Here is a 68,829-nt window from a genome sequence, read left to right as displayed (position 1 = left end):
CCTGGACTACTCATCAGAGAGCTGAAATCCCTCAACTAGCCCATCTACGACGATACGGCTGTAAGGCCTACCCTCTCACTGCAACATACCTTAGAGGGGAAGAGAAGGCGAACAAGACCGAGCCTAGAGCCCACGTTGGGTATCTCTGTGGTTATGACAGTACCAACATCTATCGCATCTGGGTCCCAGCAATCAACAAGGTCATGAGGACCAGAGATGTCACATTCGACGAAACGAAGCTATACGACCCCAGCCAGGAGGATACCAGTCTCCTTCATCGAACGGAGCTAGAGAGGGTCTTCTCTATCCTAGAGATTCCGATTCCTGATCCTCAGAGTGAAGATCTCCCCATGGATTCACGACTGTGGAATGACGAAGATCTCCAGCATCACTCGGCTGCTGCAGTTGGATCAAGGGATGCCAGGGAACAGTGCTTCGACCAACAGCGAGAGCCTCAACTGCCTACTCCTACTGGTTCTCCAGGAACACAACTTCAGGAGTCACACACTCCTTCAGTTGAGGGGGTGGAAGAGCATGTTTTAACCTATACAGACCCAGAAGAAGAGACAGTTACTCAGCAACCGTCACTACAAACAACTTCAGACTCAGATCAACCTTTCATTCAGGACCCTCCTACTCCCAAGTCAACAACCCATGAAGAGTCACCCACTCCGGAGACTGCAACTCAGGATCTCTCGCCCTCCGCCTTATCATTATCTTCTTCAGCAACTACCGCTGAGTCAACAATCCACGTCGCTGATTCTTCGGATGCTCCACCTCCTACTATAGGTACAGGGAGACCAAAAGGACGACCAAGAGGAAGTCGCAATAACTCTATTTACAATCGGGAAACGCCAATTGGTCAAACCAATCATCAACCAGAGGCAGCTACAAGATCCTCTCGCCGACTTAAGGATAGATCTTCATCAATCAGATCTTCCTTCTTCCAATTGACCGATTCAGCCAAGGAAAAGGATAGATGGGACGACTTCGCTCATGATCTAGGTCAAATTCATCGCAGAGACCTCCCCTCACCTCCCCAGAAATACTCCGAAGCAAAAGAGCACAAGTTCTGGCCCAAGTGGCTGGCGGCAATGAACGTGGAATATCGAACAGTCTGGAAGAAGGGCACCTTCGAGCTTACCAGACTGGAAGACGTCAATCAGAAGATCCATCGAATTCTTCCTCTCAAATGGGTATATACCTACAAATTCGACAAGCATGGATTTCTCAAGCGATTCAAAGCAAGGATCTGTGTTAGAGGAGATCTTCAACCACTCAATGGGCTGGAAACCTACGCATCGACACTCGCTGGAAGATCATTTCGCAGCGTGATGGCCCTTGTGGCACGTTTCAACCTAGAGACGATGCAGCTTGATGCTGTAAATGCCTTCACTAACGCTACTCTTGATGAACTGGTTTATGTCTGGTTCCCTCCGGGCTACAGCAGGCCGGGATCCTGCCTCATCCTTCGCAAGGCACTCTATGGTCTGAGGAGAAGCCCTCTTTTGTGGCAGAAGAGCCTCTCCGACACTCTCAAGAGACTTGGACTTGCTCCCCTTGATGAGGACGACTGTATCCTCATTGGCAAGGGAGTCCTAGTCTTCTTCTTTGTTGACGATATTGCGGTGATCTATCGTAAGAAAAACGAAAAGATGGCCGAGCAAGTCGTCAAGGGACTTCAAGAGATCTACGAGATGAAGATCATGGGAGAAATGAACATCTTTCTAGGCATACGAGTCATCAGAGACCGCAAGGCTGGCAGGCTTTGGCTCAGCCTTGATAACTACATTGCCAAGGTCTGTGACGAATTCGGAGCCAACAAGAGGAAGAAGCCAACCGGGACGCCAATGGCTGCCGATAATCTTGTTCCTAATGATCAGCAAGCAACTACAGCAGAAATCCATCACTACCAGCGACTCATTGGATCCCTAAACTATGCAGGAGTCGTTGGAAGACCAGACATCTCTAGAACTTCATCTAGACTCTCTGAATTCCTCACCAACCCATCAGCCAACCACAAGAAGGCAGCCGACGCTTGCCTTGACTACCTCGATCATACTCGTTATCTCGCGATCGAATACAACTCTCAAGGACCAGGAACTCTCTTCTGTGCCTCAGATGCCTCCTTTGCTGACGACCTCGCAACTCGCAAGAGCACCCAAGGGTATATGATGATGATGTTTGGTGGCCCTATTGGCTGGAGGTCATCTAAGCAACGTCGCGTTGTTACCTCGAGTACTGAGGCTGAGCTGGTCGCCCTCACGCAAGCTGCAAAGGAATACAAGGCCACTATCCGACTAGTCGAACAACTTCAGCTTGATCTTGATGGTGACTACTCTCTCCAGTGCGACAACCAAGCAACCTTGAGACTCCTCACCACCGAGAGACCTCAAGTGACTAGCAAGCTTCGTCATATCAATATCAGCAATCTTTGGCTTCGTCAGGAAGTCAGGGATGGTCTCATCAACTTCAACTGGATCAAAACCAATGAGATGGTCGCAGACGGACTCACCAAAGCACTGCCAGCTCAGAAGCACTGCCGATTTCTAGCCCAGCTAGGTATGGCAAACGTTGAGCAACAAGTCAAGGCTCTCAGAGAAGCCGAGATAGCTCAGGCAGCTTAGAGGCTTGGGTAGGATGATCTGCAGACCAGATCAGCAGTAGTCACAACACCACACGACTTGATCAAGGGCAATCCCAATCTTGGGTCTTCAACACTACATTACCCTACCTTCTGTCGCTCTCGTTAATCGTCAGTTATCAAAAGCTCTGCTTTATCCAGAGACACAACTTCAACAGTTGCCTCTCTGAGGGGGTGTGACAGAATCCTTGCATGCTTCTATGCGAGTCATGGACATAACCCATCCAGAATGGTCGGACTGTACTTAAACAGGCCAGCCTGTCATTTCCACCTGGCCCTAGCTCTGTAACACTTATTAGGATAGCACTAGGCCCACAAGCCGGTGGTGATTCCATCCACTCTTTAGCACAAACAGACACTCTTTTCTGCTCACTCATATATGCATATTCCGCTGGCCACCCTGACAAACCGTCATCTAGCATGACAAAGCTGTTCGGATGCAGAACATCTCTATTCAAATCTAAACGGAGGGACCTTAGTGACAGCTTCATGGCGGTGTTCTAGCCTGCGGATTAGCGTAGATTTACTAATTAAGGTGGTAGCAGACTTGATGCTTTAAGTACTGAGGCTTAAAGTGGCAGACCTAGACTTTTGAATCGACTCTAGAAGTAGTCGAGAGTAAAAGAATTGCGTGTTTTACAATCTTCTTTTAATAGAAAACTGACTGATTAATTTCTTAGTTGGTGATTTAGTGGGTCTTGCTGCCTTACCGCAAGCGTTTATCAGACGAAAGCAGCGTTTCAACATTCATCTAGCCAAAACAGGAGTACTAACTGGAGCTAGGAAGGCTTGAACTATAACTAATTCGTCGAGGCTCTTACAGTCTTCTTTTTCCAGCAGACCTTAGCTTCCTTTTTAGAGCATTTTAGTAAGGAATTTTGCCAGACGATTCGAGATTGGAGCGGAACTCCGTATACGCATGGCTAGCGTGCTGAAGTCAAACCCGCACTGTTTTGTGCATGTGAGATGTGTTGAAGTATATATCTCTCAGTCTCAGTCCATGTCAAGGCAATGAACGAAGAATATGTCGGAAGTGGACCAAAACTTACCCAAGCGAACCGCAACCAGAGATTGTCATCATGCAGCTTAACAAAATTCTTTTCGCTCTCTACTCAGCTACTGCGACACTTGCTGCTGTCAACGAACCTTGTTATGGCCCTGAAGGGAAAGCCGGTATGTTGTCCCACTGAGAGATAATCGCAATCTCTGACATTCTTTAGGAGTCTGCATAACTGCCAGCAGCTGTACGTCCAACGGCGGGACAACAATCAATGGTGCCTGTCCTGCAGACCCAGCTACGGTCAAATGCTGCTACAAAGTGCCTTGTGGTGCAGCTGGAAACTGTCGTTGGACCAGCGATTGTGCCAGCTCGTCTACCTCCGGCCAGTGCCCAGGACCTAGCGATTTCAAGTGTTGCCAATCGAGCGCCAATGGTTTTGGTGGATATCGTAACCCGCCAACGTTTCACTCGGGCGGCTGCACTAAAGTCGCCATGGATGGCGCAAAAATAATTACTGCCGCGTTCCCCGGGAGGGTGCGTGAGGTGGGCTGCAAACGTGACTCTGGCAAAACTTCAGACCATTCTGACGGCAAAGCTACCGACCTGATGTGTTCTGATATCACTGAAGTAAGCCTGATGATTCTAAATTTTCTTGTGGGTGAAAACGTAGAATCGCTGACAAGTCATCAAGAAGTCTTCTCTGTCGGGTAAAGAAATTGCGGAGTGGGTGATGAATAACCGCCAGAGACTCAATTTGAAGTATGTTATCTGGGGCCAGAGAATTTGGAACCCCAAAGAAGACTTGGTCAAACCTTGGTCAAGCTGGAGATCAATGTCAGACCGCGGTAACGTTAGAGAGAACCATTGGTAAGTTGCCCCTAAAAAGTCTGAAGCGCATTTACTGACTTGGCGGAACTTTAGGGACCATGTTCACGTAAGCTATAACTAGCTGAACCATGATGTGTTTGACGCTCTGGAAATTTGTTTTTCTTCAAGAATTAAGAACGGGATGAATGGTCATGGACAGAGTATAGTGCAGCAGAATCCGACCCGTCGCCGGCTGCATTACTAGATAGGTGTCAGGCCTATCCCATCACATTCGTTACAGCAATAGTCACACGATGCATCACATACCAAAAGGCATTAACTATACGAGCATGACTAAGTCTGCCAAGGGTATGCCACTATCAGGGGATCGTCCTATCATTATATAGATAGACGGATACGTCCATAGTCTTTCTTGGAGCATACTCGACAATACACCTCATTGACCCCCTAGCTTTCCATAGGCCTGTGTCATTTGCTGCCTGACAGATAGAAACGCAAGGCCGGTACAACAGCGAAGAAACCGCCTCAGCCAATGATTTGTTGTTGTTGTTGTTGTTGTATTTAACGCCATGCCGGCAAGGGTGGAACCCTTGTCGCAGACCTCCCGAGGGGTATGTGGCGTGGAGAGCCGTGGGCTAGGACTACATACTTCATACATCGCCCTTCCTTTCGTCCTCCAAATCCTGCCTGAGGGCTACTCTGCGTTCTATCTGTTTCTGGTTCCCGCTGGTTCCCCAGTTTCATTGCTTCCCGTCTATTCCCTATGAGGGTTGAGTTGGCTGTCTAGATCCCGTGCCGAAGCCCGTTCCCTAGTAGCGTGGACAGATCTTCCGGAAGAAGTTTGTCACGCGGAGGAAGGCCTCAAAGCCTTTTGGGCCAGTCATTAGTCCCTTGAAGTATCGTTCAAGGGATCCCATAGGTCCTATGGGGTCGAGCGGACCAGTTGGGTAGAGGGTGGGCCACTGCTGCCTCCTCGCCAGGGTCGCTGGGCAGTAGACCAGATGATCTACGTCCTTTGCCTCCCCGCAGGAGCAGGTTAGCAAGGCTTCGGTGTGGTTAAAGCGTCGGTGATAATGTTCAAAGTCCCCGTGACCCAACCGGGACGCTAAGAGGTGGTGAAGGGTGCTCCGTGGTAGGGCGAGTTCGGGCGGGCAGGAGAAGTGTAGCCTCAGTCCAAGCTGGGTGTACCGTTCGGCCGACTCTTTACCCCACCACTGCCTGTACTGGTTTCGCAATCTCTCTCTGCCAAGCCGTTTGATCCCGGAGAGCGTAGCTAGTTGGCCTAGCGGGACCGGCAGCGCTGCGCCCTCCTTGGCTAGCCGGTCCGCCTCTTCGTTGCCCTTAATCCCCTGGTGTCCTGGCGCCCAGTGGGTGTGGATGTTGTATATCCTAGCAGCAGCCTGGATCTCGAGCACCGCTGCTTGCGAGGAGTCTGGGGCCTCGCCCCATATTCCATGGATGACACTGGTGTTGTCGATGCAGATGTGTATGGGCTGGCCTTGGGAGGTTAAGAGGGCCCGCCGGAGTCCTACCCTCGCCCCTTCAGCCTCAGCGTCGAACACCTCTGCTAGACCGAGTCGGCCGCAGCCCTGGGCCACGCGCCTGTTGCTGCGGTAGATGACAAACCCATATCCTGTGGCTCCGTTCGTCGCTCTGGAGCCATCTGAAAAGACAACCATGTGGCTGTCTGGTACGGTCTCTAGCCAGGCCTGGAAAGCCTTGGCTGCTTCTTTCTCAGTCTGCAGGACTATCAGGTCTTGTGAGCCTGGGAGGTACTGCGGTTGGATGAGTGCTGGTCTCGGGCATTTTGGTGCAAGGTCTGCAGTCCGTTGGAGCTTCGTCTGATGCCGCCCTCGTTGGGAGAGCCTCGGTACAAGAGGGTGTTGTAGATCAACCTTCTTTAGACGTGCTGCAAAGCGTAGGCGGACTCCTTCTAGAGCCACCTTGCTTGGTGGTAGTCCAGCATCCCTAAGGAGGCTGCGCGTCGGGGTTGTTTTCCAGGCCGGCAGGATAGCCCTTGCTGCCGTTGTGATGGCCCTTTCGAGCTTGATTGCAAGACCCTTCTGGCATGTACTGACTTCATCTATCGGGAGAGAAACATTGCGGCCGGTATCGATGGCTCTGCCAGGGGCTGGCTTGGTCATGCCTCCATACCAGGTCTCGGCCCCGTACAGGGCGATTGGCAGGACGCAGGAGATCACAGCCTTGCGCACAGCGGCGGCCGGGAGCCCGCCTTTTGTGTTTGTCAGGTGTCTAAGATGTTGGGCCGCCTTCGTCGCCGCAGCCAGCTTTGTTTCAACATGGTGTCGGAAAGAAAGCCTCTTGTCGAACCAGACCCCTAGCCAACGGATGGGCTTCGTTGATGCTACGATTCTAAGGTGTCTCGCCTTGATCTCTGGCAGATCTCTTTGCTGATTATGTTTCCTTGTGAAGTGGATAGCCTCGGACTTCTTTGGGTCAAAAGCGACCTTGTTCTCCGTTCCCCAGTCGAGGATACGTGTGATCTCTTGGCCGAGGGTCGCAGCATTACTCTCAAGGGAGGGGCCCATAGCCAGAAGGCCGATGTCGTCTGCGTACCCGAGCCGAAGCTTCGGGTCTTCTGCTAAGATGTCTGCGATGTAAAGCAGGAAAAGAATAGGAGACAGCGGGGCAGCCCGCAAGCCAGCGGGAAGTCCTCTGTTGTTGCGTCCTCCAGCCTGACTCTGGCACTTCTGTTCGAAGCAAAGTGGAATACCAGTCTGATCAGGCTGTGAGGCCAGCCTTGTTGGCGTAGCCGGACAATCAGACGGTTCCGAAGGACAGAGTCAAAAGCCCCTTGGACGTCCATCGTCACCAATGTCGCTGTGAGCCCTTTGTCAAGGGCCATTTCGATGTCGTGGGCGAGGCAGGTGGTTAGGTCAACCGCTGACCTGCCAAGTAGAGCCCCTATTTGCTGTGGGCTGGTCACCCCTTCTAGGATGGTAAGGTAGGACATTCTTCTTGCTATCAGCCTCTCGAGACCTTTCCCAAGACAAGATAGTAGGGCTATTGGCCGCCAGGATCCGGCTTTAGAAAAGTCTGTTTTCCCTGCCTTCTGGATCATAGCGACCTCCGCTCTGCGGAAAGGCTGGGGGAAGTAGCCCGTCTGTATACAGGCTTGGAACAGTTGTCTGACAGGATCAGATATAAGGTCCCAGCAAGCCCGCAGCAGCCGTGTTGTGATCCCGTCGATGCCAGGGGTCGTGGCCTTTGTCAGGGTAGCCTCCCTCAGCTCTTCTCTACTGATGACATCATGCCAAGGTATCCGTCGTCGAGGGACTGTAGGGACGTCGAACGGGTCTCCGGGCAGATCGTCCTGGGCACTGAACCTCTCTAGGAGGGCTCTTCGGAGTGCTTGGGCCTTACCCTGAGTGTCGTTGATCGTCTGACCCTCCACTACCAGAGGGGGGGCTTTGACCCCTAGGCTAGCCTTTCGCCAGCCCATAATCTTGTAGAGGTCTTGGTCCGAGGTAACTCCTTCGATCTTAGCAGCCCAGTAGGCCCGCTTAGCTTTCCTGACTGTACTCAAGAATACCTTCTGCTCTTCGAGGATAGCGAGACGTGGGGTCTGCTCTAGTTCTTGGGCTTGTCGGCAGCAGGCCTCGCGGTACGTTCGGTGGGCTTCTGCGCACTCCTCCGTCCACCAAGGGGCCCCTTTCCCATGCTTTCCTCGACGCTTCCCTACAGCCTGGACAGCCGTGGAGAGAAGGTCGACTAGTCGTTCCGCTTGGGTGTCCAACTCGGCAGGGGTAGGTGCGTTCTGGAGGGTAGGTAAGACTAAGACTCCTGCTCTGATCAGGTCTCTAAACCGGGGTAGGGCCGAGTCTGGGACTGATAGTGACCGTGGTTGATCTGTCTGTTGTTGTCGTTGCTTATGAAGCGGGATTGTTGAGACAATTGCTTGATGATCGGCCCCTGGGTGAAGGTGTGGGCTGACCACTGCGTGTGCGAGCGGAATGTTCGAGAAGGTAAGGTCAAGTACATGGCCTTGGGCATGGGTCGCAGTCCCTGTCTCGCCGATGAATGACAGGCCGTGGCCATCTGCCCAGTCTGCTATGTCGTCCCCCCTATTCCTGTTCCTCGATCCGGGCTCCCAGGAGTAGTGATGAGCGTTCAGGTCCCCTGCCACAAGGACTCTTTCTGGCGGCCTGTATCCTAGGAGGGTTGTGGTCGTGTGACTGTGGGGATCTCCTGGTTGCCTGTATACGTTAACCACAGTAATTTCGTTGTTAACTGTGATCCATAAGATGTCCCTTGTCTGTGCGGGCCTCTGCTGCTGGGCCTTCCACTTCCTCCCTTTCCGTATGTAGGTCATTACCCTAGGTCTGGTCTCCCTGTCCTTCCAGGAATCCACTGGGACGTAGGAATCAAACCCTGGGTGTGTGTTGATTTGCATTTTGTCAACATAGCCTATCCAGGGTTCCTGGACCAGTATAATGTCGATCAGCTCAGCCCAGCAGAGCTCCAGGAAAGCTGTATGTGCTGGCGACTGCTTCCCTACGTTGCACTGAGCTATGCGTAGCACCTGTGGAGAGGCCTGCTTCGGCCTACGTCTCCGAGTCGAGTTCCAGGTGGGTGTAGGCATTAGCAACGTTGTAATCCGGTTTCTGGGCTACCCTCTGACTCCTGTTCAAGAGAGGTAGGATAGCGCGGTTAGTCTGGTTAGTCTGGGGAGGACCCTCGGCATCCTCGGGCTCGTCCTCACTCGTGCTGCTACTATCGGTGTCCCTGTCACCGAGGCACATAATTGAGCTCTCGGAAGGTGTCCTTTTGCGTGGCCGCTTGGAGCCGGGCGGTTGGTCCTGGTCGGAGGGAGGGAGGTCCCCAGGCTGTTGGGTGCTGTTCCGAGAGGCGTTTAGACTGACCTTATAGAGGGCGTCATAGGCCTTCTGTCCAACCTTGCGAATCCGGGCGCGCTCCTTCCGGTCTGGGAGGGCAGGGATGCCGTTCATCGTCATAGGCCTAGCTGGACAATTCTTGTGGCTAGCCTGGAATGGGCCGCAACAGTTCGCACACTTCGGTTTAGCTGTACAGGGCCCAGTCTCGTGCGAGTCTGAAGGTCTGCTGCAGTTGTTGCAGAGCGGCTGTCGGTTGCAGTAGCTGTTTGAGTGGTAGCCCTGGCAGCCGGGGTCGTGTCTGATGAGCGTCTTCCTCTTCTGAATGAGTTGGGACCTGCTGCTTTGGTTGAACAGTCTGAAGGGCTGTACCTCTGTTAGGAATGAGATGACCCAAGAGACTTCGTTCGTAATGGGGTTCGGCCCAAGGCGGGATTGCCGGGCCCGGGTGGGCTTCTGTCTTGTCTGGGCAAAGACCTCGTCTTCGATCAAGGTGGCTGGGTCCAGGGCGTCCCCATCAACGCTCCACAGTTTGGCTGGGCAGCGCGGGACGACGTAGGTAAACCACTTTATAGGAGTCTCTATCTTGTAAGCTCCTAGACAGGCCGCTAGTTTTTGCTTGTCCGCCAGGAGGCCTTGCTGGATCTGCTTGTTTGATGGCCTCAGTGAGTATCCGGTCGCAATGTGGTAGATGTGAGGGATATCTGCCAGTTGGAGGCCAAAGGTCCGGCAAACTGTCTGGCGTAGGGCAAAAGGAGCGTTCTTTCGGGCAGCTGACAGGCCCTCCTCCGGGATGCGGGCGAAGACCCTGAGGTCCTCTTTCGGTTGAGGTTGGGGCTGGGGTTGGGCCTGGGATTTTGTCTGGGGTCTGGCCTGCAGGCGGGTCGGAGCCGGGTGGGGGTCCGGAGCTGTGGCTGATGCCGAGGCCGTGACGGCGGCCCAGCTCCGAGTCAGTGTCGGAGCATGTTCTCTGTTGATGAGCTTCTTTAGGGCTTGGATCACATAGGCCGTAGCCTCTTTCGCGATCTGCTTCCTGGGGCCCTCAAAGCTGGAGACGACATTATCAACAGATTGCGCGATGGTTAAGAAGACGTCCTTGCGGGCCTCATAGTGCCTGGCCTCCTCGTCCAGGGCGGACAAGACAGACCCAGTGGCGGTCCTACCAGTGGCTGGAGTTAAGGTCGGAGGCCCCTTTGCCGTTGGGGGAGCTGGATTGAAGGTGTTAGGCTGGCTTCCCGCGAGACTGGGCCGGAGTGGCTGAGTCTCGGTATTGCGGCGGCGTTTAGCCCTTGATGGAGAGGTTGGCTCTGGAGGTGGCCCAGGGCCCCGATCGGGGCCGGCCGGTGAGGCCGGCAACGGTCCGATGCCCGCCGGAGGCTGTGAGGCCATCGCGGAAGGGCTCCGGAGCAGAGAAGTGAAGAGTTTTCGGCTGTTAAGGATTCTAGTGGTTCACCACCTGATTCACTAACAGCGGATGCCAAGAAAAATTAGGCGAGAGGGAAGTTGAAACAGTCGCTAAGTGTAGTACGTCCAATATCGTTTTCAATCGAAAACGCAGTCATAGCAAATCCACGCCCTTATATATGAAGACCGGTTAGCCGTTCAGCGCGCTAAAACAAAGTTGAGTGCTAGGCAAATCGACCGTACTGACGGATGGAACCAAAAGAAGTGCGAGTTTTAAGATGACCACAATAGCGTAAGTTATCATGCAGGTGTTATTAATGTTTTGCTAACTAAACAGTGTTGTGTAAGCCAAGGCCCTAGTCCGGGTTAGCGACGTAAAGCCTCTTTAGTGCGCCTAGAGAAACCGGTAGATCGCTAATGGAGCCTGTCATCGACTCGCCCTGCTCAAATGACAGACGGCGCCGGCGGAGCATCCAAACGGCGATGGCCACAACTATCAAGGCGATTGCGAGGGTTCCTGCAATGATGGCGGCAAGTTCTGTTGGGCTCAACGTCCTACCGGGCTTGGACGATGACGAAATTGTTGCTGGGACTGTTGTTTTGGAGTCATTGGAAGCTTCTGATGAGGCGGAAACCATGCTTGTGGTGTTGGTGGTCGTTTGTATTAGTGTCTGGGTGAGCACGTGCTCGACAATTCGCGTCCGAAACAAAGTCTCCACCAATGTTCGCGTTGGGTTTTCCGTTCTTGAATCAATGCTGTTCTCTGGCGAGATGTTGTTGCGAAGCGCTATATAGCCGAAAAGGTCCCTACCACCACAAGTCTCGTACGGATAGCCAGGGCATGGTGTGTCACAAAATCGATTTGCTGTCAACCCCACGATAGCAGATTCATTGGAACACCAGCACGCAGTTTGTTGCAAGATAGCAAAGGCCCAATTGTCGCAAAATTTGGCGCATAAGCCTCTGGACTGGAACACGCTGCTGTCTTGGCATCTTAGAATGAGCTTTTTCAAATGTATGGTCTAGTAAAAGCGGAACCTACTTGCAGCTGTTGTTGCGACGTTTGACGAACTAGATGAATTCATTGCGGCATATATACAATGGCGGGATTGCTTGAACTTTAAGTATGAAGCAGAAATCCTAGACGCAATGCCAAAGACGACACATCCACTGGAGGCTAGTTCCAAGTAAGGCGTGAGATTTAATGACATGTCAACACATGGCAATGTTCCATGTAAGTCGCTTGGAGGATCGTCAGTCGCTAAATCTGATAAAGCATTAGGGTAGCCTGACAGCATGACGAATCGCTCCACAAGAAGTCGTGAAGTCCATTAGGCAGAGGTAAGCATATTACAAACATGGCAAGATCTCCTGATGCACTCGCAATTTTTGAAACGTGACGACAACCATGGAATAAATCTCCGGCTTGCCATGCTCTGCTGGTGCTACAGTCGTTGTTTGCCGATTGGCGATATTAGTCAACGTACATATCCTCCTTTAACCGAGTAGACGATTACTCAACCGAACACAGCCGCAAGCACATCGATATTAATATCGCCCACCACATGTAGGTGCAGATAGAATTTTGAAACGTAAAGTATGTGAAGCTCCGACAAAAATAAGAAAAACCTAGGCAATATCATTACGTGAAAGCTTGCTGGCCTACTACAGCTTCGCCTCTTGTTTCATTATCTACAGTAGATTCTCACTCGTTAACGCTTCTACGGCTTTCAATAACCTACTACTTTCTCACTGTAACTATCTCGTAGTAGCTAAGTTTGTAAATCGTCCCTACGTCACTTTTGTTATCGTTTAGATGCTGGACTGGTTAGAAGTAACATAGAAGTTAACTTTATAACGAATGGTTATACATCCTCAAACTGGGTCTCTTTGTTACTAACGCCCCACTCAAAGCTGGAGTTCACCGAAGCATACGTGGGGTACCTGTAAACACTGGAGAAACAGCAGGTGGTCACACTGGAAGCATATGAAGAGCTGACTTGGGCTTCGTTGAACTTGAATTTTCCGGGTGCCTGATTACTTTGTAGTGTCCTTTTGTCCTCATTCGGGGGCTAGGAGCTGACCTGAAACGATGCCTCGGATTCTAAAAAGAGCTGCTCCAGATATATGGAGCCCTCCCGAAGTATCCATATCCAAACGACAGAAGACTGCTCTCGGCACGCGTCAACCTGGTGATGGATATTCGGAGGACATTCTCAGAAATATGGAACAAAGAGAGGCATGTATTTCGGACAACATAACAATAGGGTCACTTGTGGCATGCTAACAATGGCCAAGGCCGAGACGACGCCTGATGTTAGTCGTATTCCGGCTGAGATTCAAAGCATGAGACCCGAAGTCATCCGACGTCTTACAGTGGCTCATGAAGAGCTTGGCTTGCTTCCTCAAACATTGCATCTGTCAGTCAACTTACTAGATCGGTTCTGCTGTGAACAAAGTTTCTACGGGGAACCCTACTACAAGTTGGTCGGCTGCGTTGCTTTGTGGATTGCTTCTAAATTCATAGAAAAGAAGAACCGAGTGCCACGTATCCCAGATCTAATGCGCTTCGTGTCGGAAGGGTATTTGTTGGTAACTATACCAGGTATCCGTATATACGGTGGGGTGAAGCAACGAAGACTCGTTATGTTGGTCTACTTATGATATTGCTTATTGTGTGTAATACAAAGGGAGGTTATTGCCACGGCCGTCAGAGGCCGATATGTAGCCTTCCGGGCACACGAGTCATCCGGCCGGCGGCCGGACAGCTAATGTTCCGACACTGGCAACTTTCTCTTGTTGTTGAAGACGAGTAGAAAGTGCCTTTACTAACGCGTAATCGGCAACTACAGAAGAGACGAAAAGATTGATCATAACGTAACTTAAAACAGTGATGTCTCTCGATGTGAGATACTGGTGAAAACAGTCAAAACGACGTATCTTGCAAGCGCCTATCCTAGCCACGAGTCACCCATCCTTCCATCCGTATAGTCGCGGTGCTATCGTTGACGAATTGTTTGAACGCTTTGTTTGGCGTGCCCTTCGTGAGGGCGTCAGCGAGGTTATCTTCGCCGTTAACCCAGCGTATCTCGTAGAGCTCGCGACGTTCGTATGATTGCCGGAGAGCCATGATATCTATCATAAGGCGTTTCTCCTTTGTGGTGCCCAACTTCACGAGACACTCGTATAGTGAGTACGAATCGGTACATACGATAGTTGGGATAGTGGGCAGTTGGAGGTGATTTGTCACCATCTCGAGGGTTGTTGCGATCGCGTAGGCCATGTCAACGCCAGCAACCATGCCGTATACCTCCGATGCCAGCACACTCCGGGTAACCCTTTTGCTCTTCGTAGAGCTAAAATGGACGATATTGCCGTGTAGGGTGAATTCGTCGCTGTTGTTGGTGTTATCCATAGTAGTTGCCTCGTTGCCGAGGATAACCACGAATCCGAGTTGCGATGTGAGGTCTTGGTTGTTGGCGAAAGACCCATCGACAAATACGAATAACTTCGCGGTTGCGAGGTCAATCGGCACGAAAGTTAGGCCGCGGTCAAGCGAATCCATCTGCCATTGGATACGGCGATTAAGAGCTTTGATATCGTCGATTGAGGGCTCTTGGTGTTGGGCAGCAGTGGATAAATCGAAGCAGGCCTCGGGCTGGCAGATTGACGCGATATACGCGGCTCGGGCGCGCTGTTGGACGTATTGCTGGCGGGCTGTTGGGGAAGCAGGGTCAATTAACTGAAGCTTTTGGCCCTGACCCTTCTGCCGCAAGATAAGCGCCCCTTTTTCGGTGATATTCACAATACCGCCGTTGAACATAAGGGGGTCGTCAACTGCGAGCTGTTGCTTCGCTTTTGCCGTGAAGCCAGCCTTCAGCAATTGCTCCTCTTCGGCCGCGGAAAAAGGCAAGTCTGATAGACCGATAGTATCGTCCGTCTGCATGCCAACAAGGCCGAAGTATGGATTATCCGTGGTTGATAGCAGTAGACAGGGGTCGTATGTAGATGTCTCCATCCGGAGCCTCTCTCTGTGATGCCCATGGTACGTAGCCCACCAATGGGTGCCTGACTCGGCGATGCCGTACAGGGGTTTGATAACCCTCATTATCGTACCTTGGGGGTGAAGATGCTGTATCTGCTGCGGCAAGTGGGCAATGATCGGGCGGCTGAGGCCTGTGGTTGACTGCACGTAGGCTTGCGTGATTTCGCGAAGCCAGAGGATATAGCCTGTGGTCATAAGGCTGGGGGCAAGGGCGAGAATTAGCCGTTGGCTGGCCCGTTGAATAGTGGGCGATTGTGTCAATATTGCATCCTTGCCATCGTCGGCATAGCCCTGGATAACGAGGCGCGATTTCTCGTATGGTTGGGTTGTTTTACCCTTGACCTCGTTGACGATACGTGACTTGAAGATACGTATATCTTGGTGTTGGTTTTCGTCAAAGGGCACGAATTCGAACACGCCGCGGTCGATTAAGCTCTCGATTTCCTGCTTGGTGGATAGCTCGAAGGGTTGCCCTGGGGTAGTGATAGTACCCTTCTTGCGTAGGTCAATCGCGAGTTGCATGTCTGCCTCCTCTTTGCTGGTCACGTGGGCCACGACGATAGTATTCTCGATGGGTTCATCGTCCTGGTTGACCGGGTTGTCAACTTCACGGGCGATAGGGTGCTTGCGAGAACGGCCGCGAGTTCGTCGTGTTGGGCCCGGCGATAGGGCGGTAGTCTCTTTGCTGACCTTTTCGCCAGTGGGCTCTTCAGCGAAGGGCTCTTCGGGAGGCTGCTGCTCCGAGCCGCCGATGTGATCGGACTGCTGATGGGGTTCTTCCGGCGTATCTCCATCGCGGTGGTAGGGTTTGACTGCTGTTGACCGGAAATTGACTGGGCCGTGAGGGAGCTCGAGGGTGCACCTCTCGCCGTCAACGGCGATCAGGCGATAGGGTCCTTGCCAGCCGTTGCTTTCGCGCCATACGCGGACCAGCGATTGCAAAGGGAGGTCCAAAGTACTCGTTGTGATAGGCCCATTCCGCGTCGCGAGCCCATCGGCTATTTGTCGTTGCGCGTAGAGCTTTTGCACTTCCCTGGTTGCCTTCCGAATCGCTTCAGCCCGCGCGGTGATATCTGGTGATGGGGGTGATTCCTCGGTCATTCTTGGATATGCCCCGAAGACCAGTAAAGTGGGCACTATGCCTTCCGGGCCTGCTGTATCGTTGATGGCCTTGAGGGCCGATTGTAGGGCTGCCTCTGGCGGTGTTGAAGGCGATTCGGCCCGGAGAATCTCATATGCCCGGCGGAGGGCTGCGTGATATCTCTCGACCTTTCCTATGCTGTTATGGGCCTCCACGGGGACCTCCTTGATGGATATTCCCATTGACCTGGCCGATTGTCTGAATTCTTGGGCATGGAAGTTGCGGCCAGCGTCTGTTGTTATCCAATCAGGGGGCCCTTGGTAGACATCAATCCAATACAACCGTAGGGCTTCCCACGTGTGCTTGGCGGAGACGTCTTTGAGAAATCGGGCTGCTTGGAAGGTTGTTGCAGTATCAACCACGTGAAGTACGGGCTTGTTGCCTTCGAGATACATCACATCGACCACTATCTCGTAGTTGAAGTGATGATCGTCGCGAAGGGTGAATTTGAAGCGATAGGGGGCCCGGCCGAGGAGTTGGCAGTGATGGCAGTATTTCGTCAAGTGCTCGATAGCTGCGATTTCGACGTCGTTGCCAGCCTGTGATAACACCCGATACAGCCGTTGAACAGAGGGGTGTCCGAATCGGCGATGGAGGCGGCGTAGCTCGACGTCTGTCAGATGGTTGTAGGCCAGGTTTTGCTCTTGTGACAACAGCCACCAAGGGTGCCCCCATTTGCGGATAATAGGGACGATCCTATCCCCTTGTTGGAGGATGTTGTCGATATTGTCGAATTTAACGCCCATCTCGTCCATGTCTCGTAAACAGAGGAGGAAAGGAGTGTTCACGGGAACAACGTGAAATCGGATAATGCCGAAGGGGGACGGAACATCTGCTGTCCCAATTGATGCGATCGGATCGCCGCTGCCGAAGCGAATGTTGGCCTCGCCGGCAGTGGAGGTATCCAACGTTATCGAGGGGTCGATTTTGTTCAATGCCATATATTGAGGGTGGCCAGCAGTAGAGTAGTTCGAGGCCCCTGTGTCTGGCATTATACCCTGGAAGGTTGTTGACGAGTATCTCCCTTCGAGGGTGAATATGCCCTGCGATTCCGGTTGTTGGCCCTTGATAGCCTCCTTTGTTATCCCGTGACGAATTGACTGGTCGGCTAGGATGGATGTGAGGGTGTTGCCGTCAACGGTTGTGCCGAAATAACTGACAAAGAATTGGCTATCGTCGTTGTTGTTATCTTGAGCTAGAGGACTTGAGTGTGTCTGATCGTAGAGCTGGAGGTAATATTGGATATCCTCGTTGTCCTCATTATCATCGATATTGCTATCGAGCTCTTCGCATCCCTCATACTGGGCCAAGAAGTGATAATATCGTCCTCCTGAGGAGTCTTTCACAAGCTTATTGCTTTTGAAGCGGTTGTATGCCTGTTGGCGGTCCTCCTTCGAGTGTTTCGTTGACCAGCAGCCGGGCTGACCGCAGACGTAGCACTTCTTCAACGGCACTGTGGCTGAATGTGGCGTAGATGTCGTGGGATGTGGTCGCTGGCTGCTGCTACGATATCCTCCTTGTTGTCTCGGGAAGCGGTTGTTCCGACCGTTGCCGTTATATCTCCGGTCGGTCCAGAATTGGTCACCTTCAGCCTGATAGGTCTGATAAGCTCCTGTTGCTTGCAACCTTGTTGCAGTAGAAATCGCTGTGCGAAGTTGGTTGCAGACGCCTTCGTACGTTGCTGCTGGGTTGAAGAGGCTGAGCTCACACTCCCTCACATCGCGGCAGGCGTTGATAACCTGCTCGCGAAGTGAAAATTCAGCTTGACTTGACGATGATAAGGCTTCTTGCAACGTGGCGAGTTTTTCGAGCATTATCTCGAAGGCCTCCAATTTGGTCTTTCCTGGGTGCTGTTGGATAACCTTTATCAAGGCGATGTCTCGCCATTCTGAAAGATACGCCTGGCGGCTCTCTTCGGTCTCGAAGTGTTGTTTCATGAGGCGCACGATGGTGGGGAGGTCTCTGGGGATATCGCCAGTTGCCTTATCGCAGATTTCGCGAAAGTAGTGGGTTGCTGCCTTGCCCTTCAGCATGATTGAGAAGGCAGCTGCTGCTCTCGATTGGGGTATCCCGACTTTATAGCAGTTGTCTCCGAAACGGCGTAGCTTCGTGTCAAAGATATCGTACTTTTCACCACTGTATTTCATCTCCTCTGTATACAACTTCATGAGGTCGGTTAGTTGCTTTGATTGCAGAGGGTCAGTCAGAGTGGTGACTGATGGGGCAGCTGGCTGGGTTGCCGGAGGTGGATATCCCGTCGTTGCTGTTGTTGTTGGTTGCTCCGAAAGGGGGGTGTAGTTGCTTGAGGGGGTATCGCGTACGCTGATATCGCGAGGTTGCTGTGGCCTTTCACGTTGTTGTTGGATGCGCTGAATCGTTGTTTCTGGCAGCTCTTGCAAGTTGACGAGGAAATCTCGGTAATCTGTGCGTTGCCGGAAAATAGCACTTCTTGCTGCCGCTGCATTGACCTCTTGGTCGCTCCAAAAGTGGTAGTTTTCTTGTTGTAGGGCTTGGGCGATATTTCGGCTGATCAATGCGCCGTCGAGGGGTATATAAACACCACGATATAATAAGAAGTCCCGGAGGAGCCTCACAACGATAGGTTGTACTTCTTTGAGGTGCCCCTCGGACCATCCCTCAAAGTCTCTCTGGGCAGCACTCCAGAGGTCCCTGCCTAATAGGTCTTCTTGTTGGTATATGGCAAGGTGCCAGAGGATGAAGGTAGAGAGGTCTTTCTGTGGGATCTCGCCACTACCAGCGATATCGATGTTTGCAACATTGTCCCATAGGGCTGGGTTGACGTGGGGGAGGAATTTCTGAGGTATTGGTATCCCCTAGGTGGTAGTTGTTGTGTTGGTTGCGCTTGCCGTGCTTGTATCCGGGTTGCCTTCGGGCTCTTGAGTCCCGTTGTTGCTCATCGTAGTTATTGCAACAGTGTACCAGTCTAACTACACCTCGATCACAGGCGTTTCTCCTAGGCTGAGGTTTGTTGTTGTTTGATAGACGGGTTCTTGACTCGCGGAAGGCAGGTGTTGTGAAAAATAGTGTTCAACTCGACAGAAAACTTAGTTGGCTTGACTCAAAGCTGTCAATAACCTTGACTCGCAAGAAAGTATCACAAAAGAGGGGTAATTCGACGAGAAAGATGAAAACCAATTTGTAGGAGAAAAGGTGATGAAGTACGAGGTTTCTCGACGTTGCGAAGAGAGGGTTATTGATGGCGAAAGTGGGATAATCGCGGTTGTTGTTTTGTAGGGAAAAGAGAATAAAAGAGAGGGTGTTGTGCGAAGAAGTGGTCGAAAAGTAAAGAGAAAAATAGAGGGAGAGGCGAGGTTGTTGTTGGGTTAACCGGGCGGAAGTCTGCGGTGATCGAGGGTTGCGTGATGGACGCTCTTCTGGCTAGGCAACTCACCAGCTATTAGATAGCTGCGTTTACTTCTTCCGAAGATTTGAGGGTATCGCGAGGTCCTTTAGGCAACCTGGCCGAAACAGGTTAAATAGGTTCGCGATAGACTCATTAGCACGATTTAGACGATATGCGCTGTCCTTACGGGGAAGGCCTAATGGTACCGTCTTCGTCGTCTCTTCTGATATCCCTTGCTAATCTGCAGTGGTTAAACCAACCACTGATCAGTGTTGGTAACTATACCAGGTATCCGTATATACGGCGAGGTGAAGCAACGAAGACTCGTTATATTGGTCTACTTATGATATTGCTTAGTGTGTGTAATACAAAGGGAGGTTATTGCCACGGCCGTCAGAGGCCGATATGTAGCCTTCCGGGCACACGAGTCATCCGGCCGGCGGCCGGACAGCTAATGTTCCGACATTACCTATCATGATATTATGCTTCGGACGGTTACTGGGACGTTGTGTAAACCGGCAGCCTGCGGGCTCTGGGTCGAAGGAGAGGGTATACTGGCGGAATCGCGGTTTAGGGACGACCGAAGCACTGTCTCGGGCAAGACAGCGGCACCCAGAGACAGATAAAACGCATAGTTGCCGACAGGTAAGATTTGAAGGACGATGGGACAGGTTATTGTGTGTTCAGAAACTCATAGCCTACGTGTCAGAACTTGGAACATGTAAGTCAACATACCCACTTTCCGACCACCCCCCCATTCCGACCACCCAAAAAAGAGGGCATTCCCATCAACACCAGTATGTTCAATTAACTATTGACTGCACCTAGATGCCACCACAATACAGCTCTCAGCTTCACTAGGTAAATCAGACTCGCTGGATTCAGCTGCATTATCCTCTTTTTCGCCAGCCTGGATTTGCGCCTGCTGGATGTCCTTGATGTTGGCGAACTTGGTGTTTGGATCCAGCTGGACTGCCCTCTTTTTCCTGACTGCAGTATTGTTAACCTGGGCCTGCAGAAGCTCCAGCTTGTGCTGGGCAGTTGCCAGGTTATATGCCTGCTCGCTGAAGCCTTTTTTCACCTTCCGAAATAGAAGGCGTTGAGTAGAGGCATCATTATCTAGATCTGTGAATAGCTTCAGTTGGCCAGCCAGATCCTGCATCTTCCTTGGCGTCGACCATGCCACTGCAGATGACGCAGATGTCCAGTCTTCAGCTTCCTTGCCCTTTGCCTGCCCTTGACTGCCCTCTTTTAATGGTGCTGGAGTTGATGGGAGCACAAGGGGGTTCATTAGAGGCTTCGCCATAGAGACAGGCCATAGGCCAGTCCATTTCCATCCACTCTTAATGTTCTGCATCGTCAGGCCTGCCAGACGAGCCTTCTGATAGCAACCTATAAAGTTCCTCTTGCCTACAATAGTAGAGTCATTCCACTGACTGAGGTATCCAAGCTCCTTCCTATAGGCTGCCTTCACAGGGCTGAAGACTAACTGGTCAAGTGGCTGGAGCACATGGGAGGTGTGTGGCGGTAAGAACAATAGGTGGATGTTATTAATATAGCAGAGCCACATAAATTCTGTCGTTGTATGACTCCCATAGCCATCAGCAACCAGCAGTCTAGCCTCATCCTTGCCCTCCTTAACCTAGGAGGCAGTCTGAGGGATAAAGACCTTCTGCAGCCATTCAACTGCAGTGTCGTCTGTAGTCCATCCATTCTCTGTTGCAGTGAACTGCCATCCTTCATAAGGGCCAAGGTCTAGAGGAAACCACTGCTGCTAGACTGTCTTACCCTTATATATAATGAGGGGATCAAGGGCATAGCCTAGGGCAGAGATGCATTCGATGATGGATACCCATGCCCTTGATCCAGGCTGTTTCTTGCGGACAGACTTCGTCTCAGCCATGCCCAGCACCAGCCCATTAGATCCCTGCCCCTCAAGGATACCAGTCTCATCCATGTTGTATCTGTTGGCTGGTTTAATGCTCTTGATCTCTGGTATGGCGAGGAGTTTGAACCAGTCCCTGATAACCTCAGTAGATGCTCCATTAACACGTCTAGAGTCGATAGGGCGACTTCTCTGGACCTTGATTGATGGGTTTCTCCTCATAAAGGCTTGGATCCATCCCTTTCCTAGAGGATCTGTATCCCCCATAGCATGAAGGATCCTTTCTGCGAATACCTTCACCTGCTGATGGGTAGGGGCAAGCCCAAGGGCATGCTGGATTCGCACCCATTCAGCAAGCTTAGCCTCCTGATCAATAAAAAGCCTCTGGAAGTCTGCAAAGGCAACATCTCTTGATTGGGTGCCATGAAGACGGTCTCGAAGGGTAGTCTTTGGGATGCCATACTCGATAGATGCTTTCCTTAGACTCATACCCTTTCCAACAGCCTCAATGGCCTGGCTGATCTCAAACTCGGTATACTGGCCCATTAGGCTTAGAGGAAAGTGTATGCAAAAAATGAAGCCATTTGGATAAGTCAACATACCCACATCTGGCCCCCCCCCCACATCTGGCCCCCCCAAAAATGAAGCCATCTCCAACATCACCACCATTTTCACTTAATTACTGCCCTCTTCTAGATGCCACTACAATACAGTCTTCAGCTTCACTAGGTAAATCAGACTCGCTGGATTCACCTGCAGTATCCTCTTTTTCACCAGCCTCAACCTGCGCCTTCTGCACGTCTGAGATGGTGGCAAACTTAGTGTTAGGATCCAGCTGGACTGCCTTCCTTTTCCTTACTGCAGTGTTGGCTACTTGGGCCTGCAGAAGCTCCAGCTTTTGCTGGGCAGTTGCCAGCTCATATGCCTTTTCACTGAACCCTTTTTTCACCTTCATGAAAAGGAGGCGTTGAGTACTGGCGTCATTATCCAGCTCTGTGAATAGCTTCAGTTGGCCAGCCAGATCCTTCATCTTCCTTGGCGTCGACCACACCACTGCAGATGACGCAGATGCCCATCCCTCAGCTTCCTTGCCTCCAGACTGCCCTTTGCAGGCCTGATCTAATGGCCCTGGTGTTGATGGGAGCAGTAATGAGCTCATAAGAGGCTTCGCCATAGAGACAGGCCATAGTCCAGTCCATTTCCATCCACTCTTGATGTTCTGCATCGTCAGGCCTGCCAGACGAGCCTTCTGATAACAGCCTATAAAGTTCCTCTTGCCTACAATAGTAGAGTCATTCCACTGACTGAGGTATCCAAGCTCCTTCCTATAGGCTGCCTTTACAGGGCTGAAGACTGACTGGTTAAGTGGCTGGAGGACATGGGAGGTGTGTGGTGGCAAGAACAATAGGTGGATGTTATTAATATAGTAGAGCCACATAAATTCCGTCGTTGTGTGACTCCCATGGCCATCAACAACCAGCAGTCTGGCCTCCTCCTTGCCCTCCTTGCCCTGGGAGACAGTCTGAGGGATGAAGACCTTCTGCAGCCATTCAACTGCAGTGTCGTCTGTAGTCCATCCATTCTCTGTTGCAGTGAACTGCCATCCTTCATAAGGGACAAGGTCTAGAGGAAACCACTGCTGCTGGACTGTCTTGCCCTTATATATGATGAGGGGATCAAGGGCATGGCCCAGGGCAGAGATGCATTCGATGATGGATACCCATGCCCTTGATCCAGGCTGTTTCTTGCGGACAGACTTCGTCTCAGACATGCCCAGCACCAGCCCATTAGATCCTTGGCCCTCAAGGATACTAGTCTCATCCATGTTGTATCTATTGGCTGGTTTAATGCCCTTGATCTCTGGTATGGCGAGGAGTTTGAACTAGTCCCTGATGACCTCAGTAGATGCCCTATTAATACGTCTTGAATCTATAGGGCGACTTCTCTGCACCTTGACTGATGGATTTCTCTTCAGGAAGGCTTGGATCCATCCCTTTCCTATAGGCTCTGTGTCCCCTATAGCATGAAGGATCCTTCCTGCGAATACCCTCACTTGTTGATGAGTTGGGGCAAGGCTAAGGGCATGCTGGATTCGCACCCATTCAGCCAGCTTAGCCTCCTGATCTGGGGATAACCTCTGGAGGTCACAGAAGGCAGCTGTCCTTGCTTGGACACCTTGGAGTCGATGACGAAGTGTTGACCTTGGGATCCCCTATTCAGATGATGCCTTGTGAATAGACTGGCCATTGGCGACGGCATCTAAGGCCTGTTTGACCTTATACTCGGTGTATTTGCCCATAAGGACTATAAAAGGATATGTAGAAAAAATGAAGTCATTTGGTTAAAAACTGTAAATGTTGTGATGTGGTGAAGTTGGTGAAAATAGGAGGCTGGTGATGGTGATGAGGCATTTTTGGGGGGGCCAGATGTGGGGGGGGGGCCAGATGTGGGTATGTTGACTTAAGTAGTGAAAATGTTGTGATGGTTAGAAGTAGGAGGAGGTAGGAGGTTGGATGTGGCGGTGAGGCATTTTTGGGTGGTCGGAATGGGGGGGTGGTCGGAAAGTGGGTATGTTGACTTACCGTTAAGCCATATGTACAAAAGAGAGGACCCCTTATTTGTATGAGGCTATTCTATGTACTTATGTAGTTCCGTCACTACGGCTCTCCACGCCACGTACCCTTCGAGAGGTCTGCCGCTATGGCATAAAATGCAACAACAACGGGGCCTATCACTCAGACCGAACAAAAGGCAGAAACAAAGATAAAGTAACAAAATACTGAACCCCCCCTCCCAGCCAGCGCACTGCATACATCCGATAGGAATCTATCCCCATCCCAGAACATCGGCCCGAGGATACCGACACTCAGACCCACTCCCCTTCCGCCGACAGCACCTCGTCTCCAATGGGACCGGGTCTTGGCACCGGGTCTTGGCGACAAGGCCGAGAATCCAGATTGCCGGGCAGTCGACGTCGAAAGCTCGTTGCATACCAAAGCCGTTGAAGAAACGCAGGCACAACAGTGGGCCGCGAATATGTTGGCGGCACCTCCTCCCCAGGGACGAAACGACGAGGCCCGGTTCTGTGAAAAGGTCACCCTTTTGCTGTGATTAGCTGCGAGACACACGCGTGAGGATGGAGGGGGAAAGGGGTTTCCTCGGACACTTACCGCTAATTCGATTGACAAACTCGACGCTCGGTAGGAGATTAAGAAAGTCCCAAACACACCTATCCACCCGCCTCATGTCTCCACGTTTCTGAAGAGGCAGAAGTGCCGCAACCAAAGGACTTTCCCCACCACGCGCTGAGCAGTTCGACCATCCTGCAAAGGGTCCTTCCAGTCGGGGCAATGTTCTGCAGTGCGGCGTACATATGCGCGAAATGGTTGTCAACAACATTCTAGCGGCATTCGGAAGGCCTGGGTTGCCAGCAGCGCAAAATCTATTGCCGTCGATCCGAGAGTGCAAGGGCGAAGAACAATTGTGGGTGCTTGCTATGCAGCTAAAAAATAGTTTCAACCGGGGCTCCGTAGATAACTACCAAGACAGGTCCAACGAGGCAAGTGGAGGCACGATGGAGTGCGACGTTGATCGTCGGCCGCTGTCAGGGTCCAATACGAGCGGGACCAGGACTACGTACGTGGGCCAATCAATGAATTCGGACCTCTTGCCGGTCGAAGGGGCTGAGCATGCCATGCAATGGTGCAATCTCCTCAGTTGTCGGTCTGTACCTAGTCATTGGTGTCGAAATCTGCGTCCCATATGACTCTGTGCTGAAGTCCACCCCGTACGCCAGCTTCAGATGTGTTTGGTCCCACGGGCTTCTGCCGGGCACCAGCGTCATGACCCATGTGAAAGACGTTCAGCGCTGGGTAGGGAACAGAAAGCTGTTACAAAGGCCCAGATCGATGCGGCTCGGCGGATCGTTATCGAAAGACAAAGCTGTTCGACCATGTTCTAATTATCCGCTAACCTGTCTCGGACTGTCTACGCTAATAGCAGCTTGCGACAGAGATTAAGAATAAGCGTTCCTCCCACTTTCCCGCGGAGACAGCACAAGCTTCATCCATTTGATTTGCAACCAACAATACCCGTTTCGTGCAAGCGATCAGGTTCCGTAAACAGCATCCGCTGCCCCCTTCCACCATTGGTTTAATGGGGTGGGATGCCTGTTGCTTCTGTTGGAAGACCTTCCAGCGGGGCTCTCGGTGACGAATTGGGAAGAGAATCGCGTGCCCATCTTTGAAACCCGTAGAGTGGGACATGGGGGCCACGACCCTCTTCTTCCGCACACCATACCCACTGAAGCTGTGGCTACAGTGAAGGATGCGACGCTACCCGTCGCAGGGCCGTCATAGACTCTGCGCAGATACAGCCCTAGCACGCATGTGAATACCATACTCCTAATTGCTTTCCCACTCTAAATTCGCACGTCTGTGGGTCGTTGGGGTCGTCGGACGTTGGTGCTATCTCATGGTGTGCGAATGGACGTCGGTGCATTTTTTGTGTGGAGTAAGCTAATAACGACTGGCCGGCGGTATCTTTCAACCAGTCATAATCAGTCGACGCTGAATTAGTAAGGAGAAAGTTGGGCCTTTTGTGGGTTTAGATGTACTTACGTCCATTCGCACCCGATGGGATATTTGCCTCATTGCAGAATTGCCAACTACGGCATTTGCAGATGCTGTGGGGACGCCACATGACCACAGGGCCAGAGCCTCGGTTCGACAGGACCTCCTAGCCGATAACGAAGCATTTTGCCAGATCCTCGAGGACCGCAACTCTGCAGGCGATCAATAGGGGCAAGATGGCGTAGCAGATGTATTGTTTGCCGCTCCAATCCGTATCTGAATCCTTCATTAGGTCTAAATGAGGCAGGCCGTTGCTGCTCGGTAGAGTACATGGTCCGAGGTGAAAAGTCTGAGATCCGAGACGTCTGTTTGGCTCTGCTGTCATTTACTCCTGGACAGCGGCTTGGTGTTCTGCTCGTCTTGATGGCAAGAGGACAAAGCGACCCTATCGGCAGCAAAGCGCCGTAGCAACGACGTCAAAACCCCCTATCGCCATGGTCGATAATGTACTTCGGCGGCACCTTTGCATCATTGGGAGAGCGCTAGAGACCATCGATGGATGAAGCCAATAGATTTCGCACGTGGGAAATACGAGAGCAGGCATTTGCCGGTCCACTCCAGGAATCAAGTGGAGGTTTGCAGCCAGCTCGCCGCGGGCCCAAGCCGGGGAGCAGGGCCCTGGACGAAAGAGCATGGTGGTTACCATTGCAACGCATTCCTAGTGGAGAGGAGAATGGAGACAGGCGATTGATTGTTTACTGAGGGTAGGCGAGTATGAGCTACAATACTTGATTACTGAGGTCTTGCTCATGGCCCAGTTGGCTAAGTCGACGTCATTCAGACTTAGCGAATTCTTACTCAGCACTCAGCACCTTGTCATACTCACTCAGCTCAAGCCCCCTCCAGTTGCACCCGCATGATGATTGGGCAATTGCGAGACTCAGCAAGAGAGTCTCTAATACCTTGGAGAGACCCAACTGAAATAGGGCGGGTCCAGAATACCTGCTGAGCTGCACCTTTTACAGAAAACAGCACCGAAAATGCAGCATCGATGGCTGCAGAAGCACCTCGTACTTGGTTTCGGTCTTGGGAAAAGGAGCGAGTTGGACCCGCCACTCCCCCATCTCGCATCTCGCATCTCGCACTCTCGCTCTCACTTTCACGCTCAACTCCGATTTCAACCTCTATGCCTGAGTTTGCAAATCGCCGCGTGCTGCGACCGCATCCGAAATGTTAAGGGTGACCGTCCACCTCGCCTCTCGCACTCTTTGCCAATCCGCACGCAATCCGCATCATCGCCTACGGCCAGATGGCCTTGCGACGTTGTCGTCCATCAATCGCTTCAACTCGACATCCGTGAGTCGCCCGGGCTGTCGTTGTCCCACGAAGGAGGTACCCAGGAGGAGGCAACCGCAGGCTTCGTTCGAGTGGGCACATGCCCCTCGCAGGCGCGCACAACAACTGGGTCAAAAGCGCCTCCACACGCAGTGTGCTGGCACGTTCTGTTCCGTAGTGCTTTCATTGCCCCGAATCCCCTCTATGCCTACTCGCGGCTCGATAGCTGTGTCAACATGCTAACGCCCTGCGAGCGGATACTTGCGAGCCAAGAATCATGATGTCTGCAGGCACTAAACCGAGGCCCGTCAAGTCTTGCCCAGTCAACCTGATTGTGGTCGCTTAGGTTAGGAGTCCGGCTGCTCAAGGTCGTTGCACGTTGTGCTACCGCTACGTCTTGTCGTATCCCATTGTGTCCCGGCCACTTTTCGATCAAGGCAAGCGCGCCTAGTTCTGGCCATTATCTTCCGAGTCTCCATGTAATTAGGCCTCGGTACGTCTTTCCCCGGATAACTTCTCGTCGCCCAAGACCTCTTCCAATACAACAGCAAAGTTCAGTTCCTCGTCTCTGTACTTATCCCGACGGTTCGCATAGCACCCGCACCGCGCCTTCCGACTTTCCTTCCCACGCAATCGGTGACAATCTCCCTCGAGCGAGACCCCAAGGCTATGAAATACGGCGAGCAGCTCGAGCAGGAATCCGTTCCAGAATGGAGTCTACGTGGGTTCTCCCGTCAATGCAGACCCGGATTCCCGGTTTGCACGTGAAGTGCGCGTCCAGGCCAACTGGTGAATTCTTCAACAGACAACGTCGACTACAATTCGCTCAAGCACGAGATCAAAGTTCACACAAGCCGCGACCAGGCCACAGCAATCGCCATCCCCGGCCACCAAGATGCCGCCCTTCAGCGGTTCGAAGACAACCTCTATGACGAGCTCTGCCAGCAGCATGACCGGGTCAACCTTTTCGTGTCCAGCAAGGCAGACGAGATCTCGCGGCGACTCCGTAAGTGTCCCGTCTCGAAGAGAAGTGCAACGTCGGGTTCGACCGGCTAACCAGGACATCTAGAACATATATCCGACCACGTCCAGAAGCTAATTGTCACGTGCGCCGAGGAAGGCGACCGAGTCTCACTCAAGCAGCACCGTCGGTTTGCCAAGTACGAGAGGGGCCTGCTTCGTTGTGGAGAGGAAACTCTTGCGCTTGCCCACTTCATCAATGCTCAAATCACGGCCTTCCGGAAGATCACGAAGAAGTACAAGGTATGTTGCGCCCCATCACGGCTTGCTGCAGACCTAGTGCTGAAACTTTATCAAGAAATGGACAGGATCTCCCACGCTCAGTGTGCGGTTCCGCGAAAACGTTCTTGCCAAACCCAAAAGCTTCACCCGACGAGGCCTGAACAACATTCAGGCCCGTTACGAGGAACTGCTTAACACTTTACGCGCTTCCACCCCTCAGTTGAGCGGGCCTAGCTCGCCTTCTTCGGATGAGCAGGTGTCTACGTGCCGAGGATCTACATCGGAAGAGTTTTTCTCGCCGGTTTCGCCTACGCAGTGGCAGCCCTGCCAGCCCGTCCGGCAGCAGCAGCAACACTACTGGAACGAGTACGACTATGGAAGCGAAGCAGGTGAGCAGGAGGACGAGTACGCCATCTACATCAACCCCGCCGACAACATGAGCTTCCCCGGTCTGGACTCGATGCGAGCGATCATGGCGGCACCCTTCTGCCATGCTAGGAGATGGTTTTCGCGACGGCAGGACCCTGAGAGACAGCGGCTGCTGGGCAGTGACCCGTTCTTGGAGAGCTACGGCGGCATTTCACCCCTTGGGACGGATACCGCCGACGACGAATATGCCAGCTCTGATGGCATGCCCACGGTGGGATATGCCACGCACTACGCCAATTTGCCGAGCCTCAACGAGCAACAGGTCAGAAGGTACCGCGAGCGCGCTCTGGTTTACGGCACCTTTGGTTGTTTTGGCGTGTCCTTTCTACTGCTCTTTGTGACCATCATTCTCATCTCAACGGGCCGCCACAAGATCCGGGCCGAGGTCGACGTTGGTATCACGGTCGGCGTCGTCGCCAGTTTATTCAGCGTATGCCTTGCCCTGGGCATGTCGCTCTGCCGGCACGACGACGTGGGCGTCTGGCCGCGCGTGTTTGTTTACAGCAGCTTCTTCGCGGCCTGCGTCCTCAACGGCATGCTGCTGATCGTGGTGGTGGGGAGCGCGGCGTAGCGCCCCTACTTTTGGTTTGTTCGGCTGCATCGTGTTTGTCGCATTGATTGATTGCATCAGCTACCGGTGCGCCGAACCAGAAGAGTGGGAGGAAGGGCGTCGACGTTTTTGACATTGTGGGACTTTGGAGCGAAGTGAGGATATTTCGACAACCTAGAGAAAATTCCCTCGCCTTCCACCTCTGCTCCGTTCTGACCTCGACGAGAAATGTCTCGGCTGTACCCGTTCCCGTTCACTGGACTAACTTACAGTGTGTCAACGACTAGCGGGGCAGTGAATTCGAAGATGAAAGGATGGAATCCGCACCGGGAGAGAGTGCTCTATACGAGATGGTGCAAGCGTTTGAAAGTTGAGACCCGTTCGATACACACATTGGGATGGAGTCGGATGGCAAACTAGACCCGGGGCTGTTTTCCCCTTCGATGGGCGTGATATTCGCCCCGCACCGACGTATGGGCGGGCTCCTGGGTTGTACCCTTGAACACAGCTCTTTACACCGTCCGAGTAAAAAGAAGAACACAAACATTTGTCTGACGGCCCTTGGAAGTGAAGGCGAGCATTTTCGGGCAATGAGCGAACGGATATGTTCCCACATTAGGCAGCAGTTCCATATTAGAATCATTCGGTACAGTTCTAGACGAGGGTGTGAGTGTGTTTTTGAGAGAGACCGGGGTTAGACCGGTCCTGGGACTGTGCTACGATCTGCTGACGATCTGGACCGTGGTGCACAACCGACTCTTGGCAACCGATGGGTGTGCTTACCCACACCTGACAACTTGTTCTAATTAGTGAGTGGACCGTTCTTGTTTGGTCTCTGCGGCATCCTGGACAAACTTGGGAGCCTGGGCCCACCAATACGTATGGTAGATAATTAGTGACCTACCAGTAAGAGGCAGGCGTGGTGGCATCCGTCTCCCCTTGTCGATTTCCTCGTTGCTTCGCGACGCAAAATTCAATTGTCTCCGAAGATATTTATTGCAATGAACAGCGCTCTGCAATCTGTATATGAACACTCCAGCGCCCATTACGGATCTCGAACACGACCTGGCGACAAACGGCGATCAGTATCTCCCCCGACGAAATTTACACCTCAGACTACCCCCGCACCGAAATCTTCCCACAACTGTCTCTATCAAACAGGCATTCTATAGCCCAGAGCATTTGGCTTGGGTCTAGGAAAATTGCCGTTGAAAAAACATAAAACGGCTTTTTGAGACTGTTAGTATCACATTAAGGAAACCAAGATTTTGCAGCCCGAAAAATCGATATAGCAACGATGGATGCCGCTTTTTGGAACCTCCAAGAGTCGGCCTCGGCGCAAAATCTTGATGAGTACTTTCAACAATTCTTCGACACAAACGGAACGGAATATCAGAACGACCCTATGCTATCAACTTTGCACGACAACGTGGTCGAAGATGGGTCCGTGATGGTATACCAGGCCAGTGGAAAGCAGTCCAATACGCGGATGGGAGAAACAGACACATCTATGGATGTAGAAACCGCCAACTCCGCCATACTGTCCCAGCTGTACTGGCCATTGTCGCCTAGAGAACATGTCACGGAAACCGGTGCCTCGACACCGTATCTGCTGCAACAAAGTCAGAGACAGGAGCAACATGTTGCTCATTATGTTAATCAACCACAACCCGTCTTCACGACGCACCAACACTTCGAGATGTTGCCCGCCAGCGACCTCATCTACTCTTCTGGCCAGAGCGAAGATTATACGTTCGGCATTACGTGTCAACGAAATGAGGAGCAGCATAACGTAGGAGTTCGTTTACTTGACCTATCATGTATTTTAAGCTGACTTCTAAGATGGCCTCAACCTCGCTAGGAACACCAGCAGGGACTTCGACGGTTCCTTGTTCTCAGATGAGTGCCAGCGGGCTCACTGTTCACACCGTAAATTTCTTCCCCCTCATTTCGCCAGCATCGAATGCGCAAAGCGACCAGGGGCTCTTGTATGACCAATTGCTGTCCTCTTCAGCTTATGACCTCCAAGACGAAATGGCTGTTGAGACGACGATTGCGCAGCTTCCAGTTGCAGAATTGCCAGTGAAGGCTTGCGACACCAATACCTCAAGGGCAACGGCGAAGGCCCGTGTGCAGCATTCACCTACTTTAACGCCTCGGCGTGAGAGAGCCACGTCTACACTCTTGCAGGTCTTCTCCGAGACGCGAAAAGCGAACGAGGATGAATTGGGCCAGACGCCAGAAAGTCAAGAGACAGCACTAACGAGAGGTGGAAAGTCTGGAAATCCTTCGATTTTGGCCAAAAACATGTCAAATATGTCACCGCCGCTTTTTCCACAGCCGGAACATCAGAACAGATCACTGTTCATTCAACCTCAGCCTCAGCCCCAATCCTATCCTACAATACCAGCTGACGTTCATGGAGAGCCATCTCCTTCAGCTCCGGCTACTCTCATAAAGCTCACCGCCTCCAGTGCAAACAACTCAACACGGTCGAATGCTCAAGAGCTGAGGGGATTAAAGCACATGAAGTTCTCCGAGCTACCCGAGTCCGTGAACTTTTCTTCAAGTTTTGAGCATTCAGATTTAGACATGGCAACGCCGATTCAATCACGAACAGATCCTAGATCAGTAATGTCCTCTTCAATGCAGTCGCTTGGTCCGCCAGCAGTCGAAAAGCTTACTGCCACCGCAGCAAGCGCAAGCCCCAATGCTGCAGCCGGGTCGACAGGTATTGCAGCGGGAGGAATGCCCCATTTTTTGGATAGAGGAAGTAAAAGCAGAAGGACAAGCGTTTCTCCAGTCCATGCCTCGTCTGCCCTCAAGCAAAGGTCATCTCCCAGCATCAAGCCGCTCTTGCCTGGGACGCCTGGAGGGTACTCTGCGCAGGACACGGTAACTGATTTGTTGGCCTCGAAGTCGAACTATCAGAACATCCTGGAAGGCAACACAGTGCCTGGTGTGACGTATCCGAGTGAGATGTCAACCAACCTCACGTTGAAACGTGCCTCCCACAAGCTTGCAGAGCAAGGCCGACGGAACCGATTCAACCTGGGCTTAGAAGACATGGCAAGCTTGTTGCCGCACGCACTAGACGATTCCATGAATGGCGAAAATGACGAGAAAACAAACAAGAGTGTTAGGGTAGGGGGGGCATCGAATAGTAAGGCCAACATTGTTGAGCTGGCGCTCGGATACATCAAACAGCTGAAGAAGGAAGTCGCCGACGCCAACAAAAGGGCTGTAGAGGCGGAGAATAAGTTGGGGCTCGGGAGACATCAGTGCGAAAAAAACACCGTCGGGGCCGAGTTAGGCATATAGAAAGGCTTAGGGCTGTTCTCGTGATAAGGCAACTAAACAGGTAAGTCAAAGCACCCACATTTCGGCCACCCCCACATTTCGGCCACCTTAGATGAGGGCATTCCCACCAACACCAGTATGTTCAATTAATTATTGACTTCGCCTAGATGCCACCACAATACAGCTTTCAGCCTCACTAGGTAAATCAGCCTCGCTGGACTTATCTGTGATATCCTCTTTTTCGCCTGCCTCGATCTGAGCCTTCTGGATGTCCTTGATATTGGCGAACTTGGTGTTTGGGTCGATCTGGACTGCCCTTCTTTTCCTTGCTGCAGTATTGGTGACTTGGGCCTGCAGGAGCTCCAGCTTATGCTGGGCAGTAGCCAGGTTATATGCCTGCTCGCTGAAGCCTTTTTTCACCTTCATGAAGAGGAGGCGTTGAGTAGAGGCATCATTATCTAGCTCTGTGAATAGCTTCAGTTGGCCAGCCAGATCCTTCATCTTCCTTGGCGTTGACCATGCCACTGCAGATGACGCAGATGCCCATCCCTCAGCTTCCTTGCCTCCAGACTGCCCTTTGCTGACCTGATCTGACGATGCTGATGGCTTTGGTGTTGTTGGGAGTAGGAGGGAGCTCATCAGAGGCTTCGCCATAGAGACAGGCCATAACCCTGTCCATTTCCAACCACTTCTGATGTTCTGCATCGTCATACCTGCAGTACGAGCCTTCTGATAACAGCCTATAAAGTTCCTCTTGCCTACAACAGTTGAATCATTCCACTGACTAAGGTATCCAAGCTCCTTCCTATAGGCTGCCTTAACAGGGCTAAAGACTGACTGATCAAGTGGCTGGAGGACATGGGAGGTATGTGGCGGTAAGAACAAGAGATGGATGTTGTTTATATAGCATAACCACATAAAGTCAGTCGTTGTGTGACTCCCATGTCCATCCATGATCAGCAGCCTGACCTCCTTGCCCTGAGGAAGGGTCTGAGGGATGAAGACCTTCTGCAGCCATTCAACTGCAGTAGCATCTGAAGTCCATCCATTATCTGTTGCAGTGAATTGCCATCCTTCATAAGGGCCAAGGTCCAGGGGAAACCACTGTTGCTGGACTGCCTTGCCCTTATATATAACGAGGGGATTCAGAACATGGCCCAGGGCAGAGATGCATTCAATGATGGATACCCATGCCCTTGATCCAGGCTGTTTCTTGCGAACAGACTTCGTCTCAGACATGCCCAGCACCAGCCCATTAGAGCCCTGGCCCTCAAGGATACCAGTCTCATCCATGTTGTATCTGTTGGCTGGTTTAATGCTGATGATCTCTGGTATGGCGAGATGCTTGAACCAGTCCCTGATGACCTCAGTAGATGCCCCATTAACACGTCTAGAATCGATAGAGCGACTTCTCTGGACCTTGACTGATGGATTCCTCCTTATAAAGGCCTGTACCCAGCCTCTTCCTACAGGCTGGGTATCCCCCATTGCATGAAGGATACGTCCAGCGAACTCCTTGACCTGTTGATGTGAAGGAGGGAGCCCAAGGGCATGCTGAATCCGCACCCATTCAGCCAGCTTAGCCTCCTGAGCAGGAGAAAGCCTCTGAAGGTCAGCAAAAGCAGCTGCCCTACCCTGGGTTCCATGGAGTCGATACTGAAGGGTTGTCCTAGGGATCCCATACTCAAGTGCTGCCTTCCTTAGGCTCATGCCGTTGCTGATGGCTTCAACAGCCTGATTGATCTCATCTTCGGTATATTCGACCATTAGGTATAGACAAAGGTATTTGCAAAAAATGAAGCCATTCGGATAAGATCTGTAAATGTTGTATTTGTTTGAAGTTAGAGGGTAGTCATGGTGTTGAGGGGAAATGAGGCATTTTTGGGTGGCCGAAATGTGGGGGTGGCCGAAATGTGGGTGCTTTGACTTATGGTTAAGAAATGATGTAAGATGTCAACGGACATTTGTCATTTCGTAGTTGATAGCACCCAGTAAAGTCTCCTACCGTATCCATGCGAACGTTGGCATGCTCGTTTCCTCTCAGCATTAGCTCGTCTCATTTTGAGCGCGCTCTTATCTTGCGGCACAAACAGGGTGGGTGACATTATGGAACGGATTTGGTGGCAATACTTCCGGTCGAACAGATCGCTTTCAGCGTAACGTTTCCATTCCCAGCGAGTCCCGTCTAACAATGTTAAAATACTACCGGACTCTCCTTTTCCTGCTCGATTGGTTGTCAACCTCTATGTCAACAACGTATAGAGCACTCTATTCTTTGCACAACAGTATCGCATTACTGTCATCCAACACTTCGCTTTCTTAACAGACAATGTATCGAACCCCACAGGAGGCGTTTACATCTCTTTGGCGAAGCCTGTGAATGCGAAGTCAGGGCGGGCACCTAGGCGGCACCAATGAGGGTGGAGCATCGCGCTTCTGGTGTCTTCTAGACGGATGCTTCAGTGATCATTGCGGATCAAGACTAATAATTTGTCCTGGAGCCAAAGAAAAAGAAGAATATGGGTAAAAATGTGGACGGAAATAGAAGCGCCGCTCTTCATTCTTCTCCGAGACGCTCGCGGAGCGGAGCGGAGCATTGGCCAAGTACTAAAGCAGCGCCGGATGCCAGAAGAGGCGGAACAAGGACTCCGGGTATTTTTGCCGGTACGAGACCTGGGCCACGCTATCTTCGCAGTTGAGGCGTCGTTCTCTGAGCCAAAAGTCTCAGCTGCTCCGGGGCGAATGTCTCCGTCCTCGTTTAGTACAGCTGTGCGATTGACGCTGTCCACTCGGATCGGGTAGGTTTCTTCTTGGAGGACCTGGGCGCCACATGCCAGGTTCGCTTCCACAACTCGCTTGACCATCGCGTATTCGTCGTCGTTTCTCCAAGCGATCCTGATGGAGGTGTGGGTTTCTCGGGTCCTTCGTCACCGCTCGGCACCGCCAGGAAGCGGCTCCTCCCTCTCCAGTGCCGATCTGGCTCTCTACCATTGTTCGGATTGATCCGACCCGACGCTTTTTCGGCGGCTTCGCTTTCGGCGTTGGACGTGTCGATTGTGCAGTACAGCGTGTCGGAGAAATTGGACGGCGTTGTGTTGAATGACGAAAGCGTTCGGAGGTTGGTCGATTGGAAGACGGGGCTGATCGCGTGGCATCGGCGTACGACAAGGGCGGGAAGTGTGTGGCGTTTGTGGCGATAATTTCGAGTTGCTCGCGGACCAGCTTCACTTCTTCGTTCATGTGCTTCGTGGTAACGTCCAGCTTCGAGCTCAGGTCGCGCATCGTCTCTTCCTGCTGCTTGATCGCATCCTTCAGCCATTGGGACTCTTTGCGATATTCCTCCAGCAACTCTAACGCCTTCCGGGGCATCGTCCTTCTATCACTGCTTGCATTGCTTCCGCTCCTAGCATCGCCACCTCGTTTGTCGTCGCTCGCTCGTTGAACTGGGCCTTCGATTGATGCCGCTCGCTTCGTAGTTCGAGTAATTCTCTTCGGTTCTTGCGTAGGCTCTTTGCGGGTCGGCTTCACCGCACGAATCAGACGCTTTGGCGTCGGAAATTGGGGGTCCGGATTCGCCACAATACCCGGCTCTGTTTGATCCGCCATGACGGGAAGCTAACCCCTAGACTCTCTCTGCCCTAACGCTCAAAATCGAGGAAGCTACGGCGAGAACAGAAGCAAGCAAAGGATGATTTCACCGCCGTAATGTCAGGGGATGACACAGGTACTTGTTCCGCTGGCACTTTCCCATGCCCCGTTTCCCTCCGGTGGAGGGGTGATGAGGAGCGAGCTCCGACAAGCTCTCATTGGCTGGAAGGTGTCGACTGGCCAATGGTAGCGGCCGCTCGATGCCCCCATGCGACGAGTTTTCAACCAAGGGGCCCACCGATCGAGTTCGAAGTTTCCAAGTCGAGGGAAGGAGGCACGCACCGCACTAGTGAACCTCTGAGGCGCAAGGCGCAAAGTGGGAGGTGCGCATCGCTGCTCGCCATCACTTTGCGGAATCAGCCTTACAGTAGCAGCGCCCAGCAGGACCATCAACTCTTCAACTTCTTAGTCGATTCAACAGCCACACGGTCCATTCGGTTCCTCTCCGCAGAGAATCAGCCCATGCTTGTATTCTGCTTTTATCACTATTAAGGAGTCAAGGTGGATGGAAATCCTCTTGCAAGTGCTGCTGACTCAAGAAAAGGGAAACAAAAGGGCACATCGTCGCCCGACGGAGACAAAGACAAGACGTGAGAGCCCAAAAGATAACGTCAACAACCCCTCATTCGTCCACCCCCCTTATTCGTCACCCCGCATCATAGGCATCACAACATAACTATTAATCGCTGAAATTAACACAACTAATTATCAGCTACTACAATACAGCTGCCAACACTTCCACTAGGGCTTCTACTACCGCCGGATTCATCTAGACCATCGCTGACTTCGCCAGCCTCAATTCGAGCCCTGTGGATGTCTTTGATCCTTGCAAACTTAGTGTTGGGGTCTATCTTAACTGCCTTACGTTTCCTCTTCCTTATGCTGTCCATCTGGGACTCCATCATGCTGATCTTCAGCTGGGCAGCTCCCAGCTGATATTCCTTATCATCAAAGGCCTTTTGGACCTTTCTGAATAACAGCCGTTGGGTGCTGTTGTTGCTATTGCTGCTGTTATCCAACTTGCTGTATAAGTCCAGGTGATCCTTGAGCTCAGCTGGCTTCCTTGGTGTATTCCACGTGACTATAGTCGTATGAGAGTCCCAGTCATCAGCAGGCCTACTCTGAGGCTGCTGATTTAGTGCTGAAGGGCTGTTGTCAGGCACCAAAGGATTCCTAAGGGGATAACTGGCAGAGACAGGCCCTAACCCTGTCCACTTCCACCCACTAATGATATTCTGCCCTTTCAGAGCTGCCAGACGTGCCTTTCCATAGCAGCCAAGGAAGTTTCTCTTGCCCACAACAGTTGAATCGTTCCAGAGGTCCAAGTACCCTACAGCGCTGCCGCCAAAGCAAACAAATCAAATATGATCTGTGGTTTGGTTATTTGACTTCCGAAACATAGATTATTCGTTGATTCCGTTGGTTTACTAAGTCAGTAAATCAAATGTATGGGGCACGTGACCCAGCAAAGTGAAGCTATTCACACTGTTTTGAAGATGCATGCCATCCAATCTCCCCTCCAATGGGCAGTACACCTCTCTTCAGCCAGTTCTTCGTCAATTGAAGTCGCTCCATAGTTTCTGGCATCATCGACTGCCTCTGGGTCGTCAAGGTCAACTTCGCAGTACTGAAAGCCCTCTCGCAGTCGCTGGCCATGGCAGGTATAGCGAAGACGTCTATAGCCAGCTTGCTGAGTTGTGGATAGTTGGACTGGTGATCAAGCCACCACTTCACAGGGTCAGCAGCAGTCTGAGGTACCTGACGAAGGTAGGCTTCGAGTTCATCGTGACGAGGACGCTGTGGCTCAACGCCGCGGCGGCTCTGTACCCATTGCCTGAAAGCACCATCTTCATAAGCAGGAAGGGAGATTTCTGAAGCCTCAAATGCTGATTCAGGCAGCAACTCTTGGTGCCGACGATACCAACGATCAAAATACTCCTTCACACTCTTCTTTGCATCTCTGAGCCACACCAGCTGCTCCCCATCATTCCATACCGCCTCAAGGTATGAGATACCGAGGCTGGGATGGAGGATAATAGAGGCTGCAAATAAAGGAGAATTACCAAGCTTAGTGTAATACTCATTCAGCTTCTGCCATCCTAGCTCCACACAGTTGCGAAGGTGATCCTGATACGGCGGAGGAAGTGTTACGAATCGTGACGGCTTCCGCCTCTGATCTTCTCCCTGTTGCAGTAGTAGAGACGAAGGAAGAGGCGGGGATGGAGTGTGTTGGGAAGGTCGCGATGACCTTAAGGTACGTCCTGACTGAGGTTGAGAGAGAGGTGCTTCTTTTGCACACGTGAGATCGATTTCTGTCAGGGAAGACGGCGAAAGGTTGCTTGCTGAAGTATAAAACAGCTTCCGGTCTTCAAGGTGCTCCAGGAGGTACTCCATACCAGTCATAACCTCCCAAAGGCGACCATGGCCATCTCCTTTCCCCCAACCCTCAGTGCGTTTAGTCTGAAGATAAAAAGGCTCTAGCAGACATCGTATCTCAGCAAGGACTTTCCAATCCTCTGGAGAAAGTAGGTCGCTATCAGGAATTCTTTTCTTACGGTTATCATCGCTCTGAACCCAGTTGATATATGTCTCCAACTCTGCTTGTTTCTGAATGGCCCGGTCAATCATCAAGTAGGTAGAATTCCATCTTGTATCATTATTCGAGCAGAGCTGGGTCTCTCGAGTACCTTGGCGGAAGAGCTCAAAAGTGGAGCCAGAGTCTACCTCTCGCGATGCTTTCCGGAATCGTTCAGACCTTTGAGGAGATGCTCGGATAAACTTGATGATGTTGCGAAGCTTGCCAATAGCACCAGACCTTCTCCAGAGGTCAAGGTCCCTGTCGTGGTGGTTGATGGACTGGTAGAAGTATGACTCTGCTTCCAAAGTGTCTCTATCCTTGCCAAAAAGCAGAGCTCGAGCAACCAGGTTGAGAATGTGGCCGTAGCAACGCATCCGACGCGCTTGATGGTCGTGCGTCTCCATGGAGGGATCCAGGCGGGCGAAGAGATGAGAGATACAGGTGTCATTGTTGCTGGCGTTATCGCTGACAACAACACCGACCTTGCCGACAATTTCATATCGTTGAATGACCTCATGGAGCGTGATTGACATGTTGAGACCGCTGTGCTCGTCTTTTTGTTGGGTAAAAGCCAACAGGCGAGTCTGCTGCTTGCCCTTGATGTCAAGGAAGTGGGCGGTTGCAGCAAGGTAGGCAAAATTGTTGGGCGAAGTCCACATATCGAAACCAAGGTGAACGGCAGAGATAGAGGCAGCCAGCTCTGATTTGACGCGAGAAAACCCGCGGCAATAAACCATCTCGAGATGGTCAGTCATCAAAGTCCTGCCCCATGGCACTTCAAGAGTAAGAGATGAATCGTGCTGGCGGAGGAGTTGCTGTACGTATTCGTTTTGGAAGTGGTTAAATGAGAGGTCGTTGGCGATAATGATAGCTAAACATAGGTCCTTGATAGTGCTTACTTTCGCTTTGGGGAAATGGCTGATCTTCCTTCTCTTCGAGTGGCTATCAGGAGCCTTCTCCCCATCTTCTTCATCAGAAGTTGTATCCCATACCCTAAGGCCACGAACTTTGCGAAGATGCTCGGCAGCAGAGGTTGTAGCAGCTGATGAGAAGAACTCAGGCTTGCTTTGCGAGTCACAACGACGGCAGCACCAAAAGGGTGCTCCAGGCAGGCCAGCAGAGGTCAGTTCAACGAGGAAAGTCTCATGGTCCTTGATCCAGGTCTTTCTTCCTCTGCTGCCCTTTCTGGCGAGTTGCTCTTCAAGGACAAATCGACGGTTGTGCCAGACGATAGTAACAAGGTCTGAGATAGCTGGGTTGGGTGGAAGGTTGGCTGCCAAGCTGGCAGCGACTTGCGTGGCGACTTGACTCGAGGATCCAAGGCGAAAGAGGGCGTTTTGAGTGATAGGTATAACACTTGCTTGGGAAGATGAGGGCGTGGTTGACATGGCGATAATTTGTGGTGGAGCTGATGATGATGAGGATGATGTATTCGGTTGAGAACCCAGTGGTTGCCCGGGGAAAGAGTAAGCTTATGTAGGGAAATGATAACTCCCTTGCGTCCCCCAATCACTCTTAGACTGCCAGATAGGTATCCGTCACTTTAAGTGCCAGAATCGAGTGATCTCATTGTTTGTGATAATTCGTGGTTGGGCATTATTAATGGTGGTGGTGCAAAGTGGTGGCTGACGAGGTGAGGCACTGAGGAATGGGAAGGTGGAGACGGAATATTGGAGCCTGATTGGTTCCTGTAGTTAGTCGGCTGCTTACATCATCAAGAAGGGGCACACTTATTAAATGTAGCAAATCTGAATGCCTTCAATTTACTTATTTGGCGATTGAAGATGCATGGATTTGATGGCTTTATTTGGTAGTTGCTTTAGGGCCTGATCGGAAACTTGGATAACTTTCAAATGCCAGTTGGATAACGCAACTTGGATAAGAAATGAACCCTAAAACTGAATAAATGCTGCGCTAGGCCTTTTTGAGGCCCATTTTCCATGTCCTGGGTTCGCCTCTGCATGAACTCAAAGTTATGCCACATTTGCCCCGTACCTGGATAAGATTGACATTCTGCCGCCCTGAAAGGGCTCATAACCCCTCTTTGCCCATACAAATCCCTAATGGTCCTCCGGACCATCATTAGCACTTGGATAACGTTATCCAACCGCAAATAACTCACAACTGTCATGAAAAATACGCAACTATTCGCAACAGTCGCAGTATCTGGCGCTGTTGCAGTCGGCCGCTGCCCATATAACTATGGGCAAATTGCAGCAGAAAAGGAGGTTATTAATAAGGGTGGAAAAAAGGCAGCCCGGCGGTTCTGTCAGCAGCTCCTTCGCGGCTCAAATCGTCGCTTCTTCAGCCTCTTTCGTATGGGTCAACGGCAGTTTCGAGTACTCATGAGGTGGCTTAGGAATAACACGCCTCTACAGTCGTCAAAGAACCTTCTAGTTGAGCAGAAAGTGCTTATTAGTCTGTTTATATTGGCAACTGGCAGCGCACAACGGAACGTTAGTCATTTCTTCCGGATCAGTCAGTCAACAGTGTGTATGGTGTGGAATGAGGTATTGCCATATCTTGTTAAACTCCACAAGGCATACGTAATACCAGCTGGAGAAACAGAGCTTTCGCCAGAGATCGAGAACAACAAGAAGCTAGGCAAATACTTTACTGGCTGTGTTGGCGCAGTTGACGGCACTCTTATTAATGCGTATATCTCCGAAAACAATCAGGCAACGTGGCGAAGTCGGAAGGGTACCGTGGCCCAGAATGTCTTTGCTGCAGTCCGGTTCGATGGTGGGTTCTCGTATGTGCTTGCTGGGGCTGAAGGGTCTGTCCACGATGCCAGCCTGGTCAATTTTGCGTATAGTCGAGGGTTTCGAGTCCCAGAAGGCCGATATTTCTTAGCTGACGCAGGCTTTGGTGGACGAAGTGGCCTTGTTGTTCCGTATAACAAAACTCGTTATCATTTGCAGGAATGGAGGGACGCAGAGAGACCACCAGCAACAGCCCAAGAGCTATACAACCTCCGTCATAGTCGCCTTCGAGTCATCGTTGAGCAGGTCTTTGGTCGCCTTAAGCGGAAGTGGAAGATTATTCGCCAAGCAGCTCCAGAGTATTGCCTTGACTCGCAAGTCAAGATCATATACGCAGTAACAGGCCTCCACAACTTCTTGCTTTATCATGTTGAAGAGAAGGTTGTTGAAGACACCGAAGATGAGGGTATTGATGTATTTCAAGCAGGTGAAAGGGCTGATAAGTGGTGTATGGGGCGAGGTATGGACGATATTCGGCAGCAGACAGCAACGGCAATGTGGCAACAGTGGCAGGCAGCAGGCGCGCAGAGGTAGATAAGAATAATTATAACTGGTCATTACAACTAACTGACCTATCGACTTTTCTCTTGCTTGTATACTTCCATACAATATGCCTTCTTTAACTCGTCACTTGGTAGTAAGTTCCAATACCTTGCTCGCGATACTACTAACTTCTTCTCCTTCGTTATCAGCCTATTTGAAACAATCAGATAAACGTCATAATTAAGGTCACTTTGAAACCTCGCAAGGTCCTCCATTGCCTTATTCACCTCAACTTCTTCACGTGACGGCTGCTCTCTCACCCTGTGTTTCTCCTTTAACTTCATTGCTAATACCTCTCTTTTACTTCTGGAGAACTTGTTTCCAAGGTCCTGGATCGACTGGCCAACGTACGCGTTGGCCTCGGCAGCAGTAAGTGTTTTCTTTCTCCGTGGCTTGTTGCCGATAGGAATGAATTGGCCACGTTGAGGTGGAGGAGTTGAGTGAAGATATGACGTTAGGGACTGTGGCGATGAAAAGGGAGACTGACTTGGCTGTAGATCCCGTGTACCTGGATGAAGGTCGCCTTCTTCGACATCTCCAACATCCTCTTGGTCACTACCGTTGCCCCCAGAGTCGACCTCACGGCTAACCTCTTCAATAGACTGGATATTGTTGCCCTTGCCGACAGTGGTACTCCATATCTCTTGGTATGGAGCTGGCGGCCCTATCCCCGTCTCGAAAACCCACTCTTGCCGTGGGTGGTCGCTAAGAAAGCTCTCTTTTGCCTCATCACTGCAAAAGACTCTGCCGTCATCTTCATCGTACGTATTGCCTGACCTATAGGCAACAGAGGCCCAGGTATCGTACCTCTTTCTCTCAACGTCGTACTTATTAGCTAACTGTATAGCAGTTACGCTGTTGGCGAACCAGGCCTCGTCGTTTATTTGCGTTGCAAGCTCGATGAAATTGGCCTTCTCGTGGCAGCCTTGGTGGTGTTGAGTTTCTTGTCCCGGTAGAGGATGACGAGCTCCTCCATGAAGCGATGAGTCAGGTCCGAGTTCCATGGCGTGCGAGACCGTTTTTGTGCTTGGCTAACATTTCTAATAGACTGCCGAGTCTGTTCTTCGTAGAAAGGCAAGGTACTGCCTTGGTTGACTGCTTCACCAACTTCATCATCATCATCATCAAGATCATCAAACCACCGCCTTCGCTTTGCGGGTTGCCTTGCTGACCGCCGTGGTGGGTGCTTTCTCTTGCTGCCGCTGCCGCTGCCGCTGCTGCTGTCGTCTTCGTCAGCAACAACAATGATAGTACCCTCTTTGTTAATGGAGAGTCCTTCTTCGCTTTGCCAATTCGCCATTGCAACTTCGCGATAATAACGTTAGTAAGAGGAAGAAGCAATCGATAAACGCCTTCAGTGAGGGGAAATGAATTCTATTATCTACAGGGCAGGCGGTGAGTAACATCCTCAACATCAGGGATCACAGCGATACTTCATGCAATTATGCTTCCACTTGGCAGGAATTACTAAGCAACAAGTACTAATTATCCAAGTTACCTACATTATCCAAGTTTTATCCAACATACCGATCACTGCCTAAGTATGAGAGCTCGTGCACAGATTCCGTAGACATTGTTGCGCGTTGAAGGGGCGACAATCCTTCTTCGCGGAGAGGGCGACAGTGGACCAGTCTGTCTGTAATCTGTAGTATTTTGTGGCACCGATCGTAGCATGCCTGGTGTCTGGTGCTTTCTCTGTGCAGGAGGTGATACCGTTCTGTCGGGCTCGTCGTCGTTGTTGTCGCGGGACGTTGCAAACTATGTCGGGGGTGATAGGTGACCCATAACCTATCGGTGGCTGTCGTGTTGATGTTTGTTTGGGCGCGGTCGTTGTGCTCGCGTGATAGCCCGTGACTCAACCGTGGTGGTGGCGATGGTGTTGTCTGTTGACGTGTCGTGCTTTGTGGCTTGCTCTCGAATTTTTCGTGGTCAGAGCCCGCCCGCGGCCACGAGCAGGTCCTTTGGATGCAGAATTAATGCCGAGGATGAGATTGTGCCCAAAGTGACCTCTGAGAGCGCAAGCGGGCGTTGTTTGATCAATTTGATGCTGTTTTCAAAAATTTCGTTCTCGCTTTTGTTGATGTCTTTTTCCCCCCTAGAGATGTCCCCGAAGTCCCTGCTTTATAGCCACGTGTCTGGTGCGTACTCGGCCCTTTGTTTTTCCAACTAATCCCGTAATTCCAGCCCATGGCATCTGGCCCATGACGCCACTGGTTTTAGTTGAGGAATGGCAACACTCCTGAAATGGGGGGAAGCTGGCTGCTTGGGGAATTAGTGCCGTGTTGTAGGCCATTGATGAAATCGGAGATGTCCATGTTTTGACCGTCATCGTCGCTGCGAAGGTTGAAATGTTTGTTAAATACAGAGGCACCGAGAGACGTTTGAACGAACATTTGCATTTCCACGGCAGCCACTCGTGCCACCTCTGAAGCACGATCGATGCTTCTGGAAGAATCTCACGTTTTGCAATGGTGCACTAAGCGCATGGGTCGTGTCAGTCCGGATATTAAGTGGAATCGTAAGCCTAATACCCTCGATTACTATATTTGTCGGCATTGAATATACTAAGTCAAGAATCCACTTCTTACAGCCAACGCTCTCCCTAACTCTTTGGTGTCACAGTAGTTCGTGTTCTCGGGCTTGGAAACGTCGGTATATTGTTGTTGGCATGGTCAATCTTGAACGGCGCCCGACTTCCATCCCCATGAAGATCGTGAGCTTCTCGGACCCCCTTGTTGACCCTGTTCTCTAATCCCTCGGTAGCGTTCGTTATAGTCGTTTTATTGCTGAGTGATATCGCGATCACTGGTAAATCATTTTGGCCTGGTAAGTGGGCCTTAGAGGGATCGTATTCAGTGTTGAATATGTCGAAGATAATCCAGATCCGCATAGGCCATCTCTCCTGGACGACAAGCATTGTGTCTGCATACGCGACCTGGGCAGCTGTGTCTTTCGACTTGATGAGGTCAATTGCCACGTCGACTATCTCCTTGTCGTATGACCACGCCTGAGGCCAATGACGACTTTTTTTCGAGACAGAAACAAAGATGCGCTTGGCAATCGGGTCACCACATCGTTCATTCATCGCAGTAGAGTTGAAAATGTTCCTGAAATTGTTTCGACAATAGAATAGACGTAGTAGTCACTCCCGACCTGGGTATCTATATTAGGACGAACACTACGCGGTCCGTGGAATGGTACTGGCACTCACTATGATTCGAGAAATATTGGGACAATGCTAGCCGCATAAGTTGTTAAAACGTGGCTTCGACTGCAAAAAACAGGAAAGTAGACGTATTAATATACGCATGGACTAAAATTATGACATGTTTTATAATAATCAAGCTATGCATCAAACCAGCATAAGGATGCATAATAACCATGCACTAAAACATGGGTGTTACGCAATGCCACATCTTGTACTCAAATCGAAAGGCCAAGGCTTATTTATTCATCTGCCTTCACTTTAAAGTACCGTGACCGTACTGTAACATTTGCTTCCATTCCGATGACTCTCTTCCGCTACTGACTTTCTGGCGTCCCATAGCTGCAAGGTCCGCACGTGCCGTAGACAACGCTTACAGTCGATCCGTTGGTATAAATAGCATGAAAATCGTCGGTGCACGGGCCGGTGCATTTATCCTGCACGGTGGCGTCGCATGTTGAGCATTTGGTCCTCTCCCAAGTGCACATATTGAAGGCTTGATCTAGGGACTAGTCAAACCAGAAACAGGATCTAGAACTCAACAATCACTCACGCTGAACTCAAAAGGATACTTGGTCGGGGGTTTTAGTGGTGATATTGGCTCTGGGGTGTTTGTTGTTGATTCGCGTGGCGGATGAAGAGACGTCCTATGACGTGCGGAAGGTCCTAATACTTATAGGCTCAGGAAATCGCTCGCCACACTGTTGGATGGAGACGAAGGACATGCCAAGGTCTTCATTCATTTTGAGCCACGTGCTGGCATGGTCGCGACTCGAAAGGATTGGTTCGTTCGCGCCAAAGATGAGCATCAGTAGGGGAACTCTCTGTGCCTCCCGCCCCTGCTCTTCTATCCCTAGCATTGTGGTTCGTGGGAATGAGTTTCAGCGGCTCTGGGCTCTTTAGGTCATGAAGTAAGCCCCGCCTTTCCAACTGGGAATACGGATACCTATAGGCCCCCTCACGGGATCGCAGGACACCCTAGCTCTGAGTGCCCCGCATTTAAGTTAAGTGACAGCATCCACAAATATCATGCCTCTACATAGTAAAACAGCCTTACAGGCCTGATCCCAGAGATACGTTGCGTAAGCTCCTGCGCGGGTAGGCGAGACTCGGGTGTCCCGCGATTGGTTGAAATCTGTCATGTTATCTTGCATGTTGGAGGTACACACGCACACACATAGTATCTAGATTTTTGCCATTCCATGCAGGTAATTATGCATAATCATTCATAACATCACTGGTTAACGTGTCCTACACAATCCCATTCGGGGAGAGCCGAGAAGATATAGTGGATCATACTATCATCCGACACGCCCCATCCAAACCCCATTTTGCGGCGATCGTGCTGGATGACACACCTCCATTCGTTCCAGTGGGTTGGCTAACTACGATGTCGCCTAGCCGGATGTCATGTGTTCGCGACGGTACACCACCTCCGATTCCAACCATTAGGCCGAAGCGGATTCACTTGAAGGTCCGCAGCAGGTCCTTTGCGACCGTGGCAGCTGGTGTCGTTCCATAGATGCCTGCAGGCAGGCAGGCGATGACGACGTTATGGCTTTGGACCTGACCCAAGACGTAACTGTTATGGTCAGCTGAATCGAGGTGAGGTCCTGCTTCTTGAACGTGAAGTGCTAGGTCAGCCTCGCATTAGTTGCAAATTTGCCGCTGAATGGCTACAGTCCAGGGTCCGGACCCTCATTATTTTCGCTATGACCTATCATATTCTGAAGGTCAGCTTCTCAATATGCATTAATGCTTGAAATGTATTTGCCATGGCCAAATGCGCAGGTAGCGCTTGTCAATCAATTCTGCCTTGTGCAGGCCAAGGACTCAAGAAGCCACTGGGCATCAACGTCGAAGCTTAGTTATCGCGAAGACAGGTAACGCAATATCAATAGTTCCCGCAACCCCAGTCTCAAACACCCCTTTTGAGCCTCATTTCAAGCAAGTCATCACGGAGGACTTGGACTTGGGCTGAGCACGGCTTAATACATCTGAAATTGAGCAAAGAAACTTACAGCGCTCGATTGAAGACGCTTGGCAGAGTTGAGAGACTGCCCCGTGCTTACTCCAGTCGTGGATACGCCCAGCCGCAAAGGGGTGGGGAAACGATGGTACAGTGTCTCGATGGAAGGTACATGCAGTGAGTGGCTGTGTATGGAGGAAGACGCCGTCAGGGCGCGTGTTTGGGTGGGGTTAATCCAGACTTTTGACCCCAGTATATGTGGTGTGGTTTACCAGCATTTCTTCCACATCAATTGATGCAGACCTGGTCTCTGCTAAGAAACTCGCGTGTTTCCAACTTCGTTTCTCGCGTCATCTCATTAGTCACGAACCACTGTAAGCGCGCTCGGCCTGCTTCTGTAACGCTAGGGCGGAAGCTCGGGGCCAAAGTCATTGGGCAGCTGCTGGACTTCTCTTGGCATGGTGCTCCTGGCACAGTACCCCTGGCTCAAGCGTGGCTGTTGGAGTGGCCCCTCAAGACCGGCACTCTGGTTGGCCAGTGTACGGCAGGGCGCCCGCCTCTCAGGGGGAAGCAAAACCTGTTTTCTCTCTTTTATCACACCGAGAGCGCTTGCATGGCTTTGCGGATCATACGATTGGATACAAATGACAGAGACGAGTCTGTAGATAGGGGAGCCCTTTCAGAATCGAAGGAAATATACTATTTGATTGGCACAAGCGCTGAAACGCCTGGGCCGCGGCTCTGCCGCCACAGAAGTGGCTTTTGATAACGTCCATGGACGCTCGCCAGCGACGCACTGTTGAGGATGCATTTGTGACATGCGTTCTACTGCCCAGCGTGGGGTTGCAAATATGTCACGCCCGTTAGGTACTTCAAGGCCATGTTTTCATGCAGGTGACGGTACAACTACAGACGAAGCTCCGGCGTGTGGATATCCATAGCCATGAACTTCCAGTCCAGACAGGGAACTAGAAAATAGGAAATAAGCAGGTCAACCCGTCCCGGCTGGACCTGGGGGAGGCTCTCGTCAGGGTTATTCGACGCGGCTCGGTTATTCACCCACTCAAGCCGCCCCTCCTTGACGAAGTAGAGGAACATTCGGATGGCGGTGCCTCCCCAATCGATGCCCAATATGCTCATTCTGAAGTCAGTCCTATGTGTGCTCAGTGTGATTTCAAATATCGACTCACACGGGGGAGCGCAGTTTCGTCGTTGATCGTGGCATCCTCTGCGAAGCGGGCGTTCTGTCGGACTCAGACACAGTTTGTGGTCCCGGAACCCTACCTGGCTACTATTGCTATGCTTCAACGTGCGTATCCCAGAGAAGGGGCAGTCGTTATTCCTGGAAAGGGTGTAATTGGGAACCTTTGGTTGTTCTGGTTGTTCTGGCGAGTGCGGTTGGAAGGACACACCCACTTCTTGCTCGACTTTGCGCAAAGAGGCAGCGCAGTCACAGAAAATCCCCGCTCCAAGATAAGAGGAGAGTAGCTATTAATTTCTGCCAGAGGTTCAGCTGAATGGCTTATGATGCAGATGGAAAGGGGGATTCGACCTGTCAAATAGGCTGTCTGCATTGGTCGACATGCTACTGCGACAGGGGTCAGGCAAACAAATGAGAAGGAAATAACATAGGTTGGAATCCGGCCATTAGCTTCGCGTGAAACACGGCAAATGACGGAGGGCGCTTCTTCCAAAAGCCATCCGTGATAGTTAGATGATAAATCGAGACTGAATCCCACGGAAATCACATTCTTTATGACCATTTCTTATTCCGATTTGCTACAATTTAGCTACCCAATCATAGTCTCATCATATCCTTGATATTATCACATTTTGAACGTCAGCGAGAATATACAAAGGAAAGGGTCTTCTGGGATTTATACACCCAGGTGAATAAAGGTATCGTGAGTCAGGCTGGATCACTGGTGTAACCAGTGTGCTCCGATGAAGGCCGGGATGGCCCAGGCAGGTCGGACGGGCCCGGGAATGCCCGGACGGACTGGGGGTCCGTCACGACAACTACAGAGTCTCTAGAAAAGATCTCTCCCTTTCCCAGAGCACAGGCGATATCTTTTTGTTGGTAACTATACCAGGTATCCGTATATACGGCGAGGTGAAGCAACGAAGACTCGTTATATTGGTCTACTTATGATATTGCTTAGTGAGTGGAATACAAAGGGAGGTTATTGCCACGGCCGTTAGAGGCCGATATGTAGCCTTCCGGGCACACGAGTCATCCGGCCGGCGGCCGGACAGCTAATGTTCCGACACTTTTAATCCTAACTCATCGATGCCAATATTGGTATCAGTACGAACCCCAAGTCGTTTTAGGTGGGAAATAGTGGCCACTGCCTTCTCAGAAGGCAGCAAAAGCGCGTAAACCAAAGAAATAGCGCCATCACAATCATCTGTATCGATGCAGACTTCGTATTCTTGTACGAGCCTTGTGATGATCTTGTTGAGTCCGCTCCTAACTGCAGCGTGGATCGCATTGTAGCCGCATGACGCATCCGGCTTCGCGCTCCATTCCAATAAGAGCTCGGCGGTCTCGACATGGCCTCCGTAAAGAGCAAGAAATAAGGGAGTAGCCCCCCCTTCCGAGTGCTGATCGTCAACGTTGTGTTCGTCTTGAAGAAGATGGCGAACCGTGTGATGCCACCCGCGGGCTGCAAAAAAGCCCAACGGGGTTATGAATAACCTAGTTTTTTTCGTAGGTCGATACAGCAGTCTGCCGTCTGGGGTTCGTTTGATGTGGTCCAAAGGGAACATGTCTATCTCGAGTTCAATTTCCTCGTCGTCAAGATTGGGGGGAAGTTGCTCCAAGGCTAAAAAAACGTCGTTGGGTTCGTTCATTGTTCTTAAGAAGGCTAAAAAAAAGCTGATGTGGTGATCACAGTTGTAGGAAGGCTAGAAGATATCTTTGCGGGCCTCATGGTGCCTGGCCTCCTCGTCAAGGGCGGACAAGACAGACCCTGTGGCGGTCCTACCAATGGCTGGAGCTGAGATCGGAGGCTCCTTTGCCGCTGGGGGAGCTGGACTGAAGGCGGTAGGCTGGCTTCCCGCGAGACTGGGCCGGAGTGGGTGAGTCTCGGTATTGCGGCGGCGTTTTGTCCTTGCTGGGGAGGTTGGCTCTGGAGATGGCCCAGAGCCCCGATCAGGGCCGGCCGGTGAGGCCGACAGCGGCCCGATGACCGCCGGGGGCTGTGAGGCCATCGAGGAGGGGCTCCGGAGCGGAGAGGTGAAGAGTATTCGGCAGTTGAGGATTCTGGTGGTTCACCACCTAGCTCACTAACAGAAGATGTCAAGGAATTTTGGCGAGAGGGATATTGATGGGCTTCATGGACGCAGAAACATAAGCTCAGCAGTGTACTTGTAGTCATGTGTGTGTGTGTGTATAACACCCATACACACATATCCTTCTAAATTTGTCATGTTTTCGCTTGCGTTCGTCGCCGAGACTCTCATTAGATACGTATCAAGTAAGTCTTACAAAAGCGAGACCCTGACCGATTCGTTGTTGAATACGATCCGCCTGCAGCGACGTCTTGGCGTTCGCGTGCTCATCTCAACTCAAGAGCCCACTGGGTTGTCCAAGCCCTTTGACCTCTATTCGATGACAGTAGTTCATCGGGTCACTTCGCCGGGTTGGCCACACACACCCTGCGCGGTCATAACGCTGGGTCTCATCTATTCCAGTTACTGGACCAGAACAGCAAGAATTCATTAGAGATGTTAGTCCCGTTGGGTTGGAAACAGTATTCAGTTGGCGAGCTTTTTGCTAGAATTGTATCTCTACAAACCGGGTAGGCTTTTGTGTTCGCGTCCATTGCGGCCATTGGACTGAAAAGAAAGAAGAACGAAGCGGAGGCCACCGTTCAGCGACTGGCACATAAACCCTTCTTGGTCAAGTTTCGGTTCCGGCCGATTCAGGACGGTGAAAAGACAGTGATGAACTAGAAGAGGAAAACATCTTAGAATCTAATCACATATGAGGTTAGTTATGGACGGAACACTGCGGAAAGTCTCGGCGCCATTTGGGAGAGGAGTTGGAAGTATACTGATGTATGGTCTATGGGGGAGAACAGACGTGATCTCACAGGTCCAAACTTCATTTTCCATACCTTCTCAGAATCCGCTGCCTCTCATCCCTTGAGAAAGTCTCGACAGCTTGCGCATGCAATGATACCACAAGCAGGGCAACTGAAGGCAAAGCGACTCTGTAGGCGCCGACATCGATGGCACTTTTCGCGACCCACAACCTGGGTCCACCAGGCCTTGTGTCGATGATGATGATGATGATGATGATATTTAACGTCCGGAGTACCGATGGACGTGCCGGGCGCAGTGCCGACATGGTCTATGCTAATCTAAGCTATGTTACAGGCCACCGTCTTCACCTAACGTTCCTGTTCGGGGGGCTTGGGATGAGGAACTATCCCAAGGTCGGCATACTGCCGAGGGCAGATTGACGGCCATCTCCTAGCGAAAGCTTGGAAAGCGACTGCTTTAGACTGCCGTTTCAAGTGCGCGAGTGTAGGCTGAGGCTGTGATTCTGGCATCTGTTTGCAGGCCTCCTTGGCTAGAGCGTCTGCTTCCTCGTTTCCCGGTATACCCGTGTGCCCGGGGCACCACCAAATGTACACCCTGCCAGGGATCGTCCAGCTTGCCCGTTCTCTCTGTGCCCAAGAGGCGCAGAGCCCACTAAAGGCCCTAAACCTAGCCTGGCTGCTTCCAGCGCTCTGGGAATAGAGTCCGGCTGCGACTGCGAGGTTGTCGAGGCAGATATGAACATTATCCGCCATGCGGGCCGTGGGAGACCTTATGGCTTCTAACAAGGCTCGATATGCGGCTTGTGCCTCTGCGTCGAAGACCTCCGTCTGGTGACCGAGCGGCTCTGATCCTCGGAAGATCTGCCGTGTGGCCTGGTACCCTACCCAGCCTGTTCCGGCGGAGGTTCTGCTACCGTCCGTCGTTTGGGAACCGTCGGTATAAACTACAATGTCCCGCTTTGAAAACGTTCCCAGTCTGTCTGTGAACTCAAGTGCCAGTTCTTCCTTGGTCTTCCTAGGCTTGTGACCGACCATGCTGAGGGCCGTTTGCCAGTCCGTTAAGCGCTCCCAAGGTGGTAGTTCAAGCGGGTCGATGTATTCAGCGTTGCTATCTACGAGATTTGCCATTCGTCGGAGCCTTGAGTCTGGTCCCGGCTTTCCTCTGAGTCTCTTTCGGAGGGGGTGTCGCTCGTCAAGGCGATGGATCCTTGCGGAGGCTTTGTGAAGCTTTGCATCTAGCATCACCTCTGCTGGGGGCAGGGCAGCTTCGCGCTGCAGGATCGGTGCAGGCGTCGTCTTGTACACAGGAAGTGCAGCTCTAATAGCTTTGGCTTGCGTGGTGTCAAGTTGGCGGAGTAGATCGTTGACTCCGTTCGAGGTGACGTGTCCATTCTTGATCCGGTTCCTGCCGGGCCACCATGCCTCGGAAGCATAGTACTGGATGGGCAATACGCAAGAGATCGTAGCGTGGCAAAGCAGGTGTGCCGGCGCACCCCAGACAGTGGTTCCTAGTCCCCGTAGTCCATTAACCACTCGGCAGGCTTTGGCGCAGAGGTCTCTCACATGGTTCTTGAATGTGAGCCTTCGGTCGAAGTGGACGCCAAGCCATCGTAGGGAGGCCCCTTGGTTAGCGGCATGGACTGTATGTTGTCTTCCATCCAACAAGGTGACTGTGATTGGCGGGTTTCCGTCTTTGTGCCTCCTGGTGCAGTGGATGAGCTCGGACTTGTCGGTGTCGAAAGTGACTCCCTCTGACGCTCCCCATGCTTGAGCTTCTTCCCATTCTTTGGCTAGCAGGACACAGTTGTCCTCTAGTGAAGTTGAGCTCGCCAGGATAGCAATGTCGTCGGCATAACCAAATCGGGACCGCTTCCCTCCTGGACGGGAAGTGCCCAGCTTAAATAGGGGTTCGATGTGGAGCATGAAGAGGATGGGGGACACAGGCGAGCCCTGTGGTAACCCACACTCAAGGTCGAAGACGTCTCCCATCTCCCCGTCTAGCCTTATTCTTGCTCTTCTCCCAAGGACAAAGCTCGAGACCCACTGCACGAGGTTCTCCGGCCATCCTTGGCATCGGAGGCGTCGGATCAGCCTCCCTGGCAGCACAGCGTCGAAGGCCCCTTTCACGTCGAGTGTGAGCATAGAGGTGACAAGACCTCTTTGCCAGGCGCACTCGATATCGTGAATGGCGGCGGCGGTGAGGTCGCTACACGAGCGAAGGGGGAGGGCCCCGAACTGTTGGTCGTGCAGTACTCGGTGTTTCACTGTGATCCAGGCAAGCCTTCTTGCGACAAGCCTCTCCAAGCCTTTTCCAAGTACAGACAAGAGCGCGATTGGTCTATAAGAGCGTGGGAGCGCCCTGTCTCTCTTGCCCGGCTTAGGCAGGATGACTAGGATGGCTTCTTTGAAACAGGTGGGATGCCAGCCCTCGCGTATGCATCCACTATAGAGCGAGAAAACGGTGTCCTTAATAACGGGCCACGCTGTCTTGAGAGCGGCCGTAGTGATTCCATCAGACCCAGGGGTAGTGTTTCCCGCAGAGAGAACTGCAGTTTGTACCTCATCTTTCGTAACCTGTGGGAAAGGAAGTTTGGCCTGCAGCTGAGGTGCTGGGGTCTCTGCTGATATGTCTGCGGAGATGGCAGATCTTCTGAGGAGAACGCGGGCAAACAGATCGCGCTTCTCTTTCGTTTGTGAGACGAGCGTGGCTGGGTTATTTTCGTCTCGGAGGGGTGGGATCTGGAAGGACCCTGTGGCCTTATGCCACCCGACCATTTCGAATACGTCTTTGCCTGTGGAGGCTGCGGCGATCTTCCCTCTCCAGTATGTGTCCTTCGAGCGGCGTAGCTCATGGAGAAAGTCCAGTCTGAGAGCATCCTCCTCATCTAGCTCCCATCGACAGTCTATCCCCAAGGCGCGAAGTCTCTTTACAGTTGCTCTCTTCGTCGTGTAGGCTTGGTGTTTGCGCGCACAGCTCTCGTTCCAGTATGGCCTCCCAGGCCCTCTGCCCAATGTGCGCTTTGTAGAAGCCGTAAGCGCTTCTACGAGGGAGTCCGTGAGCCGCTGTGCTAGGAGGTCTAGTGCCTGTGGGCCCCTTGTGTCGCTTGCAATATGTCGTATAGGTTGTAGGTTTCGCTTCAGCATGTCGAGGAAAAGCTTCTCATCCATCGTGTCGAGCCGGAACTTTCCCGCGGTTGGACTGGGTAAATCGGTTGGGGCCAAGGGGACCCGGGTAAGCAGGGATTCGTGGTCTGATGTCGTGTGTAGGGACGTTTCTATGCTGGTGGATGCCCCATGGAGGTTGCTGGACCCCCAGCATAAGTCTAGCGTGTTGCCGTCTATGTGCGTAGGCTCACCTATCGGCGACAGCAGGACAAGTCTGGCGTCTTCTGCCCATTCTACCAGGTTGTCCGCGTCAAAGGAGCTTGTTGCCTCGGGCTGCCATGTCCAATGGTGTAAGTTAAAGTCCCCCGCGATCAGTACTCGATCCTCGGGTTTGGGTTGCCAGGCCGCTATGATGTCCATGACAGCCTGGCCGTGTCGCAATGAGCCACAAGGGGCGTTGTACACGTTGATGACTGTGAGGACTTCCTGCGTTCCTGAGAGGAGTCGTAGGAAGAGCAGGTCTGTGGATGGAACGGGTAGAGGCCGTATTTGTACGCCTCGTAGCCCAACTCCTCTGCGGAGATAAGTAAGCACCCTGGGCCGGTCTTCGGTCCAGTTATCCACCGGGGTGAAAGTCTCAAAAGCTGGGTGGAATCTTGTGAGCCTCCTCTCCTCCGAGCGGGTAGAGGGCTCTTGTAGTAGGAGTATATCAATCTGGGCTGCGTACGCCAGGTTCAGTGCTGTTTCGTGGGCAGATGGCCGCCTGCCCACGTTCGCTTGCATGATTTGCAGGGTTTTAGATGGCCGCGTTCTCCTCCTGTGTCTCATTTGCTGGGGTACAGTCCATCGCTTGTCGTTCATCGCGGGAGTGTCGGTGCGACTGCTGGGTTGCAGTTCTCCACGATCTTTCTCCCTCGGCTCGGATGGCCCGTAGCTGTGCCTTCTTCCTCCTCTGGACTACGCCCTTCACCACTTTGGGTTTGATAGGGCACATCGCATCAAAGGCGGCGTGGGGTCCGTTACACGACGGGCATTTAAAGGGGCAGTCACAGCCATCGTGACCCTCAGTGCCGCCGCAAGGTGCCCGATGTTGGTCGGTCGTGTGGGAAGGAGAGCTGCACTTGAGGCATCTCTTCCTTCTGGTACACGTTCGTTCGTTGTGAAAGCCGCCGCAGCGGTGGCATTGGGGAGACCTCTTCTCCTTCGGAAACTGCAGGTTGACGAAAACGCTGGCCCCCATCAAACGGAGGCGCCTTGGTAGTTGCCTTACGGCTTCCGCCTTGAACCAGGCTGTCACCGTGCCTAGCCTTTCGGCTTCGTCTTTCCTGGAAAAGTATGCTTTTTCGGGCTTGATTTTCGTCGTGGCCTGGATCTCTTCAAGGAGCTCCTCGGTCGTGATTTCCAGCTCAGTGTTGGTGAGCAGGCAGTGTCTGGTGTAAGGGACGTTTGCGATATAGGCCCGGATCCAGGTGTCGCGCTGCTCGACCGCCTGTGCCTGGAGAAGGGCAGCAATCTGTTCTCTGTTGTCTAGTAGGACTTTTGCCCCATCTGCTGACGAAGGTAGGAGTGCTAATCCTGTCTTGACATGGTCGATCCCCTTCAGGGCTTCTCGAGCTTGGGGACTTAGCTTTTCTCGAACGAAGATGTATATGTCGTAGGCTTTCTCGTTACGAAGCGGGCTTTCAGCTGGCAAACGCGCGAAGACGCGCAGGTGTTTCGAGACCGCACGGTTTGCAGCTTGTTTTGCGGTTAGTTTTGCGGTTTGTTTTGCGGTTTGTTTTGCGGTTTGTTTTGCGGTTTGTTGAGCTGGCGATGATTCAACCTGTTTTCCGGTCAGTGGTTGGCTCGCCACCGCCGCGTATGAACGGACTGGGGGCAGCTGGTTCTGGGCTGGGTGTAGGGGATGCCCTTGGAGACTCAGGGCAGTCTCGCTGTGTCTTGTGCCAACAGCATGTATGGACCTTGCTAGACCACGATTGTCCCGGTCTGAACGCTGTTTCTCCTCCTGAAGCTCTCTCTCTAAGTCTTCGATCTTCTCCAAACAGTCTTTCAGGAATTGTTCCTTTTTAGCATCCCGTCGTAGGAGATTCTGGACGAGATTCGAAAGCTTGTTGATCTCTTCTTTAAGCTCAGCATTGTCCTGGTGGTTGACCTGCTCAACCACTCTGACCTTTGCGGTCGGTTTCCGGACACGTTCCGATCGTCGAGATGTGCTGGCGTCCCCGTGAACCGTGATCGATGGCCCTACATCCAGGGAGACGGCCATGATCGTGAGATTCAGCTCGCGTGGGCTGCTGATAAGAAATGATAGTGTGGTGGGCCGGAGCCCTCTATAGTCTTAACAGATGCTAACAGTGGGTACCTAGTGCCGAAATTTTTGCAGTCGCCGCTTGTTCCCTGAGACGGTGGCCCAATGGAGTTTCGACTCGAAAAAGCCTGTTGTAAAACTGATAAATGTGACCTTCATCTTGCGTGCTTCCTCGCGATCAATGCCTTAGATACTGAGCGAACAGCAATGGCAGACATGATGTGTTCATGGGCAAATTTACAAACGGAAAACAACTAGGACGTTGCACGCCGAAGCTGGTGCCGAGAGATCTGCCGCGTACTACTCGGTACTTTATTCCTCTTTTTTATTACCGCGAGATGTCCTTCCTTGCGCTACTCCATTTCTTTCGCAGGCCTAATTACCGCTTGGAATTGTAACAAACTCCCAAGCCGGCCCGCTAGATCCTTCGACGGAGGTAGGTCAAAAGTTTGTAGGCTGCAGTGTGCAAGGTCGCTGCCAGGCAAGCGCGTAAACCCTATTTCTCCGCTGCCAGTTAGCAGATGAAATACTGGGTTTCGGAGGTTTGTTTACATATCCATGTTCTAGAATAGCTAATGAAGACTTTTTTCTTGTGAGATTTACTGAGATGCTGTCCTAATTGAGTTGCCCGAACGCGAGCCGCTGGACTAGGGCCCGCCGGAGAGGTGTCCGTCGGTGCCTAATGGGGCGGAACAGGGAGATATCCACTTCGGCGCCGGCCCTCCAACTGCAGGAATGAAGCGGAAGAAAAATTGAGAACAAAAGAGATCCGGAAAAAAAAGAAAGGAAAAAAGACAGTGCCACCGACGCGAACGCGTCTCACACGCGACATATTTTTGAGACATGTTCTTCGCGGCATCGCCCCCACAACCTGTGCCCTTCGACCGCCTCTACCTTATCCTGTAGCCGCAGCCATGCCTCGAGGTAGACCTTCATCCAAGGTTGCTTTGCAAGGTATGATCTCTTCTCACATCATTTGCGTCGCGCTGCAAAGTAGTGCTTGCTTCTTACACGGCTTGATGTTTAAGTTGATGCACCAATTGATGTTGACGTCACTTACCTGAACAGACTTCCCCTACGACACCATCGAAAAGATTGTCGCACATTCCCTAGATCCCGATACGGCACTCGTGACTCCCACCGTCCTTGTCAAAGGCGCACGCAAAGATATCTCCGAATGGGATGTCCAGGAACACCGACCGACTCTTCTCTACGATTACTGGGCGAGCTTCAAGGGTAGAACTCGACAAGAGGTTCTCGGTATCGGAGAGCTGTATCATCCTTTCCGGTTTCGGCGACACCGTCGCGTCCGCGGCCAATGGCAGGTGCTTGTCCAGTGGCTAGGATACTCGGACGAAGGAGAGGATGTGTCCTGGGAGCCGGCCGTTAAGATGCGCATCGACGCGCCTGGTGTTATGACCGACTACTGCGGATACGTGGATGACGAGAGTGCGAAGGCGGCTCTCTTGGGCCTGATGGCCCGAGCAGAAAACAACGAGGACGTTGAACTGGAGAAGGAGGATGTCAAGGCCTCTATCGGGACTCCCGCGCCTTCCAAGCAAGCAACGAAGCGCAAGAGAGAGAGTCTGGCCGAGCAGCCCGAACCTGTCAGCGATAGGCGCCGGCCGTGTGGGTTTTCACGCTGATGCCCTTTCGTCACTCAGTCACTAACGTAACTCTACAGCCTCTAGGTATGACTTGACACCTGCAACCAAGTCGCCCCCTCCCATATTGTCTTCTTCGAAGCGGAGACAATCACAGGCTCCTCCCGACGCCTCGATCCCACCCCAGACGACGCCGAAATCCTCCCTCTCTACCAAACGACAATCGAAGCTTCCCGTGGGAACCGTTGCGAATGGTGTCTCCTCACCTGTTCAGTCACAGCCTCAGTCAAGACGGAAAAGCACGCGAGCAGCCTCTGTGGCAGTCCCGAGCGCCACAGCATCACAGCGTCTTAACCCTGCGGATGTCCCGCGGACGATGCTGTGGTTCATGGACGACTTCACTGTCGGCGACATGCAAAAGGTTTGCCGCTTCATTGACGAGCACTGCACTGGGAAACTTCGCCTGTCTCTTTATAGCGGTGGTGATTGGGATGGCAAGGCTGCCAGCGGGAGGTGGGAAGACGTCTTCATGGTCAGCCCACTCGGTCGCCTGGGTCGGTACGATATCGAGGATGAGAAGGAGGATTGATGTGTGTGTTGGATAAGGGACTGAGTGTTGGTCCCAGCAGGACTGCTGTCAGCCCATGTTACTGAGATGGCCATTAAGCATATCCTATCCGACTCTGTCTAGGGCGTCCGACAAGATGGCAATATCGTACGGCTGGTGGAAATTTGCACCGGTGCAATCTATGTGCGGAAATCTTCAAGCTAGCTATGCTTGCAACAGCCCAGGTACCTACGAATTATGATGCGCTTCATTCAGCTTCTTCTGGCTGCCCGTTCCAGGAGTGACCGAAGTCTGTTGCTTGCGGCTCCACTACCAGGTTTTGACTCCATATTGCCGGAGTACCGATAGCAATGACCAACAAGAAATTTGCCTGTACCAGCACATCGCCTGTCCGTGGGACCCACAACTAGCCAGTTTCGGCTTTGGGGGAGCCTTTCCAGCCAAGCAATAAGGGCCTTGCTTGGCTGTGTGCACTGTCCGCGAGGTCGGCGTCCAACCTCAATTGCCTTCATACCATTGGGGTTCGTTGCTTCAAAGAGCCGATTCTGACTAGATGGTGAAGATTCTCAGCCACGCAACGAGGCCACACCCCTCCGCACCGCCGTCCCGCACAGCTGCAGCTAGATGCCAGGAGCCGGTTCCGACTCTTAATGGCGACCATTCCCAAGCCTGGCGTAAAGATCTTGTTCGTTCCGACATAAACCCTTTCCGTAGAGTCTGAGATGCTATTCCGCACGGGTTACTTGACTGCCGTAACTGCAACTGGCACACTGGCTCTTGGCCTGAACATGCCTTGCAAGACTGTGGTCTTTGCAGGAGACTCAGTCTTTTTAACAGCACTCAACTATCGACAGGCGTCGGGTCGTGCTGGCCGTCGTGGCTTCGATCTTCTCGGTAATGTAGTGTTCCACGGCATCCCTGAACACCGCGCCATGGAAATAATCTCGTCACGCCTACCAGATCTGAGAGGACAGTTCCCCATATCGGTGATGTTGATTCTTCGACTCTTCGGTTTTCTTCACGGCACCAAAGACTCCGAGTACGCCATCAAAGCAGTCGAGTCTCTGCTCATGCAGACGCGTCTTTTTCTAGGGGGGCCGGCCTCGCAGATGACTGTCAAGCATCACGTGCGATTCTCGATTGAGTATTTACGACGCCAACACCTGCTCTCTTCAAATGGGGTGCCCCTTAACTTTTCAGGCTTGGTTAGCCATCTATACTTCACCGAGAATGCCGTCTTTGCCCTGCATTCCCTTCTCATGAAGAGTTATTTGCATGAGCTCTGCAAAAACATCGACCGAGAAGAAGAACAGAGGACGCTGCTGCTCACACTGATGACTGTACTGTGCCACCTCTTCTGTCATATTCCCTGCACGAAGTACAGAAATCAAGAGTGGCTCGAGAAGGTTGTTCATCGATCGCCCTCAATCGTCCTTCTCCCTGCGCTTCCTCCGAAAGCTGCTCATGTCCTCAAAGCCCACAACGAGGAGACTTTCAAGATATTCAGGACGTACGTGCACACTTTTGTCGACCAGCATCTGAGCCACACCCCGGATGACGAGTTGCCCTTTACCAAAACACGAGTCGGTCCTACCGAGAGCGAGTTCGTTGATACCGCTGCTGCGAACATCTCCCTCTTACCCCCCACGGCCATTCGCTCCCCTTTTTCTGCACTCTCAGGCTTCACGGACAACTTCAACACGATCCATGAGTTGTGCGATACAGTTCGGGCCGGCGTCTTCCTCGACGAGTCGGCTATTCCGTACATCCCCGTCTACCCTCACGAGACCAACAACGTGCCGTGGAACGCTTACATTTACGACTTCTTTAAGCACGGCGACCTGGAAGCCCTAGTGAGAGATAACGGAATCAAGCGCGGAGATGTGTGGTTCCGCCTCAAAGACTTTTCACTCGTCTTGGCAACCATTGTGACGAGCCTAGAGAACTTTTTAGGCAGCAATGATGTAGACGATGCCGGCATGGTCGATGTTCAAGATGTGGGTGACATCCTTGAAGAAGAGAGATTCGATGACGATTTTGTGCAGCAGTCACCGGGAGCTCCTTGAAGCTCCTCAAAGAAGGAATCATCAAATCACCCGGCAAGCCCTTTGAAGCATCCAAGAAGATCTACATCGACAGCCTTATCGGCCGCTGCGTCTTCGAGGTCAAAACCTTCGACCCTGCGAAGCACAGGGACGTGCGAATGTTCAAGTCCTGCTTATTCAATGAGGTCAAGAACAAGACCATAGATTACCCTTACGAGAAGCCTCTTCTCGTCGTCCACTTCTCGTCAACGAAGTCCAAGCGCGTGACACGCAGCGTGCGTGCTTTAGAAGTCTACGCCATGGTCACCGGCGAGGATATGGCATATGCGATCACCTCAACCCTCGCGATGATCGCCGAGAAGCTCCAACTTTCGCAATTCCCACGGTCGCATGCACAGACTCGAATACATACCGTACGAGTGCTTGGTGGAGAAGTTCGAGCATCTCTTCTTAGGGGAGGGTGTATAACACCAGTGAAGGCAGCGAGAGCCATTTCCGACGGCGCAGTAAGCACCATTCACTATGGTAAAATATGGACTGGATTACTGAGACAGATTGGAATGATTTCGACCTCCTTGAGCCACATTAACGATGTATTCATTGGTTGAGACGCCTCAAGCACCCTTTCCGAACTCTGTCGACTCCGAGCATGTGCCTCGACCGCCATGATGGAGACATACTGGCGCGGAAGAATAGAAAGGTCCAAGATGTGCAGCTCTTCTGTTGTTGCGAAGATGGACCACAGTCCAGGGTCCAGGAACGTAGGCGTGCTTAGCTTGAGTTCTATTACTCACCATGAAATTGCTGAAACCTCATCTTGCTGACCCGCAAGCCTCTCCAATACGATAGAGTCCGCTTGCATATTGATGATGATGATGATGTGGTCTCCACCGAGCTCGCAGTAAAGGTTGAGGCTGCGCGCTTCGCCTCAAGTTATTATCCGCGGATTCACGGACCGTCCGCTGGCGGAATCGACGAGGATATGAAAGCGCCCATATCAAGACCCGACTGTTCAACGGTGAGCTTACTGATTGCAGGCCCGTCAGGTACCGCGGCGACATCGAGGATAACGGGTTTTTGAGAGGTTACATTGGAGCTGCCCTGAGGAGCGACCTTGATAGACATGGGTTTACGTGGAGGTGGATACAGTATGGTCCTGACGTCGGGCCATTGGGCTGGCCCTCGCAGGCACTGCGCTTTGTTGATATGGGATGCTGTCAATCGCGGGTCTCGATATTTGCGTGCGTGTTGTAGAGGAACTCCGATGGCCTTTTCTCTCCTGTGAGCGTGCCACTCAGTTGCAAGATATCGCTGTGCCTGGTGTTACCCAACCCCGCTTCATAGTTTGGCTTTAGCTCAAAGTCACTTAAAATATCAGATCCTCGCCAGTCCGTCGATTGCAGTTAACTACGCGATCAGATTGAATCCGGATCGCAAGATCAAGGCTCGAGTTTGCTTTGGAAGATGTCTGTGTTCACCAATCCAGAGAACTTCATACGGTTCGTCAATATTCATGACAGATAGATCACCGACAGTACACAATGATAAACAGGATAGCAGGACAAGCAGTCCCATGACAGCATCAATTTTATACATAAAAATTGGCTTTCGAGAAGAAAGCACTGGTGCCAAATTACAAATCACAAGGCCGTTAACGGTACAACAAGATCAGATCTTTCTCGTCCACAACGCCCAGCGTTGTCGTCAGAAGTGCACGGGCCATAGGACCCTGGGAGGGGCCTTGTGGCCCGTGCATGCGAAACCTCACTTCTGATGCACCTCGCAGAGACAGTGTTCACCAGCCCATTTGCTCCCGTAGGAAACCGTAATCTCCTCGCCGTCGGAAATATTCCTTGAGGCCTTCACTGCGGTCGAATACCTCCCGCTCGCCCTCATCTGCACAAAGCGCGCAGATGGATTGCAGGAGTGGTTCAGCAATCGGAAACAGTTACCTACGTCCGCAAAGCGAACCTGACACACCACGGGCTCATCCGCTAGATCTGGTCGCACAAAATCCAGTGTCCAGGAGTCGTGATAGGTGTCCGGCGGGACGATTCTCCCAGTAATAAAGCCGACAATGTCGCCTTTCTGATATGCCATACGTCCCTGCTTGCACGCAACTGCCTGTAGTCCTCGTCCTTTATTGCCATAGTGCTTTATACGCGGTTTATGTTGAGTGGACTTGTGTATACATTCGCATTCTTCTTCATCGCAGAAGTCGCACTTCTTATCGTCCACACCTAGGATTGCTGTCGGATCGGTCGGCCATGGCCACTCTTCTAGCCAGCTCGGGGGACGTGGCCAGTCTTGATACTTGTCTGGGTCGAAAATATTCTCAAGGGCTGAAGGTAGTGGTTGTAGAAGTGTGAGCATGTGGTTTTCCGGTAGTTTTTCCAAGGGCTGTTTTTCAGCTTCCCAGCGGAACTCGACATCGCACGATGTACTGTCCAAGGGCCACTTTCCAGCTTCCCAGCAGAACTCGACATCGTACGATGTACTGTCCAAAGACCGTTGAAAGGTTTTTGCAACCGAACAAAGCGCTCTGATATAGGGGCTGTTGAGGAGGTCTTGGAACATATGTACGTCTGCTTCTTCCAGACTTGTGTAGCTGTCGGGGTTTATGCGGAAGGAATTTCCTCCGTCGAGGAAAATGAGGCATAGCAGCCCTTTGTAGCCATCGCAAAGGCGTCTCCATTTGTTCCCCTGGCTGCGATACCTTTCAAGCGTTTTCTTTGAGCATTTGGTCTGCTTCAGGATCTTTTTGATGACGGCTGGGTCAGCCCTGATGCGGCCATCCTTCGAATTATCAATATCCTGCGCAAGGTAGAACGTCTCAAGTCGGGCGCAGAGGCGCCCAAGATCAGTCTTCCGCAAAAAGACGTCGATTCTGCCAAGGCGTTGTCCGACACGTGCGGGAATGTCCTGCGATAAGTTCATTCGGAAGCTTTCCGTATCCAGGTCTCTTCTACTGCGAATGAGGGAGCAGAACTGGCGAATGGCCAGCCGACTGTAGATGACTGCGGCTAGTTTGAAGACCTCGGAACTTGGAGGTTGTGCGCCAAAAGATGGAACTATGCACAGCGGGTCGACTTTCTTGATCTGTTCCTCAGCCTCGGTCAGCTCACGGCTGGCCGAAGATGACATTGGAGTGCTCTTTTGTTTTTTGCATGGCCGTAGAGGGCCCGCCGCTTGTCGCAACACAGCCCTTTTCTTTGGCTGTAGCTTTTCATTTTCTGAGATGCTCGTGACCGGCAGCCTCTCAGTTTCGTCGTAAGTCAGCGGGCTGGAGACTGCTCTAAATCCTTTGTGAGCAAGAGAGAACAGCCCACATTGCTCACAGACAGCAAGATCGTCTGGAATGACTTTTTCCCCAGGAAGCAAGAAGTTGATTGACATGGCGAAGCAGTCGGTGAAGTTCGCGACCATATGGTACTGGCCCGGATTCGTGACGATCATATCGCCGGGCCCAGCGCAGTGAATGCTGAACTCGATGTCTGCCTCCTTGAGAGTTGTAGGGCCGATAAATAGCGAAAGGTGACGCACAAACTGCGCGCAATTGTTCGTCCTCCAGTGCTGCTTAACAAACTCCTCGAAGCGGGCAGCATAGTGCGCCGGAACAACGACCCATAGCTTCAAGCCAGAACAGACCTTGTTGACCGACCGCCAGTTCGCATCTTCTTTATGCCAAGGCGTGCCTGACAATCGACAGCCAGCATGCCAGTAGACCGAGTTTCCACCTGGAATGGCCGCGAACTGTGAGAATTCCTCTCCCGGGTGGAGCAGCGAGATAAAGTCAGAAGCTAGCGGGGGCCCGACATAGTAGGGTATCTTTCCTTCTGGGGGATTGCTGGCTAGCCTATCCAGAAATTTCCAGATCTCATCGATAGGAGGTTTGGGTGGTGTCGTTGACAGTTTTGGGAACAGAAATTTCGCCGACGATGCTAGCCTTAGCCGCGAGCATCCTTTCATTGTCGAGTCAGGAGAATATTCGACTGCGAGCTGTTCCCGATACTCTGGCTTATGGAGTCTGTTTGCTAGGGCATCCCAATCGACCGGTTCCATGTCTGTGACCCTGATGTGGCCGTTGAAGTCTTTCTCTGCCAGCATTCTCCGGATGTTTGGTATCAGTCTCGGCCCCATTTCATTAGTCGTCAGGCTGAACTTCGTCCTGGCTGAAGGCGATGAGGCTTCGACTGAAGAGTTTGTCCTTGAGGCCGTTGCAGAGGCTGCCTCAGAACCTTCAGGGGCGGGTGGAGATGGCCTTTTGAAGTTGGACGTGGGGTCTGCAAGCGACGTCGACGTTGTTGTGTCTGTGTTCCTTTCTGCTGAGCTCGGGTCGCCTTTCGCCTGTTCGCCCGGAGCGGCAGACTGAGATTGGTGATCTGGACACTGGGCCGGCGATTGATCCGCCGAGGCTGGATCGTTGGATCGCTGTTTATGGATGGCTAAGGAGGAGTCTGGCAGTGAGGAAGGGACAATCGCAGAGGTGCCGACTGAAGAAGGTGGTCTGTGTGCTAGCTGGGCGCTCCCTGAAGATGAGCGGGAAACCTTTCTTTTGACCTCTTGCAGATCGGCAGACATCTGAGCTAGCAAGCTCTTCATCTCAGCCCTCAGGGCAGAGCTTCCCGCATGCTGCCGATGTCGCGTTCCTTCGTTGGTGGGCACCAGAACTTGCGATGCGATCTCGGTGACTCGCCTGAGCTTTGCGTCCAGGTCGGATATTATTGACTCCAGGTCCGACATTGTGCAGTTGAAAGATAGGTTTTGCGAAGTTCGCTACAAGGTATCTTGCCGAAGGACGGAAAGTCGCACCCAAATAAAGATTGAGGTTCGCGCCGCCAGGGAAGCAGTCGCGTACAGTGGGGATCCAAAAATATCAGATAACCCTGCGACGTGATTCCCTACTCCTATTTAGTCCGCAGCTGTGCCCGGCTAGCAGCGCCGCAAATAGCCGAAGCGCCGACGATGACCCGAGACGCCCCATTTTCCCCTGTTGACGAACCAGGACCAGCTGTTCCAAAATAGATGCCAGTCTCCATATTCTGTGTAATGCGCGCTCTTTTGAAGAAAAATGATTCATCATCCGCTCTCCTCCTTCTACTGTAACTTTTCTGATCTGGGGCGCATCCTCTCGGTGCTGCGACGGAAATCACAACATCACGTGTGGAGCTTTGTATCTTGGTGTTTATGGCGCTTGCCTTGCATGTCCGAGTGTGAGACGGGAAAAGAGGACGCCGCATGTCACGACCCCACAGAATGCCTGGGATGAGGTTGAAAAAATGGAGGTGTCACGTGCTTTCTCGTCGGTAAACCCCTCACCGAGCCCCCACTTGGTAATTGCGCGATTGACAAACCACGACCGCCTCCCACATGGCCACCGTCCTTTCAGTTCGAGCCACCTCTCCGTCCCGACCTGTGCCTGGCGACCACAGCGCCCCTCAAGCTTCTTTACGACGTATTCAGCGTATTACTAATGTCCTTGGCATCGTCTGCGATCAGGACGCACCTGTTGAGCTACCCTAGGCGTATCCGACCGCAGTGATCCAACCGACAACATCGACCTGGGCCCGCCTCCTCGTATGCGACCTTCTTAGTGCGAAGAATATGGAACGGATGGATATAATACCGGTGCGGGATGGCGCGGGCGTGTTCGAAGAGTTCGGCCAGCAGGATACGGGTTGCGATATGCGCAGGATGAGGGAGTCGCCGAGTGGAGAGGTTGATAGGCGGCAGGCTGGTTCAGGCATCTGTCATTCTGGCTGGCACCGTCAGGCTGCCTGCCCATCGACCTGTTCCCATGCGTCCCCATAGGGTACTCCGAATACCTGTGCGGTAAGCGAGCTGACCATCGGAATGGGGACTTCTCAGGACTCAAACAATGTCTAGGCCTACTCAAAGTTGGTCTCGACACAGCTAGATTCGAACCGGCGTCCGGTTCGACAACTCTTTAACTATTCTCAGACAAAGACGTAGTAATGAGACGGTGCTGGTTATTATGGGTCACGATGTTGCGATGTAGACCAAGAAGCAGATCCCCTGCGTTTCTGGGAATATGTGCTTAATGGTGGGTAGATGCCAGTTACTGCTATAATCTAGAACCGCGGCCGGGATTTGCGACGGCCCTCAAATCTCACCAGACGACAATGTTTTGCGCCTCGCCTGGTCAAACTTCTGAAGCCACATGTCCCTCACTTGTCGTGAAGTCATATCTTGGAAGCATTGGATATACTCGACACGTTCATGATCGATAGCTAGTAGGTGACCAGCCCGGGGTGTTTCCTGCCCACGGCGAAACACGCCTCTCTTGTCCAAATAACCGTACACCGGGAGGTTGGTCGAACACCTGGTGTAGCCTAGTAGGATCAATATCCCTCTCCAGGAATCGGGAATCGTCGTACTTCGTGATGACACGATTTCAGCGTCTTTTGTAAGAGTCCTTCGTTTGGTGACTCGGCCCGTGGGCGGCAGGCGGTGCCGGCCCTTTGCGTGCTGGGTTGCCAGAGGGGAAGCGATTTGGTTCGCTAATCCTAGTGAGAAACCATCTTTATCGCGTCTGAGCCACGTACCTTTTCTGGGGGGAAGTACTGGCCTAGACCAAAGGAACACAACGTCGTTACCGTCGGAAGAGGGGATCGTTGTTGATGTAGTGGCAGCCATCACCGATGTACATGTTGTTATTTGACGATGAAGCTTGCACGGACAGTTATCCAAGAGCTGACCAAACGAAATTGCCCCACAATAACCCGGGTTTGAGATGGGCCGGTTTAAATGCTTAGGCAGAAAAGTAACCAGTCGTAGCATGGAGCAAGGGTGAAAACGCAACGAATCAATGAACGCGAAATGCAAAAAAATGGGGCAAATTTCCATGATTGATCATTTGACTTTACCTTGTGCCTTGTGCGGAGAGAAATGGGCCTATTGTCAAAGTTGATGGGTAATTCTAGACGCACTCTCATCAAGCGGAAGTTATGGCCAGAGAACATTGAGTGCTCCTCGACCATTTCATGTTGAGGGAACATGGGCGGCAGGGTACATCGTGAGCCTGTGGTACTGGTCGTGATAGTGGTGGCGGCAGTGGTGGATGTGATGAATTAGAACCCAACCATCCGAGAAGTTCCTATTCCTCGTCTTGAGTACTTCATTGCGCATCGGAACTGCCCTGTTGTACATCTTGTGACGACATGGCCACTCTTTCCGTCCTGAACTAGAGGGTCTAGTATGTAGGATCCACATTAACAGGTCGGAGCGAGACTGAAAACTGTGGATCTGCTTGGGACCCTTGAGTCGAATTAGTTAATCACTCAGGAGTCATCACCTTCCCACTCCATGTGCTGATTACAATCGAACCATCGGTGCCAGAACCTTGCTTTTTCCTTCAACTCCCTTCAATTTCACCACAACGGAGGGCGGACTTGCCACTCTACGTCAGCAATATCGAGAACAACAACGCCGACGCGAGGAAGCTGAGGAACTCGCGAAAGCTTCACGACCACAAACACTCCAGGCTTATCTCGAGGCCTGCCATTCGTTCAGTCTCGCCATCCAGGTCGTTACCGACCGCTCCCTAACTACGCAAGGCCACACGATCAACCCAACCGGTCGGGTCTTTCCTCGACGCATTATCCTGTGGGATGACTTCGCAACAGCACAAGATGAGGTCTGGGCCCATTTCTTGGACCAGCAATTCTCTTCCCAGCCCCTCTTCCCATCCCAACATCGACTCGACTATGTGATGTCCCTGGTCGCCTCTAAACAGCGGAATCGGGCTCTGGAATTACGAACGCGATATTGTCGAAAAAGCGGTGCAGAAACTCGTCGAGGAGGCGTACGATAACCTCCGACTGCGAACCGATC

The 68,829-nt window shown here is 52.0% G+C and overlaps 8 protein-coding genes across 8 annotated transcripts; 5 read left to right on the top strand and 3 right to left on the bottom strand.

Annotated features, from left to right (window-relative positions):
* Positions 1–3,723: 3,723 nt before the first annotated feature.
* On the top strand, positions 3,724–4,549 carry CDEST_02049 (uncharacterized protein; the record flags this gene model as incomplete). Its single annotated transcript, XM_062918208.1, is given in 4 exon segments — positions 3,724–3,817; positions 3,865–4,271; positions 4,336–4,511; positions 4,531–4,549. 4 exon segments carry the CDS (start codon positions 3,724–3,726, stop codon positions 4,547–4,549), a joined length of 696 nt encoding a protein of 231 aa, XP_062774259.1.
* Positions 4,550–26,750: 22,201 nt separating this feature from the next.
* On the top strand, positions 26,751–30,156 carry CDEST_02048 (Putative SPX domain-containing protein). The gene is made up of 5 exons (XM_062918207.1): positions 26,751–27,563; positions 27,666–27,791; positions 27,876–28,076; positions 28,140–28,333; positions 28,389–30,156. Exons 2-5 carry the CDS (start codon positions 27,740–27,742, stop codon positions 29,310–29,312), a joined length of 1,371 nt encoding a protein of 456 aa, XP_062774258.1. The 5' UTR covers positions 26,751–27,563; positions 27,666–27,739; the 3' UTR covers positions 29,313–30,156.
* A 432-nt stretch (positions 30,157–30,588) lies between these two features.
* On the top strand, positions 30,589–32,612 carry CDEST_02047 (Putative myc-type, basic helix-loop-helix (bHLH) domain-containing protein; the record flags this gene model as incomplete). Its single annotated transcript, XM_062918206.1, has 2 exons — positions 30,589–31,083; positions 31,134–32,612. 2 exons carry the CDS (start codon positions 30,589–30,591, stop codon positions 32,610–32,612), a joined length of 1,974 nt encoding a protein of 657 aa, XP_062774257.1.
* A 12,032-nt stretch (positions 32,613–44,644) lies between these two features.
* Positions 44,645–45,974, bottom strand: CDEST_02046 (uncharacterized protein). The gene is made up of 3 exons (XM_062918205.1): positions 45,881–45,974; positions 45,334–45,829; positions 44,645–45,275 (listed from the first exon to the last, which is right to left on the bottom strand). The coding sequence occupies exon 3, from the start codon at positions 45,205–45,207 to the stop codon at positions 44,725–44,727; it is 483 nt and encodes a 160-aa protein (XP_062774256.1). The 5' UTR covers positions 45,208–45,275; positions 45,334–45,829; positions 45,881–45,974; the 3' UTR covers positions 44,645–44,724.
* Positions 45,975–57,496: 11,522 nt separating this feature from the next.
* CDEST_02045 (Putative chromo/chromo shadow domain, Chromo-like domain superfamily protein) lies at positions 57,497–59,200 on the top strand. Its single transcript, XM_062918204.1, has 3 exons — positions 57,497–57,712; positions 57,827–58,387; positions 58,443–59,200. Exons 1-3 carry the CDS (start codon positions 57,673–57,675, stop codon positions 58,949–58,951), a joined length of 1,110 nt encoding a protein of 369 aa, XP_062774255.1. The 5' UTR covers positions 57,497–57,672; the 3' UTR covers positions 58,952–59,200.
* Positions 59,201–59,652: 452 nt separating this feature from the next.
* On the top strand, positions 59,653–60,996 carry CDEST_02044 (Putative P-loop containing nucleoside triphosphate hydrolase; the record flags this gene model as incomplete). The annotated part of the gene is made up of 1 exon (XM_062918203.1): positions 59,653–60,996. The coding sequence occupies one exon, from the start codon at positions 59,653–59,655 to the stop codon at positions 60,994–60,996; it is 1,344 nt and encodes a 447-aa protein (XP_062774254.1).
* A 1,542-nt stretch (positions 60,997–62,538) lies between these two features.
* CDEST_02043 (Putative SET domain, JmjC domain, SET domain superfamily protein) lies at positions 62,539–65,976 on the bottom strand. The gene has a single exon (XM_062918202.1). It carries the CDS (start codon positions 65,716–65,718, stop codon positions 62,740–62,742), a length of 2,979 nt encoding a protein of 992 aa, XP_062774253.1. The 5' UTR covers positions 65,719–65,976; the 3' UTR covers positions 62,539–62,739.
* A 997-nt stretch (positions 65,977–66,973) lies between these two features.
* CDEST_02042 (uncharacterized protein) lies at positions 66,974–67,842 on the bottom strand (the record flags this gene model as incomplete). The annotated part of the gene is made up of 2 exons (XM_062918201.1): positions 66,974–67,496; positions 67,542–67,842. 2 exons carry the CDS (start codon positions 67,840–67,842, stop codon positions 67,099–67,101), a joined length of 699 nt encoding a protein of 232 aa, XP_062774252.1. The 3' UTR covers positions 66,974–67,098.
* Positions 67,843–68,829: the final 987 nt, after the last annotated feature.

The sequence above is a fragment of the Colletotrichum destructivum genome, chromosome 1, assembly GCF_034447905.1.
Source record: "Colletotrichum destructivum chromosome 1, complete sequence".
Lineage (NCBI taxonomy): Eukaryota > Fungi > Ascomycota > Sordariomycetes > Glomerellales > Glomerellaceae > Colletotrichum > Colletotrichum destructivum.
The sequence above is the reverse complement of the archived record's forward strand: the minus strand, read 5'-3'. Positions and strand labels throughout refer to the sequence as shown.

What these genes read in the sequence shown, in the direction of transcription:
- CDEST_02048 (XM_062918207.1), top strand. Translation starts at nt 27,740, where the DNA reads ATGAAATACGGCGAGCAGCTCGAGCAGGAATCCGTTCCAGAATGGAGT. An exon ending in CGTTCCAGAATGGAGTCTAC is followed by an intron (nt 27,792 to 27,875) that starts GTGGGTTCTCCC and finishes ATTCTTCAACAG; the next exon opens with ACAACGTCGACTACAATTCG. An exon ending in CGAGATCTCGCGGCGACTCC is followed by an intron (nt 28,077 to 28,139) that starts GTAAGTGTCCCG and finishes CAGGACATCTAG; the next exon opens with AACATATATCCGACCACGTC.
- CDEST_02046 (XM_062918205.1), bottom strand. Translation starts at nt 45,207, where the DNA reads ATGAATGAACGATGTGGTGACCCGATTGCCAAGCGCATCTTTGTTTCT.
- CDEST_02045 (XM_062918204.1), top strand. Translation starts at nt 57,673, where the DNA reads ATGCCTCGAGGTAGACCTTCATCCAAGGTTGCTTTGCAAG. An exon ending in ATCCAAGGTTGCTTTGCAAG is followed by an intron (nt 57,713 to 57,826) that starts GTATGATCTCTT and finishes TTACCTGAACAG; the next exon opens with ACTTCCCCTACGACACCATC. An exon ending in CAGCGATAGGCGCCGGCCGT is followed by an intron (nt 58,388 to 58,442) that starts GTGGGTTTTCAC and finishes GTAACTCTACAG; the next exon opens with CCTCTAGGTATGACTTGACA.
- CDEST_02043 (XM_062918202.1), bottom strand. Translation starts at nt 65,718, where the DNA reads ATGTCGGACCTGGAGTCAATAATATCCGACCTGGACGCAAAGCTCAGG.